Genomic DNA, 58842 nt, shown 5'->3' on the forward strand with positions numbered 1-58842 from the left:
TTTTTGCCTGTGAGGATTAACCCATGCAATTTATAAAATGCTAAATAAAAGAGGGATATGTCAAAGGTCATGGTGCTTCAGTTGTATATTTAAATATTGTTATCCATATTTGTAAAGTGTAAAATTATGTTAAGTGTATAATTACAATAAAAATGCTTATGCCAAACGTTAATACACTTGTGTGTCCCAACATGGTTCTTGGCACATTCAAACTATTAGCTACATTGTTATGGGGGATATTTTTTGGGGAGGGTGGTTTGGGATACCCTAGCTGCAGTGTGAATCAGGTCGATAGGATTTTTAAACAGACATGTTTTATTACTTTTAGAGAGATTCAAAATGCATCTCCTAGAAATTTTCGTTTTGATGACCGTTCTGTTACCGATCGTAATATCAGCGGAAGATGTGGACACTCTGAAGAAACGATCAGTATCATACGCCGTTGAGGGTTGCTACTCCACGTTTTCAAACGTGGGTCTAAGAAAACGAATGCGGGGCCACAACTCCAACGTAAAATGCCAAGAAGTATGCAGGGACAAGGGTTACATTTTGGTGGCGACGAATGGAGACAAATGTCTATGTGGAAACGTGTATCCCAAAGGGAAAAAAGTCGCCGACAGTCAATGCACTGCCAGATGTCGATCTTGGTCGCCCTGTCAAGGACCTCAAAGCTGCTGCGGTGGACCCAGTGCTTATTCTGTAAGCGTCGTTGGCAACATTGACGTCGCGAAACAAGTTCTTCGTAGACTGAGTCACGAGTGGCAGACGAACAAGAAGTACAGAGATCACATGAGAAATTTTGCTGCAAAAGGCAAAATTCCAAGAAAGGTTGGAAACCATGTGGAGAAATGGCAGAAATCTTTTAACAAAAAAGGTTGGTCGCAATGCCGAAAAGACAGGTACATGACGGGATTATATAGGAACAAGAAAACAAAAAATGACCCTATTTCCCTTCTCGATCAGGCAAAATGTTCCGATGTTCATGGCCATCTGTATTTAACAAAAAATGATCGGGATTGTTATAACCACAATTGGAAGAAAAGTTTCGACAAAAAAGGTTGGTCGACATGCAAAAAAGGTTACTATATGACGGGACTCTGGCGAAATTCGGGTAATAAATTAAACCAAATCGATCTAGCCAAATGCTGCCGACCAAAGTTCCAGGTGAAGAAATGGGGACATTGTTACAATCGAAACGTCCAGAAATCATTCGGTAGAAAGGGATGGAGCAGTTGTAAAAGCAGATACTACATGGCGGGGTTATACAGGAAGTCGTGTAACAAATTAAGCTGCTTGGTTAAATTTAAGTGCTGCAAGATGGGAGCTTACAATGAAAATTCGTGGGTAAGCAAACCTGACCTTGTGATAAAAGTTAAAGATACTTCCGGACAGCTTAAACAGTGCTCAATTAATTCGATGGACAAATCTGCTGATAGCAACACATACAAATGCAAAACTATTTCCGATCGCTCTAACATGTTGACACTCAATGCTGTGAAATTCGACATCGAAGAAAATTCGCCACTGAAAGTCGCAGCACCTCAACCAGTCAAAGGTTTCCGTCCTGTCATATGCTCCGCTCATCCTAATCTGTACAAGTGCACCAAGTGGCTCACGACATCTGTATCAACTTCATCCACCTTCAAGATCGGTTCAGGAGTCTCTGTGGCAGTAAAAGTTGGAGGATCTGCGGAAGTCAGTGCAGGATTCTTTGGCACCGGAGCGAAAACCACCTTCACAACTGAAGTCACGACCACAGGCTCTTTTAATGTCGAAGCCAGTAAGACGAGTACGTACACGACAACGGACAAGACGGATGTTTCCATTGAAGTGCCGAAAAACACTGAAATCTTCATCAACCTTCTGAGAACTGTTGAGGACGTGGAGTACAAGTGGAATGCAAAATTGGAGTTGCTGGGAAAATATTTTGCTAAATGGAGCAATGGTAAGCAAATCTCTGAAGATGTGACGACTGTGTTGTCTGGGTCGAAAAGACAGATGTACGTATTTGGGAGTTGGAATTACCCGAGTAAAGATGTCTTGAGAGTGGTGCTAACTGACAAGTATGGAAATAAGAAGTCTGACGGATGTGAGCATGAGGCAGGACAAGGAGAGAATTGTGATTTGTAAGGAAGACAACATATGAACAGGTTTTGTAACTTTATAGCATTTACTAAAGTATTCAGTCGCGTCATTTTGAACATTTAGAGCGAGACATTTAGGTCATCAATATTGTAGCTAAGATATAGTCGAACGCTTTTTGTTAGAAGATTTTTTCAGTATTAATTAACTTGGACGACATTACAGAATTAGAAAAATAGTTGAAACAAAGTAGGTGTGTTTTTTCTTAATAAATTTCAATGGCTGTTTAAATCACATTACATCCACTGGTTAACCATTTTTTTCTTGAATGATTACTGCGCATGCCGAAACATTATAAGAAAGCCGTACTTTAGCCTTGTTGACGTCACCATTTGATATTTCGGATCGTGTCTCTTGCCGCCTCCGGACGCCACGATATAATCAATCTTAAATAGGACTGTTTTCCACCAGATGGAATTTTGCGCTCGGAATTAAGCTTTCCATTGTCTGTGCGCTCTCTTGAATCATGCAGAAGTAATGTTAGAAAAAGAGACAATTTCGCTCGCGCGCAAAGTTCCGCCTCGTGGAAAAAAGCCACTACGATTGCGTTGGAGTGAGCGCGCCAAAACCCTTTGTTCTGTAGTCAGTTGAAAGCTGCCGGTATAAAATCTAAATGCATGGTATTGAGCAAGAAAACAATATGGTCAGAGTATTTCACGCAACAAATGAGGCGTTTAACTTAATCCGCGGTGGTAAGCTAAAATTTTAAAATACTCTTATAATTTACATCCTGTGTGAATAACTGAATTTACACCTTATGCAATGAATTTGTACTTCCATTGAAAATTAAACTGTTCACATTCCAGTAGCGAAGGCAGCTTTTCTACCAGCTATTCGAAGTTCAGGACTTGGTGACCATATACAATGAACTCGAAATTTCAATATTGCACGAGGCCGTAGTTCATTTGGGTTCATTGCTGCATTGAAGATCCAAGCTTTGCTGCATAACCATGATTTTCATGGTTATATTTGGCTGATAGTTATTATTCTTTAATTAAAGATGCTTAATTTAGCAGAATTGACAATCTTCCCCAAGACCAAAGTCCTAATTTCATATAAGGTCCTAATTTCCTCCAAAGACAAACTATATTATACTTACAAAAATTGTTTATAAAGAACTTCTTATTTTCATGCTTTTGACAATCTAACATGTTTCAACATTCTAACAGGTGAGCACCAAGCTTTTATGTGCACATGCAGAGCATGAAATCAAATCCACAAACACAGGAAGTTCAAACGAAATGTGATTTTGGGAAGATTTGTAACACCATTGATTTCCCCCCCTCGTAACAAGTAACTAGGGGATTTTAGTATTGAGTTGATTGACATGTCAACAAAGCTAGCCTTTTGGACAAATATATCGGATTGCTATGAGAACTGAGAAGTCGAATATGATCGAATATATAAGAATCTTCCCATGTATATAAAGACTAAAGTCCTAATTTCATAAGGTCCTAATCGCGTCCAAAAACAAACTAGTACCCGGTCCTCCAGATATTCGATACTATTCGACTTCCCACACTTCGCGAATTCAAGACCAAGGCAAGTAGCTAAATTACATCCTATACCTAAAGATAAGAAGAAAGCATTCGAAGACTATAACAGTCGACCCATCAGTTTGCTAAATGTTTTAAGTAAACTACAATAAAAATCTGCTTATCAACAAATGTCTCACTACCTTGCTGAACATAAAATACTAGTAATGAATCAACATGCTTACACAGTAAATTTTGAGGAGTTAATTCAACTCCAAAAATGGAGTTATATCAACGGTGACAGAATGACACCAAATTCGGAGTCGTTTTAACTCTTTTATAATTGGAGTTATTTCAACTCCTCACAAGTAGGTGTTATTTTTACTACTCAATGGAGTTATTACAACTCCAAAACTGAGTGACAGAATCACTCCAAATTCAGACTTATTTTAACTCCCACGAAATGGGAGTTGTTTTCACTCCTAACAAAGAATTATTCTAACTATATAATGGAGTTAATATGACTCCATTATATGGTTAAAATCGACTTTATGGAATTGCGACAACCTTTCCTAATCCAGAGTTATTTTGACTCATATATAGAGTCCAGTCTAGAGTTGTCTTTACTCCATATTATGTTTACTATATGTAGGACTAGAAAAACGTCGTACATTACCAATTAATTGTGTATAGGTAAATTACTTCGATCGAAGGAAGTTTTTAGCTTGATTTCCTTTTCAATTGTGATTTATCAAGTAAATCTGCTTCGGTTTAATTTCACAATTGAAAAGAGAATTGAGCGAAATATTCCGTTGCATTGCAGATTTCCACCTCCACTTATATAATATAGTAAAAAACCGCCTTAATAATACCGAATCAAAAACAATGCCGCACAAATATCGTTATCATATTATTATAATATTGAATACATGAGATCAATTACGTTTCTTTTTGAGTACAGCAAATCAACTATACCGTACGCAATAAAGGAATTGCTTCTATAATGGCTCTTTAATACTTTTATTTACATTTCAACACACATGCACATTTGCAAAAAAATTAGAAAATGTCTTTAAGTGGAGTAGCATGCATGCATGAAATATAATTGTATAGTCATTAAGGCACTGGTTGTTCAGTTCTACTAGAATTTTACTAAGATAAGACTCACTCTACCAAGATGATGACCTGGCTGTGAGCTGATCTGATCAACATCCTGTTGTGCGAGTCTTCATTCTACGAACAAATAGAAAAATTGCATAATATGAGTGTAAATTCGAGTAGTGTACATGCATATACCAGAGCACATTGTTCAACAGACCTTCAAAATCTATATGTTCTATGTGATCCAAAATGCACAAACATGTGAGTATGAAGGAAGGAATAATTTCAAGTAACTTAGGCTTAGCTAAAATTCCAGATACCTAGATTTGCTGCATCATGATAAGTTGCTTCGCGTCCATTAAAAATTGAACAGTTATCTTGGGGTTGTTTTCAACATCGTTTCGCTAGGTTAGGGCTTTCTTGAATTGAATTTTGTGTTTCAGTTTCCCATTGGCATTGCTTCTTCTACCCTCTACCGGGCATTGTGGACCTTTGTCTTCCTACTGCTTCTAAAGATACAAATGCGAATTGTTATAGACTATTAAATATCCCAGGAACTTTAAGGTAAATATCGGAGGCTTGCGATATCATGACTCATGTATTTATGCTGATCAGAAACACAAAAGTACTTCGCCGTCAGTTTTGCGACTGAAAAACTATTTTCGCAACAGCCCCACAGAAAAAATAAATCGACCAGCATAAAAAATTATGGAAACAACTATTTGAAAAACATTTTAGAATCAAACTACAAGAATCTCACAGTAAATTTGTCTGTTTTTGCAGGCCAAGTTAACATAATAAAAGGGCGGGAAAACTAAATGCAAGAATAACTTTAAATATTTACCTTGAAATAGCTCGCAGTAGTCGCCAAACCAGCTTTTTGCATTCACAATTACAATCCCTCTACTAATTTTACCATTTTCGAATGAAAAGAACCGAGAAAGAGAACTTTTACGGAGCGAGCGAGGGCTTCGTGTGTACTTTGCAAATATTTCGACAAAGAGAAAGACCCAGCCACTGAGCTATATAAAGCCCTGAAGTCTTAACATAGGTGTCCCTGGCAATTCAACCCACATCATGAGGTTTTCTTTTTCTTGATTAGTTGACTCAGTTTGTCTTCATTCTAAAATCATCTGTCAAAATTTAAGATGAAAGTTAATGTTAAGATACTATCAATAATGTTTTGTTCTTTATTAATTTATGAACATACTCTGTGGTACCTAACAAACACTTATTTCTTCAGTTTAATTAATCTAAGATTTTATTTTGTTGGTGATTTTGCATAAATGTTATTGAGGTCTGCAAGTGGGACATTGGAAAAGACAAATAAATTAATTGTTTTTCATCTATGAGAATTTAACTTTCATGAGCCCTCAAGAATGTTAATTCAAAAGGTCAAATATTTTAAAATTGATTTCTGAATAAAATCTGCCCACCAATACATATTGTGTATAATTATGCCTCTAAATTATCTGCACTGTTCAATGCTTGATTCACATGATCTGCACTGTTCAATGCATGGTTCTTTGACAAATGATATGAACACAAAATAGTTTTTTCAAAAAATTGTATGTACAGCCTTTTGAAAATATAGCTTCATAATCATGCATTATAACATGTTTAAGGGTCAGTTTTGAGAGATATATTACTTAAAATTTTGTAGCATAAAAGACCACATTTAATATGTAAGACTGCAAATTACCAAGCTTTTAAGTGCCACCTAACTCTCAAATATATTTAACTTATCCAAAGATGCAGCAATCAAATTTGTATAGCACTTTTTGGTTGTGTAAATAGGTAATATGCATTTGAGCATTACACTCAAATATTGACCACCCAAATTTCAGACAATTATTAAAAAGAACCATGAATGGGTTTTACAATATTACAATGTCCCATATTACCTGGTTATTTTAAGGTGATCCTGGATATAAAAATATAAAAGATTCATTACAAAATAATTAACAAAAAACAGGAAAATCTTTAGTATTTGACTTATTATAAACTGAAATGAACAAGCATGGTTGGATTTCTTGCACATAAACAGGTTAAAAATAGTTTTATTGAATAATTCATGGGATAAATCATGTTTTAAAGATCAAAAAATGTAAACTTGGGGAATTCGCATTTCCATAAATATATCAAATGAGCTCTTTTATATAGTTTGTTTGAAAATTTGATTTCGAAAAAACTTCAATTAAGGCCTTCCAGGCTAGAACTACAAGACTGTGGGATATGATATTTTTAATGCGCTGAATACCTTATATAATAATACGCTATACGATATATAACGATCGGTTGTCAATGCTTTACTCCAGCCGATCGAGTATCGACCATGTATTTCGCTATTTAACGGTTAATTCCATGACATTTATCGTTATAAACTTACCAGAACTATCCGAGGCAATTTTTTCATCACGTATTCTGATGTAGTAAATGAATTCAATACAAGATTTTGTTCAATTTCAATAAAAATTATCATTAACGCGATGTGCATCACCAATCTTCACTCCTTGTTTTCAAATCTCCATTATGAATATATAATGAGAGGAATTTAACTCCAAAAATGGAGTTAATTCCTCTAACCCCTCTAGATGGGATTATTTTTGCATACTAATCAACGTTCGAAGACCTCGTTACTCCACCGAGGAGTTAATATAACTCTAATAGTGGTGTCAAAATAGCACCAAAATTTAACACCCCGAAAAATGAAATTTGGGGGTGTTAAAATAACTCCTTGAAAATAACAGTGTGGGAAAAATATTCGGTTCAATCATGAAATGGTATATTCGAAAATTTGTTGAATTATAAACAATTATAACAAATATTTGTCCAATTATAACCCAACTCGCTCCATTCTCCTGCATGGGAGCAGATGTACACATGCATGTTCGTGTTTGCCAAATACAATAAAGTCTGAAAAGGAAATGGAATAACTATAGAATACCCCGCCATCGAAGCAATGGCTTTGATCTAACGAGCCTACAGCCTACGCCCCTTCTATACATAAATTTTAGCTTATGCGCCACAGCCCTACACACTTAGCTTCTCGCTTATTGGCCTACTCGCCTACTGGCCTACTCGCCTACTGGCCTACTCGCCTACTGGCCTACTCGCCTACTGGCCTACTCGCCCTACTCGCCTACTGGCCTACTCGCCTACTCGCCTACTCGCCACTCGCCTACTGGCCTACTCGCCTACTCGCCTATTCGCCTACTCGCCTACTCGCCTACTCATCTACTGGCCTACTCGCCTACTCGCCTATACCGGCTAAAAACATAAAACTTCATCAAAGTCCATTTTATTTATGTCTTATTATCCTAACCCTAACCCTAACCCTAACCCTAACCCTAACCCTAACCCTAACCCTAACCCTAATTAGTTAGATGTGTGGTAATGAGATGACCTATATCTCATTTTAAAAGAAAATAAACTAAAAAATAGCAGTGATCAAACAAATAACAAAGCTATTTTACAAGGGCCGGTTATATGAAAGCCGAATAGCGGTATCCACCGGATAGTGATATTTCAACCCTTCTAAAAATGTTAGAAAAGCAATAAAATTCAGCTTTGGAAACAACAATTATTAAAGAGCATCATCCATTTAGAAATACTAAGATTTAATCAAAGTTATTGCAAACAACGGGCGATTTTAACGCGATTGAAAAAATCACTATCCGGTGGATAGACGCTATCCGGCTTTCATACAACCGGCCCCAGGTGTTATTGTAAACTGAACAAAGCATGCATGTAGACAAAAGTTGGTAGATATGCAAATATTTGAGGCCAAATTGTCATTAGTGCTATGAAGAAAACAAAAAAAAAACAAAAGGCAAAGACAAAGGAAACAAAGAACTAGTGTGATGTTGTTTGGCCTCAAATATGCAGCTATCTACCAACCCTGATGTAGACGCGTAGGCTCGTAGGCTCGTAGGCAGCGTTCTTGATACTTAACATTGCGGGGTATTCTATAGTTGTGCCAAGGAAATTAATCCTGATATTGATGCAGATTTGTAGAAGCAGGAACCCCCTTGCTGGTAAATGGTATGGTGAACGGTTAATACGTATAATAGCAGTTACGCTTAAATATTAAAAGTAGATACGCTAAATTATTGATGTGATTACAATTTTTAAGAATTACAAGTCATGAATTCGGCTTATAGGCAGTAGTGAAACGCATAAAACGTCGGTTTACTTAGTAATAGCATGTTCGCCTCGGTTTCTTCTCATTTCCCTAAGTAGCTATAGGGATGGCGGATACTTAAGCCTGCAGCACACGAGAGCTATCAGCTGAGCTAGAGGTTACTCGTGCCTGTTAGCTCAGGCGACAGCTCACCGTGCGCGGATAGATTTTTGTGAGTTTTCTGCCACTTGCAACCTTTTCTCGCATATCAAACATGTTTGATCAATATATTGATGAGGGACGTTCACAACTGAACCATTGTTCATGAATAATAAAGTGAAACAACGAATGCACATTTTGCACACAGACCAACATACGATCTAGGTCACAAGGAAATAAATCATCACAGCTAAAAAGAGTATACCGAAATTAGTATAATTGCCAAGTTTGGTCGCAAAATGTCAGGTGTTACCGAAAATATAGCCATGTAAAGACTAAAGTAGCCAATTTTGTATACTTTTTTTACTATACAGGGTGTCTCAAAAAAAAGAAAACTATTGAAGTCTCCCATAACAATGTAATTGTTAGAGTTTGAATGCCTGAGCACTCTGTTGGAACCCACAAGTGTATAGATGTTTGTACGCAAAAATATTTATTAACAAGATTTACAATTTGTTCTTTGTCGAAAAGCGTCTCGCACTTCCGTTGTACTTTGGACACGCGCATAATTTATCACAATAAACACTCGTTGTTCCGCCGTCAGCTTGTACCATTTTCTTTCGAAGCAACAACAAGGCTAGGCTAATTTATATTTAATCATATTCACAATGTGAATTTTTCGTATTTAGCATATTATAAGTTACATTAAATCCCCACGGGCTGAAATTTAACAATGAGTGATTTCAATAGTTTTCGTTTTTTTTGAGACACCCTGTATAGTACGGCTGGGAGCTAGCGCTTTACTAATTTAGCTACACACTTCCGGCCGTAGTAAAAAAAATGGCCAAATTCGCATGGCTATAGTTTCCGTACAATATTCTACAGCCAAACTTGGTAATTGTACTAAATTTAGTATGCACTTTTCAAAGATTTTCTTTTTGTTGCCTAAATCAAAAGTTGGTCTATTATGCAAAATTCCATTAAATTTCACACAACTTTCAATCGTTGGCTGAATCAATTCAATAACAGAATTTACAAACAAAAAGCTCTCGCTCATCATCTCATCACAAAATAAACACATAGCTTTAAACGACATTAGCGGTTATACAGGGTGTCCCAAAAAAAACGAAAACTATTGAAATCACCCATAACAATGTGATTGTTAGAGTTTGAATGCCTCAGCACTCTGTTGGGCCCACAAGTGTGTAAATGTTTGCCATAAGCATTTTTATGCATGCATATGATGCAGTAAAATTTGCTCGTACGCGAAAATAATATTTATCAACAATATTTAAATGTGCATCTGAATCACCATGACCTTTGACATGTCCCCTTTCTCCAACAACACAAAGCATCTAGCATTTCACTGAGTTGCATTAAATCCCCACGGGTTAAAATTCGTGCACACGGCATTCAAATTTTAACAATGAGTGATTTCAATAGTTTTCGTTTTTTTTGGGACACCCTGTATATATTCTAATCACTGAACCATTTCGATAAAGAGATCTCGCTAAACAAAAGGATCTAACCAATAATCGGTTAGGATCAAGGCCTATATATTTTCAATTGAAGTGACAAAACGGGTGCATGAGGGGCAAGATATTGGCTTTTTATGTATTGAATACGAGGAAACACATTTTGCCGAAGAGACTAATTAAGTTGATGCAGTGCAAATGACATCATCAACTTATATAGGCGAGGTGAGGAATGAAATCAACAAACACGCAGGAAGTTCAAATCGTCCGCCCACAAATCATCCGATAGAAGCAGTTTTCTCCTCTCCTTACCGGCTATGCCAATATTTCCAAATTTCCATAATTACTTGCGATATACTTTTCAAAGAACAAATTATATGATAATTATTATAATTATATTTATTTCTATCATGATTCTGGAAGTGGAATAGCATTTCCAACAAATAAGGTAGCCGATTGGAATTTCTTGTCGAATTAAAGTGACAAGGTAATAATGAAATATTAGAAATATCAAACAATGCATAAAAAATTGTTATTCTCAAACTGTTGACGGCTTGCGCATACGCAGCAATCTAAAGACGTGTTCATGTTGAGTGGACGCCTTGCGCTTTAGACTAATTTCTTACCTCGGTGATAAAAAGGACATTTTTTGAAAGAGCTTACTAAAATAAGTTAAACTGCCAAGTTTGACTGCGAATTGTTGTAAAATACGGAAAATATACCCATGCGAAGTTGTCGATTTTCGTATACTTTTGTATTACGACCGGAAGTTTGTGACTAAATTAGTTACACATTTCCACACGTAATACAAAAGTGTACAAAATTTGCAACTTCGCATGGCTATATTTTCCGTATTTTACAAAATTTCGCAGCCAAACTAGGCAGTTTTACTAATTTAAGTAAGATCTTTCTAGATGGGGTGATTTATTTTCTTCTTGTTACTTCGATCAAAAACTAGTCTAAAGCGCAAGTCGTCCATTTATTGCCCAGGTTTATTTTGCGATTGGTTACTGTAGAAGCTGTAAAACCACTCGCTGGTTACATGTCCTGACAAAAATGTGTGGTACACTGCATGATCATGAAATAGTATTTCGAAAATATTGTGTATATGTTCACAAATTTTTACCGGTAATGTTAAGCACATAGCGTGGAGTTATTTGTTAGAATTTCTTCGCACACTCGCTTGTGTCACTTCTGTATATCGTATACTCATAATACGATGTCGAAATACGACGTTGGTTGAAGCGAAACCGGAAGCCTACTTTGTAGTTAAACAAGGTCTTTGTTGAGCACCAAATTTATTCGTTTCTGTGAGTGGGCGTGTGGGATAGTCTACCGCCGGTCTACGAGCTCCTTTAGGCTTTACTTTTAGGATCAATATACTATATAGTCCTCATAATACTCCCATACTTTTAGGAATATATTATAATAGTCCTTATTGTTTGATAGCTCGCTGTCACTGAGATTATGATAACTGCAGTGATATAGAAAATATGAGTGCAACGTAAATTTGTAGCCAAATGCACTCATTTTTACGATATTTTTTATAAGTTTTCGTGTGAAGTATAGGTATATTTGCGCCTTTTACTGAAGAAATTTGCACTGCCCTCATGCGTAGGGGAAAAGCTCGCAAAAGCTCACCGCACACTAGGAGAACATGCTTACGCTAATATCCACGAATAACTTTTAGCTCTGCAGATAGCTCTTGTGGGCGGCAAACCTAACAAGGAATTACGACTAATTACGGCACAACATGTCAAAAACCCTACAAATTTTGCGAACTGGTATTTTCGATTTATAACTTACTTTTTAGATATACCCAGTAAGCAATTAGAAACAATTTAGACTTTCACTCACTGTGAACATCGGCACAAATTTCGAGTAATGGGGAAGCTGTCGTCATTTTAGAGTTTCGCATAATGTTCAGGCATGCGCAGCAGGCGAGATATGTCAACAAAGAATTGATAAAACACTACGTTTTCTGATTTTAAGGACAATTTATTAAAAAAAATGAACAGGCTGATTCCCTATTCTAATTCTATTCTAATTACAGCTACAGTTTTTCCCAGAAAACGCTAGTCTTAATACACCTGCATCAAGAAAATCCACTTACATGCATTGAGTGGGACATAGGATTTTTTTATTACTGAACGATGATACTGTCAGACTAAGTAGATGCATGCAATTATGGATAATCTGTTAATCTAGCGTTTTTTAGGACACCCTATTTATTCCCAATTCTAGTTCTAATGTTTTGAAAAAAAAACCGCCTCAGCGTAAATGAAATAACTCAATTAATAGTTTTGCTAAATGTTGTAAAGTTCGCAAAAACTTCATGTATGGGTCCTCCTTACATATTACAGCTCTTTGCTTTTCCTGGCTCATGCTCACATCCCTCAGATTTCTTGTTTCCATACTTGTCAGTGATCACCACTCTCAAGACATCTGTACCTGGGTAACTCCAACTGCCAAATGCGAACAATTCTCTCTTCGACCCAGACAGCACCGTCGTCACATCTTGGAAGATTTCACGACCATTGCTCCATTTCGCAGAGTATTTTCCCAACAACTCGAAGATTGCTTTCCATTTGTACTCCAAGTCCTGGACAGTTCTCAGAAGGTTGATGGTGATTTCAGTGTCTTTCGGTACTTTAACGGAAATATCCGTCTTATCCGTTGTCGTGTACGTTTTCGTCGTACTGGATTCGACATTAAAAGAAGATGTGGACGTGACGTCAGTTGTGAAGGTGCTTTTCGCTCCTGCACCAAGTAGTCCTGAACTCACTTCTGTAGATAACCCAACTTTTACCGCTAAAGAGAATCCTGAACCAATCTTGAAGGTGGATGAAGTTGTGATCGATGTCGTAAGCCATTTGGTGCACTTGTATGAATTGGAATAAGCGGAGCATATGACAGGACGGAAACCTTTGACTGGTTCAGGTTTGGCGACGTTCAGTGACGATTTATCTTCGATGTTGAATTTTAAAGCATTGAGCGCCAACATGTTGGAGCGATCGGAAATACTTTTGCATTTGTATGTGTTGTTATCCGCAGATTTATCCATCGCATTCATTGAGCACTGTTTAAGCTGTCCGGAAGTATCTTTAACTTTTATCACAAAATCTGGTTTATTCATCCACGGATCTCCACTGTAATTTCCCATTTTGCAGCATTTAAACTTTTCCAGGCAAAATAATTTGTTACATGAGCTCCTGTATAACCCCGCCATGTAGTATCCTGGTTTGCACGTGCTCCATCCTTGGTCATGGAATAATTTCTTGACATCTTTATTGTAACAATCCCCCCAGCTTTTCGCCTGGGACTTTGGTCGGCAGCATTTGGCCTGTTCGATATTGTATAAGTCATTTCCCGACGTTCTAAAGAGCCCGGTCATGTAGCTGCCGTTATCGCAGGTAGACCAACCTTTGCGATCGAAACTTTTCCACCAGTTGTGGTTGTAGCAAACCTGATCGGCTGGTGATGAATACAGGTAGCCAGGTGCGTCTACACACTTTGCTTCTTCGAGGAGGTAAATCGGATCCTTTTCATGCTTTCTGTTTCTATACATCCCCGCCATGTACCTACCATGTCCACACAGTGACCAGCCTTTACGGTCGAACGATTTCCACCAGTTTGCGTTGTGGCTTCCCACAATTGGTTTAAGAAGGGATTTCATGTAATTCCTGTATCCAGCGTTTGTCTGCCACTCGTGACTTAGTCTACGAAGTATTTGTTTCGCGACATCAATGTCGCCAACGACGCTCACAGAATAAGCACTGGGTCCACCGCAGCAGCTTTGAGGTCCATGACAGGACGACCACGATCGACATCTGCTGGTGCATTGACTGTCGTTTACTTTATTCCCTGTGGGATAAACATCTCCACACTGACATTGGTCCCCCTTCGTCGCCGTCAATACATAACCCTTATCTCTGCACGTTTCTTGACACTTTACGTTGGAGTTGTGACCCCCCATCCGTCTTGTCGGACCTGCGCCGGGAAATGAGGAATAGCATCCTTTAACGGCGTAGGAATTTACTGATCGTTTCTTCCGAGTTTTAACATCTCTCGTTGATATTACCATCGGTAACAAAACGGTAGTTAAAACAAACATCTTTAGACGCATTTTGAATCTCTAAAAGTAATAGGAACATGTTCTGTTGAATGAAGTTTGAAGAAGTTATTTTTAAGAGGAAGTCGTATAAAACATATCTCACAGTAATTTATTCTAATAGGCGACAATAAAGATTCGGAATAAATGTTTGAAGTCTACAGAAAATGAAAATGGTAAAACAGAATAATTATGAAAATTTGACAAACTGAGAATCACGATTTCAATTCTCGGAAGACACGATTTGAAAATCACGACGATTCACTATATTTGATATTATAAATCGTTCCGGAACATGAAACTCCCTAGAATTTCGGGACTTTTTCATGCAGAATCAACCCGGAAGAATTGTATGTTTACTCAGGACCATGCAACGCCGGCCAAAAACCGTTCAGTTCCCCTTCTTAGATATGGTCATTACTGGGATAGTAAAAATATATGAGGTCATGAGCATTGACCGAGGTCTAAATAATTCTTGACATTATGCATAAGCGGAATCCAATAACTTTTTTATTATACTATACATTTAAAGATATCATGCAAAAACGTATACGTATGAGACGATTACATGAAGTTTATCGAGACAAGCAAATCTGTATATAATATATGAGCCAATGTTTTTATTTTCGTGCTCCTTCAGGTTCGAGTTCCTTTACATTAAGTTTGATGAGAATACACCATGGTTTAGAAAGTCAGGAACGACAATACGCACAAAGTGTAACTGAATAATTAACAATTATTGGGTTGAGTGTGATATCGAGAATTAACCAGCCGAAGTTTGCGTTATTCGCCGAAGCGAAGCTGAGGCGGATAACGCAAACTGAGGCTTGATAATTCTCGATATCATGCGAAAACCGAACTCAAAAATTGTTTTGTTATGTACTCCCTTTTTAGAGAGGAAGCCAATGTAATTATTGACAACAAACTAGCGACAAAAAATTACGTCACCTACGGTTAATTTTCAATGTCGGGTAGGTGGCAAGATATTGAGAATAATCTGTAGGTTTTTAGCCAATCACAATCGAGATTGCATTAGTAATGCATAATAATAACTGTTACAGCAATTAATAACACGACACAGTGTTGCAATGGGGATGTTACAAATCAAGGGTCATTATTAAACAGGAAGTCCGCCTAACATCGTGCAGTCATTACGTCAGGGAAAAATAGCATGAAGGGTTTAAATTTTAAAACATCTCGACAAGGTTTGGGAGACATTTTGACATTAAAGCTTTGGAAATTGTATGGAATGACGAGTTTTCGTATTTTTCGCTTTGTTGACCAATGTAGCTATAGTGAATAAGGGTCCTATCGTTTTCGGCATGCAGTTTTAAAAAAATCCAAAATACATCTGGGGCCGGTTGTATCAAGCCCGCTTAGCTTTAAAGGTGAATAAGTCAAAATTAAATAACACTCTTACATCTCTCGTGAATGAGTCAACATGAATATTATGCACTGAATATGTAGTTGTAAACAGTATCTTTGTATTGAGGTTAAAAACATTTAGTTCGCTTGTTGAATAAAACGGCAGACTTGCTTTCTATTTTGAACTTATCCACCGTTTAAGCTAAACCGGCTTGATACAACCGGCCCATGCAGTAAATTAGATCCTATCATTTTCGGCAGGCAGTTTTAAAAAAATCTAAAATACATCTGCAGTAAATTAGATAGGTATATTAGCTTAGGTATATATAGAGCGCATTACCACACACTAACTCTAAATCAGTAGAAGTCATTAATTAGAAAGCGTATTTTCTTGTCATTTTGCCAAATCTTCTCTTAAAATCCACCATGCAAAAACAGATTTTCACTGATTTGACCATGCAGTCAGATAATACAATCGGTACTGTCAAAATATTTTATCGTGTTTTCTCGCACAGTGAGTTATAGTTCTTTTAAAATCTTACCTGTTCGTTTTGACTTCGAACTTTAAATTGCAGACCGTTGTTACTTCAAATTTCTTTCTCGAAGCTTGTGATATAGTTGATCGTTTTTTACCAATTCGTCTTTTCACGATGTTAGTGTACGATTGTTTAAGAAGTGCAAATGATCACCAACTTATATTGGTGGGGATAACGAATGAAATTTACAAACAAACAGGAAGTTCATCTTCCAAGCAAAAGTCAGGTGATGTTACCTTGCAAAATAATTGTCAACGCCGACTAGCAAATATATGATTATCATTGCTAATTCTCGAAGTGCGAGTTGCGAAATGTTTATCAAATACTAGGAAAACACTGTAATTTCTTGTTCAGAGTGATAAGGCGCTTCGAAAATTTTACTCGAGAAACTCACGGGTTTACATTTGTGCATTTCTGTTTTGATCTCAATTAAAATACTGCAACCGACAATTTAAAAAGTAAAGTAAAAACATATTCAGAATAAACAGGACATCTTGAGAGTCAAAATATGAATCAAACGAGAATACTCCCCTAGCTGATTAAGAAAGCCCTCAGATCGAAACGTCGAGATGTGTTTTTGTCTATTTTATAGGCCTATACGTTTGAAATCAAGACACAGGCTTGAGACTGTAAATTTTCGACTATATTTCAAAGTCATCTTCGGAGAGAATGACATTGCTTTTACTTTAAGTTCAAATTTCCTTTCGCAAAGTACTTTGAAAGCACTTGAGAGCTCATAAAACCATTTGAGCTGACAGCTCATGTGCACTGCATGTACACTGCATGTATAAGGTTATAATAAGTTTACACGATTTTTCTTAACCCTGTGCAAGCTTCAAATCTTCAATGCAAAACGCATTTTGCTCGGCATTTACAAATAACAAATTGCGGCGAAAGTCTATATGAATGCAAACCAATTTTCACGATGGCAAATGAAATGTGAACTTTAATTAAAATAATAAAACAAACAATGAATATTGTTCATTTTCCTGTTGTTGGGTATTGTTCCTGCTGTTGTTCATAATTATTTTGCTGAGCTTTTATAAATCTTTTTGCTTACCATGCAAAGAAGTGAGTATTCATATCAGTCGAGGGCCTTTTATTCCGCGATTCTTTATTCATGAATGTAAACCAATTTGCGCTGTGCCTACAATGAAATAATAGGGAGTTTAGGATATACGATATAGTCAGCTCGAAATTGTTGATAACTTATTTTGCTTGAATTGAGCAACAGGAAATTAATTATGCTGCCATAGTAGGACTCTGAAATAAACATTGAACGTTATATTAATGCCGTTCTGGGAAAAATATTTGGTTCAATCATGAAATGGTATATTCGAAGATTTGTCGAATGTTTAATTATAAACAATTATAAACAATATATCTCCAATTATAACCCAACTCGCTCTATTCTCCTGCATAGAAGCAGATGTACACAAGTTCGTGTTCGCCAGATAAAATAAAGTTCGAAAAGGAAATTAATCCTGATTTTGATGCACAAAGAAGTTTTGTAGAAGCAGGAACCCCCTTGCTGGTAAATGGTATGGTATAAGCGGTTAATAATAGCAGTTACGCTTAAACATTAAAAGCAGTCACGCTAAATTATTGATGTGTTTACACTTTTTAAGAGTTATGCATTAATGTTAAAAAGTATAAAACATTATACTAATAAAAATAACTATTAAGATATACATTTATGTATATATACAATCGAGTGATCATCAAAATATTAATAAACCTAATTTTAGGAAGTACACAAATCAACTTATTCTAGGAAGTAGAAAATGAGTTCGTAATATTTACAAATTTAACCTACTATTATATCTATTAATTGCATATACAAGTGGACTACGACTGAATCTTTCAGTTTTTCCTGGATATGGTTAATTGTAGAGTTTCTCTGGGTTAATTCTAGTTTCCCTGTCTCTCACCTCCGATACAAGATGTACAATTGCAAAAAACATGCATGAAAAAAATCCGACAACAGAAATAGTCTTCTAGCCATATTATTTTATATTTTTATATATACATAGAATGTAGATATTTCTTCATATCTAAATATAGAATATCAATATTTCTAGATATAGAATATATATCTTTCTACATAGTTATCTATTCTTCAGTCAGTTTAATTAAACTTATGTACATGCATGCTTATACATCTGATCAAATTTGGTCAAAGCACAGTCTTAAATATAGATGCCTTGGTTTTTTCATGTACCAAACTTGACGCGAATTTATTAGCAGACGCTACGAAGCCGTAATGAAAATCTTTCCATCTTCCATTATCGAGAGCTTGGCATGGGTCAAACGTCGCGGTATAACTATTCATGCACGCAAAACAGGAAGAACAACAAAAGATGAGTGACTGAGTTGTCTCATCATTTATTGTTCAGTCATAAATGCGTTGAAAGCATGGGTAGTGTCGCAGCTTCTCGCAAGAATGATTTTCATTGGCTGAACTTTACAATAAATTTCTGTTTCAACCAATAGCATAGCTTCGTTCTTTAAAAAGCATAGAAACGCATTACCCATTTGGACGAAAGCTTCCGAGAGCTGCGACATGTTCCGGGTAGAAAGCATGTGGGAACGACGTTTGTTCCTGGCGAGGGTGCAGCAAACACGCGTATGACGCTTTTGTTTGGAATTTGAATGATAATTACAACAGCACTGGGGCCTAGCTGTTGTACACTGGTTAGCTTTCAACTGTAGTTAGGGACAGAGTTAATTAGCTGATAGCAGAGTCGTGAATTTCGGAATTAACCGATATTTCATCTGAACGCTATTTGAACAATTAACAATTTTGAAAACTGCGCAGTCATTTCTTAGTTGCTCATCTAGGGCGGGTTGCTTAAAGCTTGATTTATACATATATCAGAGTTAATAGGTTTGTTGTTTATAACGTACGCGTCAACCCTTTACATGAACCACTTTATCTGTGGACACGTTTTCCCCAAGATTTTTAACTAACTATGTAAACATCGGTCGAATATTTTCATCAGTAGATTTCGGGTGATCTTATTTATGCTGACTGCTTCATGTTTAAAAAACCGGCTTCGAATGATAATTGTGTTTTATTTTGTAACATGCACGCGCAGTCTTCTACTGCATACACTTATAAGTGTACGGTAAGCGTGGCTTCGGGTACTTTTGCTTCTTGTATACTTCATAAACAATATCAAATTAAACACTTTATGGCAACCAATATCACACACCTCAAATGGTGCCAAATTCATCACGGGCTGTTATATAGATGACATAATAATATACTATATATATATTAGGCTCACTTACCCAGATTTTCTTTCATCAGCCGATCTTAGCGGTCGAAGCATGCATGTAGGAATACATCGAAAGCAGTATTTTCATTTCAAAATCACAGTTTGGATATACGAATTGTACTTGACACCATCTTGAATTGGTATTTAAAGTAAAAAGTCATAAACAATAATTGTTTAAACTAAGCCGAACAAAGGAAGCTTTGTCGAACGAACCCAAAAGCATACTGCCTTCGTTTGGATATTGTCTGTGTAATCTCTGCCAAGATTTTGTTTGTATATATAACTCATCCTGTAACATAACCCGGAATTGCTGTCGAAATCATTTAGAAATGGCTGAATCTTCTCTTTCAAGCCGTAATCAAAATCCTACTTTCCTTCTTCTATTGTTGAGAGCTTGGCCTGGGTCAAACGTCGCGCTATAAATATTCATGCACGCCAAACGGGATTAACTACAAAAGATGAGTGACTGAGTTGTCTCATTCATGATCTATTGTTCAATCATATACGCTTTGAAATGACGCCTTCGTTGGGAATTTGAATGCATGATTACAACAGCACTGGTGTCTCTTTTTAACTTAGTTTGCTTTCAACTGTAGTTCAGTAGGGGCAGAGTTAGCTGATAGCAGAGTCGTGAATTTCGGAGTTGACCAGTTACACTAAGGGTTTTATACAACCGGCCCCTGTGCATTAATCATGACCATACACGATCGAAATTATCGCAAAGCAACAAAGCAAAAACAATTACGAGAAGCCACTTCGCCATTATATACACAGACGCTTAAATATATATGCATGCTGGCCAACGAAATAACAAATTACACAAAGCCGTCTCTAAGAAGACGTATTCAAATATTAAAACATAAGCATGTTCATGTTGTGGCGAGATATATCGTTTGGAAAGCATTTTTAGATGCATGGTCCGAATTAGAGTCCGAAGACTTTCCGATCTCATGAAGTCGTAGAACCGGAGTTATCATTGCATTGAACATATTAATCGTCAAGCACTCGCTCTATTTTAATGCTAGCACTTTTAATTCATACACTTACTGAGGTTCGCAACAGGTGGGAAGTTTGTTTGAGGCGAGTAATCTTGCATCGTAAAATATTTGAATGACGAAAATTCAGACCCCTATCATAAAAAGACCCCAATCAAATTAATATGGTATACAACAATTAACAACTGCCTAAAAAATCGTCGTCATTATAGGGTATAGTTTATATACAATCGTAGTTCATGCAATAATTCATACAATAAATTATACCCCACAATCACGAAGATTTTTCAGGCATTTCTTAACTGTTGTATACTGCATATTGGAAATACTACAAAATTTTAACCATTACAAACACACAACATATAGTAAGCTAAACTGCAGTAAGACCTAATTCAAGGTCTGGAGGTTAATATAATCTTTTTTAACAAGGTCACTGTAATAAAAAATGCTATGACTATCAAAAACAATGCCAGAATTAAAGACCACTGGAACTCCTGGAAGGGTCTTCCTGAGTAACTATGCACGTATTTCAATAGTTAGAGATTCACTTTACATCGGGCCGGTCCTATGTCTATCAGTAAGTTAAGGCTCTTTCCATTCATCGCAAAGCTATGCCAACTCGCAAACTCGCTGCGAGTGTTTGCATCGAATTAACATAAGCTGCATGTCAAGCATGGTAGTTGGACAAAATTACTCGCAGTGAGCTAGCGAGTTTTTGCGATGAGTGAGTGAGAGCTTTCAGAGTCGTGTATTAATATAGCGACGCTCTGCGGTGTTCTGGCTCTTCGGAAGTTCGGTATTTCCGGCTTCGTTTCTATCCATTAATTAAGTGTATGATGAGATCAGTGCCACCGCCACGGCCTCTTTAATGTTACATTCTTTCACAGATTCTTTCGAGACGGTTTATACTGAGTATTGCATTGCTATCTTAATTATAGTGAAGCTGAAATTCTGATAAATCTGCGACGCAATTTCAACAGGAGCTGGTGCAAAACAAGTGCATAATTATAATGCCTCTTTCGTAATATTAACTATAATATTTTTTCAATCATAATTGTATGGCGTACACCTGATTAAGGCTCTGTTCACACGGTACCGGATTCGCTGGTGATAACATCTTCGTTTGTCGTTATGAGGCAACGGTTGGTAGCAAATGCTTTTTACTTTGATAGATCTCATTCAGGTCTTGGACGCTAAAAATCTTCACACTACCTTGTATTACTTACGAAATTTGACCTGTCCCTATATAGCAATCCGGTAGCGTGTGAACGAGGCCTAAGTGTACCATGTGTATGATGACTGCTACTGCTTCTACAAATTGCTCTATAAATCACGAAATTGCACAAGCGCGTGTTATGAATGTTATTGCTTGGAAGCTTTTGAATGTTGCAACATTGGTTAAAATACGACTGGACATCATCTTTAAACATGATAACCAACCAAATGCCAAGGAATAAAAACGTGGGATCACTTAATTCCATTTATATACGCTGTACTTGTATCGTATATTCAAGTGTAGTTACAAAACTATAATTATATAAAATTACTTGTTGGTGCGATGGATGCATGAACGCAGTACACTACATGCAGTGGGGCACAACTCGAGCATAAATAAAATGTCAAGAAACGTTCGTGCAAGGATCAATCCTGCGCTCCCTGTCGTTGGATAGGAGAAGAAAGACTTTATAAAATGTAGCAAAATTCTCCGATAACATGCTTTGCCCGCAAACCTTGGTATGGCGCTGACCTTTCGTCATTCAAAGATTTCACGATGCAAGATTACTCGCCTCCAACATACTTCCAACCTGTTGCGAACCTCAGGAAGTGTATGAATTAAAAGTGCTAGCATCATAATAGAGCGAGTGACGATTAATATGGTCCACTGCAATAATAACTCCGGGTCTACGACTTCATGAGATCGGAAAGTCTTCCGGATTCTAATTCGGATTTAACGTGTATAAGCATAGCCGGTCTATATTTTCAAAAATTATTAAGGGTTCTAAAACTGCTATCTAATATTTAAATAAGTCTTCTTCTAAAGATATAGTCGAACTAGCTAGAAATACAGTTGTAACCAAACTTGAGTAATAAATTTTAATTGTTGTTTAGTTCCTCGCAAACAGAAATAAAGAGAAATTTGAAAAATTACAACTTCCAATTACGATGAAATAAAAACCAGGCTTAATTGAGCCCGTGATTGAGCGCGACAATAACTCTTTGTTCTATGGTAAGTTGAACAATTTCTTTTATCAAGCTGATGATATGATCTTAAAATTTAACCATTCTTTTTATAATCCACAGAAGAACACACTTTTGTATTCATCGTAAAAAGGTGCAAACAATTGAAATTGTCCTTAGAATTCAATATACAGGGTGCATGCATGTATATGAAAACTACCCCGTATCAGTGAAATGAAGCTTCTGTTGAAATCGATCAATGCACAGGAGCGGTTGTATAAAACTCCTATAGTTAGCTCCGAAGTCCGAAATACACAACTCTGGTTGGCTAATTCTGTCCCTAACTACAGTTGAAAGCTATAGTACTACAGGCCCCAGTGCATGCTGTTGTAATCATGCATGCATTCAAATTCCAAACAAAAGCGTCATACGCGCTGTTTCCTGCACTCTCGAGAATAAAACGTCGTTCCCACATGTTTTCATCGCATTTATGACTGAACAATAAATGATGAGACAACTCAGTCACTTATCTTTTGTTGCTGATCCCGTTTGGCGTGCATGAATAGTTATAACGCGACGTTTGAACCAGGCCAAGCTTGAAAAGAAAGAAAGATTTTGATTACGGCTTGAAAGAGAAGATTCAGCCATTTCAATAATTTCGGCAGCAATTCCGGTTTATGTTACAGGATGAATTATATATACATACAAAATCTTAGCAGAGATTACACAGACAATATCCAAACGAAGGCAATATGCTTTTGGTTTTCACAAAGCTTCCTTTGTTCGGCTTAGTTTAAACAATTATTGTTTATGACTTTTTACTGACTTTAAATACCAATTAAGGATGGTGTCAAATACAATTCGTATATCCAAACGGTGATTTTGAAAAGAAAATATTTCGATATATTGATACATGCATGCTTCCATCGCTGAGATCGGCTGATGAAAGAAAATCTGGTTAGTGAGCCTAATATATATATTATCTTCTGTTATATAGTTCTATATAGTAGCGCGTAATGAATTTGGCGCCATTTAAAGTGTGTGATATTGGTTGCCATAAAGTGTTTAATTTGATATTGTTTATGAAGTACACTAGAAGCAGAAGTACCCAAAGCCACGCTTATCGTACACTTATAAGTGTATACAGTAGAAGACTGCGCGTGGTTATAAAATAAAGCACAATTATTAAAGGAAGCCGCTTTTTTAAAAACATGCATGCAGCGGTCAGCCAAAATAAGATCTGCCGAAATCTACTGATGAAAATTTTCGACCGATGTTTACATGGTTAAGTAAAAATCTTACGGGAAAAACGTGTCCACAGACACAGTGGTTCATTGACCTATTAATTGGATTTATGTATATATCAAGCTTTAAGCAACCCGCCCTAGATGACCAAGCTAAGAAACGATTGCGCAGTTTTCAAAATGGTTAATCGTTCAAATAGCATTCAGATGAAATATCGGTATGCATTCGGGGTCATATATAGGGTCTGGGGGGGAGTGTAACCCAACTTTTGTTTGTATTAGATCGAAAAGCCTAGTATTATAAGGCATTTATTATATGGCAAGCGTCACTTTCGATTAAATTGAGCACAGGAATTGGCTGAGAAGAATTTTCAGCGTACATCACTCTCCGACACTCGCCCGTAATGGACCGACGTTACCGATGATCCATTGCGAGATGAAAAACAAAGAAATTCTTCGTGCGTTCTTGTCCAAACAAACTATTTTTTTTGGTTATTTTAACCTATATCAGTTTTTACAGTGCGAGAAAAAATATTTATGAATGCGAACGAAATACTTTTGCGCTGAAGACTTGAAGCTTGCACATCGTTAAGAAAAATCGTGTAAATTATAATAATTTTTTTGACCTAATATTATAGACATTATACAATATAATTTTATAACCTTAAATGCATATACTCATGTCTCACATGTCTAATGGAATATATAACATTACGTACATATACGCATGTCTGAGAATGGCCTTCATAGCTGTTTGAGTTTTATGATCTGTCAAGAGATTTCAAAGTACTTTCCGAGAAGGAAATTTGAACTTAAAGTGAAAGCATGCAATTGCAATGTCATTCTGTCTGAAGATGACTTTGAAATAAAGTAAAAAATTTACAATCTCAACCTGTGTATTGTGGTATAACAACGCCAAAAATAGACAACAATAACAGTTCTGGACGTTTCGACCTGAGGACCTTCGTCAGGTCAGTTTGTACATGCTTGTTTGACTCGTATTTTGACTCTCTAAATATTCTGTTTATTCGGCATTTGTTTTTTACTGTACTTTCTTAAATTATCGGCTGGTCGAATTTGAACTTGTTGTAACTTATTCAGTAATATTTTGATTGAGATCAGTGAACCATGCAGTGAGTTTCTCGAGTTAAAATTCTCGAAGCACTAATTTCTGCGGTGTCATTTCATTAGCGTTCTGTTACTCTCAACAAGAAATTAGAGTCGTTTTCCTTGTATTTGATAAACATTTTACAACTCGCACTTCGAGAATTATCAATGATGATACATATTTGCATCAATATGTAAATATATATTTCGGTAATCTCCCATGCACTAGTCGGCTTTGACAATTCATCCGCAAGCCACTATATCACCCGACTTCTGCTTGGTAATTGAACTTCCTGTTTCCTTGTAAAGTTCATTCGTTACCCCCACCTATAAGTTGGTGATCATTTGCACTGGACAGACAGTCTCACACTAACACTGCGTGCATTTGCAAAGACGGCCGGCCTGGTGTAAAACGATCAACTATATATTAGCTATCACAAGCTTGAGGAAGAAATTTGAAGAAGCAACGGTCTGCAGTTGAAGTTCAAAATCAAAACAAACAGGTAAGATTTAAAAGAACTATAACCTGTGCGAGAAAATATGGTAAAATTTTTTAACTGTACCGATTTTATTACCTGACTGCATGGCCAAATCAGTGAAAATCTGCTTTTGCATCGTGGATTTTAAGATCACAAGTTAACAGGGCGCTTATATATATATAATGTGTGGTAATGCGCTGTATATATATCTATAATCTAATATACCTATTTAATTTAGTGCAGATATATTTTGGAATTTTTTAAAACTGACTGCCGAAAATGATAGGACCTTTAGTCACTAGCTAGCTATATTGGTCAATATAGCGAGCTAAAACTACGAAAACTCCTCATTCCTTATTCCAAATTTTGCTCACGTTGAATTCCGTAGAAAACGTTTCTATAGTTGATATAAATTAACCTACAGGGGCAAAACTGATTACCTCAGTAACTTCGATATGCCTTGATTTACAAGAAACAACCAAGGCAAATTGTAAATACTCGATAATGTTCTCAAATTTTGCGGAATTCACAATGCAACAATTGAAGGATATTTTAACAAATATGCAAATTATATGGTTTAGTTTAAAGACCTGTTAAAATGTTAGTATATCTAAGGTTAATCCACCTCTCTTTCAGTCAGTTTTATGAATTTGATTTATTTTACGCTAGGCATGGCTCCTGACTTTATCTAATGCCTGTTGCTATTTATTTCGTAATGCGCACAATAGGATAAGTGTGCATGCCCAGGGAAGAGAAAATAGGGATTAATTTCATCCGTAATTCAAAATCTAACATATGCATAGTGTTGGCTCAAGGCGGCTACAGCGATTAGTAGCAATTCGAACGAGTGTAATTAAACACGAAGCAGCGTTTGTCAAATACCCGTGTAGTCTCAAACGCTTCTCTTACACGAAGACCAAAGTCTTAAGATCAACGATGAATTCCAAAAGCAAATTATACTACTTGGTCTCTTGTATATACTTGATGATATCATGCAAGATTTCACACATTTCGAATTTTAGTTTATGATGGCCATTTGGTGTTAATGGATTTTTTCACCTGCCACACTGATTCACAATGCGATACAAAACGTACTTGATTTAGACATAGTAAGACCAATATTAAGCCATGCATGGGTCCACGAAAGATCCTTAATTAAGTGGGGGAGGCTAATATTCATATTATACTCGTGAAAAGAAAACAAATTGAAAAGAAACTAATAATGCTAAAGGTGAATATATGGATATTAGCCCGCCCCATGCACATAAAGATCTTCCGCGACCCCTGCCCAGTTACTTGTTACAGAAGAAATCAATGGTGTTAATAAATCCTCCCAATATCAGATAACATTGTGGGTGAACTTCCTGTTTTTGTCGATTTAATTTCATGCTCCGTGCACATAAAAGCCGCTGATATCTTGCGCGCTAGCTACTAGTTAAACATTTGCAACATACAAAGACGGAGCAACATTAAAAACGAAGAACTAAGACAAAGTCCTGCAGAAGTTCCTCATCAAACTCAGGTAGGATTTTAGAAAAACTAATTGTCCCGAAAGTGAACTAAATCTTTTGGTCCAAATTCATTTTATGTTTTGATTCAAATATCCAAGAGAGGTTTTGACAGAAAGGTTTCGTAAATAAACTGGTTTACTTTTGCATAGCCCAACTTTTTTAGTTATACTTACCTGGCGTCGCTTTAATGAGTAGTGATGCGCGTTCATTGCCGGACACTGTATGATTGATGTTCATTAGCTGATTTGTGAACATACATGACATGTGTTATATTTGAAATGCGACTTGATGATTGCCTTTCCCGTTAGTGGTTTCCCGTGGTGTTGTTTCGTCCTATGCCCGAAAAATTTCTTTTGAAAAGGATTGTTTTAACTTATATTTAACACGAAATATGAATACACAGTCTCCCAATGACCCGATTAAACTGTCAAGCGACGGTCTTGGCCGAAACTGGTACCGCTAAGGAAGATCTTTACTTGTACCAGTCCTGTTAGGCTCAGAGCAGCATGGCAGCTCACTCCAATATTTTTCCCATCAAGTGTGCTCCATGCAGCTGTTTAAAATAAACAAGAACTGAAAATTTTAATTCATTTGCATCAGGTTCGGACATGAAAGAGCGACCAAAGTTTCACCAAAGCCTAGAAGCCTAAACACATGCAAACCATATGTGTTTCACATGTGATATCATATGTGGTTCACATGTGATCATATGTGATTCACATGTGAATACACATGGTTATAGGGAATCTACATGTGAACCACATGTGATGCGCATGTAGTTACATGCCCTTACGGTCCATATTTCTGTCGAAAGGAGGTGAACCTCATTGGTAACTGCCCGCCAGTGAGTTTAAACTATGCGTAGTGCACTCTACACTCAGTGTGCACCATATATATAGTTTATAGTTATATAGTTATAGTTATATAGTGCTTGAATTAAGGTTATCCACTGGATAGTGACTTTTTCAAAGCTCGAACTAAATATATAGAGATCTTGAAATCGATGAAATCTTTTTGGTGTTATAAATCACAATGAATTTGACAGGTTGTGTCAAATGCCGCAGAAGCTTTTTAGTTTTTTTAAACAAGAAATTCGCTTTGTTTGCCAAGATTCGTAGCCAAACTTTGAGCCTTGCATGATCATCACAATCAATCACTAATTGTCTCTTAACTCGTTTGATTTTCATTAATTTTCCGATATCCACGATATTTCGAATCCACAATGCGCAAAAAACCTAAATGGTCGCACGCGCTCGGCAGTGCATGTGCTCATATATTGTTAATAAACTGTACAATTTTATAGATACATAAAATTAGTTGAATGAGCAGTCCATAACCAGAAATTCGGGACATTAATTATCATAAAAGTCAATTATGCCAGGATTTCGCAATCAAAGACTGCTGCCTTGTTATAATTGAATTGTATTAGGCACGAGTTAATGTAGTTTATATGTTGAGATTCTTTATAAGGATTTTGAACGTCTGGCAACTTAGCAAAGGAACAACACACTGAGACATTTTTGTGGCATATAATTTGGGCAGGAAGCGCTCGAAAAAAGGTCTAGAGGCTCTAATTAACCTAAGTTTTTCCTAGAGGAACAGGAGGACCTCTAAGTTGCAGAGGGTGTGAGCCAGCTCTGTGCATGTTGTTCAGTGAGTTGAGACCTGATGATCTAGGGACCACCATTAGTTATACTGAAACAGTGAGAGCACTCAAAACCTGACAGAGCATGCAAAAACTATAGGTTTTTCTAGAGGAACAGGCGGACCTATAGATAACAGGGGATAAGGCGGACCCCTGTTCAGGTCAGTCAACTCTCATCAACTATCATTCTCGTTTGACCAGGGCTTAAGATGGAAGTTGCTTTAATTTCAAATTTTGTCTCGTGTGTTCAGTGGAATGAATATAACATTAATTAATTAATAAACATTAATAAATTAACATTAATTAACTAATTAACATTAATTAAATAATAGTTATTTATTACAGTTCACTGCGTGCCTTATATAATTCTATTATAACGAGGCAGCCATCTTTGATTGCGAAATCCTGCATGGCATTATGATAATTAATGTCCTGAATTTCTCCATGGTGATGCTTATCATGCAACCATTCATTTACTGCAATTTAAAATTTTTTGCAGCCTACGAATTTAATTTGCTGAAGGACTGTCGCAGCATTTGAACTGACAATGCTTTTAAGAATTCTTGTGGTTTTGTGGACAATCATTCATGCTTATCAAGGTAACAGACAAGTTCAGTAAATAACAAGATCGGCAAAACACCAAAAATATTGTCTAATGTCTGGGAAGGGTTGAGAAAACACTCGATCACTAAGGGGCTGTTTACATGAGCCCGGTTACCCGAGATTCAACGAAGCGTGAGATGTTTTTGAGGTATTGAAATGAACAGATGACATGATCCTGGCAGTCGTATAATCACCATAACAATATCATGTGCTTGTTTGGGGTCATAAAGACTTATTTCAATACCTCAAAGTCCTCTCACGCTTCATTGAATCTCGGGTAACCGGGCTCATGTAAACAGCCCCTAACTGAGTGTCTATTTTTTAAATTCGGAGAAACCACGTTTTTTATCATATTACATCATTATCTAGCACTTATATTAAATCCTAATCATGCATGACGAGTTCTTTGTGACAATTCTTTGTGTTGAGCGCATTATTCTTCGCGACTTCGTTTATTTTATCACATGCCAAGTTCATTACTTTATTTAACTATAAGTTTGGATGTTTCCAAGAAACTGCATGTGTCGTTGCTTTTGTTTCGAGAGCTACTATTCAAGCCGGATATTTCTAAAATTAATGGAAATATTGCAATCGATTTATGTTAAACGTCAAATGTCGCCAGAATTTTGTAATGATTAACTTATACATTTAAACAATTTTTTTGAAATTGACACATTTATTTTTGTTCTTTCCCACAGCTTTCGAAGTTGGCAAGTCTTTCAGCATTCTAGATGGTCTAAAACCAGTGCTTCCGAATGCTAACAGCTTTAACCAAACATTTTACCCCGTAGACAGTTCTAACCTGTTTCAAAATGTCCAAACAAAGACTGTCCAGAGCTCATATTCCCATTTCGGTTATTTCATTCAGTTAACCTACCACGCAGACGAAAATGACTTGATAAAAGTTTTCTTCTCTATGTGGAACTTTGCGGAAGAAAAGCGTTATGCGGGACCGTTGACCCTTCAACAAAATGTCAACGGGGAAACCAACATGAAAAGCGAACATTCCAGTCTTCTGGGAATATCTCCAGAAAACCTGATGGGAAAAGTGTATGTGCTGGCTCGATACTGGAAAGTACTGAACACAACCATGGCTGTTGACGTCCCAACATCGCCACTAACAAATACTGTCCTGAATTCTGGCGGCAATAAGATACTTGATACGTTTTCAGAGTACGGCACTCATTACGTATCCGGTTACCAGATGGGAGACCTCATCTATCAAGTATTTGTTTACGATAAAAACGACGCAGAAAGAGTCTTAAAATTTCCCTTCAATAATCCAAATTATGGTTTTGGTCTTTGGGGACATTACTATCGCATGTACACTGAACTAAAAACAGAACGTGGTAAAGGATTTTGTCTTGAAGCAGGTAAAGTTCTAACAGCTAGCAATGATCCTGCTTGGCTAAATATCGCATCACAGCTCCGAGATGATGTCTTCAGAGTTCCCCAAAGTATCTTTATGTTTGTGGCTCAATATGGAGGATACTTGCTCCCGAGGAAATTAACAACTATTATCCCGATAAAACTCTATTTCAAACCCTTGGTCACTAAACTACTGCCAGGTGATTCGAAATTACAAAAAGTATGGAACGACGTATTATCGGCGACAGTTTTCCAAAAGTTTGGCCCAGAAAGTCAACCTAACTTTTCAACCATTATTGATTCTGGAATTGAAGACTTTTACGACAGTTTTAATCCCAGTCTCGTCACCTCAACGGCAACAAACTATGTCACAATAACGCGAATGTCATTTGTATTGAACGACTTTTTCGTATCCAATCCAACCTTTGTAACACACGTTTTCATCTTCGCCGATGTTCTAAAACTTCGCGCCTCAAAGATAAAGCTACCAGGATCTCAAAAAATTTACCTTATCTGTCGAGAGATGGTTGCACTATCATCTAACAATATCGCCCCGGAAATAATCGTCGGTGCTTATGACAATTCTGTACCGACGCTCAAGATTGTGGCAAAAACCATGCGCGGAGTTTTCAAAGTCACCCAAGCTAAAACAAATGAACACTTCACATATGCAAACGACGAGGTTTATAAAACATCAAAACACCCATCTCATTCCGGACAATATAGCGTCAGCACAGATAACAGCAAGAGGCTTTACAAACCTGATCGGATTAGTCTGCCAGAGTTATATTTTTCCGAAAATACGTTATACGAAATGAAGTGGTTACAAGACGGTCTGGTTAGCAGTGTTCAGCTATCAGTAACGACGATTGAAAGCATTCTCACTCTTCGTTCATACGCCGCCGACTCTGTGAACACAGCTAGAAAATGCTTAAAGTGGATGACCGATTTTCTCACAATGAAAAAACCGAACAGCACTACTCAGTTACCCACTGATTTGGAGATGGCATTGGCGAGGGCTCTATTGATAAGCAAGACAAGATTAAATAAGTATGCTCAGTCTAGACAGCTTGTGCCTAAATTGACTTTTTCAATGTATAAGCCACTTTACGATAAACTGCTAGCCGAAGTTTCCGCGTACGAGAATATCTTTCAAACTATCTCGACAGAAATATTTTATCACAAGTCCCGCGAAACAACTACACAGACAATGAAAGAACTGAACGACAACGTCAAAAGAATTGGCTCATTCCTTGTGCAGAAAACCGAAGTAGGCGCCCAATATCAAGACGACATTGCTGGCACCAATCAACAACTGCATGACCTAGAAAGTGATAGAATAAGTCGTGAGCAAGAACAGGCAGCGATTCTGTGGACGGAAATTACTAACACACAAAAGGAAGTAACAGACGCCGGTATTGCCTTAAAAGAGGCAATAGAAAAATGCAAAACAGAGCAAATCATATCAGCTGGGTTTGGTGTTATCAGCGTAGTGGGATCCCTATTCACCGGGGGAGCTGGCGCTCTGAACATCGCAAAGGACATTGAAGGAATTGTTCGAGTGGCAAAGAAAGTAGAAATTGCTATAGGCATTATAGAACAAGTTAATAAACTGTACAGTCTCGGAAGAGAGTTGAGGAATGATATTGGGAAATATTATACCGAGTTTTGAGGTCGATGCGGACAGTTTTCCAACCGATCTGGAGTGGGATGATTTTGATGTAGACGTGATGTCATATACGTCTTATCTTCCTGATCAGGTTCACAGAGAAGCACTAGACTTCCAACGAGTTGCGAAACGCTTATCAGCACGAGGCAGAAAATACTTGAGCATTGCAGCAAATATTGCTGCCATGAAATACAAACAAATAAACCTTGAAATGCAAAGAGACCTCGCCAAACGACAAAGTGATCGTCTGAGAACCCTCAAAACAACAGTGATACAGAAGGATATCACAGACAATGCAGCAAATACGACAGACCTCTTTGAAATTGGAACTATCATTAAAATGAGAGAGAACCAGGTTCGAACACATCTCGTTCAATCGTTTGGCTTCATGGACGCTGCCTTACAATACTACTACTTCCAGAAACCAACCGTGATCAAACGCTACGATACCTTGTCTATCCAAAGAGCCGCTGCGAAACAAGTCCAATCAAGTATTACGATTTTGGAAAGGTTTCCTTCCGCACCCGAAAATGTTAAACGACCTATCGAGTACAATATCCCTGGGGTTCGCGTACAAGAACTCTTATCCCCTGATGGCTGCGAGAAAGAAATTAAATTGAGTTCTGTGGAGTTTCAGAATTATATTCGTGTGCGAATTCTGAGAGTTGAAGTGCGCGCTGACAACATCGCGAATGTGTCAAACGACGAAGCCTACATAGAAGCCACAGCTTCTGGTGAGTCCTTCCAAGACAGAGACTTAAAACGTAATCCTATATCATTTTCTACCGCACCGAAAAGTTACCGTTTTACCTACAATATAGTTACTAAAGAGGCAATTGTCACTTCGCAACCATCATCTGATTTCGATTCAAAATTCATTAAAATGACACCATTTGACAAGTGGGTCTTTCGGCTTCCAAACGTCACTACAAATAAAGATCTTCGCTTCTCGTCTGAACTCACAACGTTAAGAATTAAGTTTTACGTCAACGCAATCTTTGACCCTCCTCGATTATCCAGTCGACGAAGAAGAATCCGTAGAAGTGATGTTTCTGGTAGTAAGCACGATCTTCTCCAAAGAATTAATGGTCGCTCATTAGTTCGAAATTGGGATGCAATAATGGCAGTTAGCGCCGAACGCGTGAACCAAATTTGGAAACAACAATATGACAATCAAACTAAAGCTGGATTTGTGAAGAGCATAGCAACAGAGAGGACAGTGGATTCCGATTATGGTTTTATGATAACGTATGCAAGATGCTTTCTTGAGGTACGTACCAAGACTAAATTTCTCTGCATCACCACCAAGTATTCATTATAATAAGTGTACTAAGAGTGCTCAACGAGATTAAGAAAAATATACAGAACAGAGAACAATGACACCTGTCAGCCGAATCCCATAGCTATCAGTGGGGCGTTGAAAATTCTAGATATATCTGCATAAAATAAATTATTTTACATGACAGCCCACAGATTTACTTTCAGAGTATTCCAAGTGTTCTCGAGCAGAACCTAAACTAACTTCTTGCATGGATATAAGTGAGCCATAAATATATTAAGAGATGCATAATTTGCCCTAATGTTACAAATTAAAACCCGGTGACATGCATGAAGCAGCATATTTTTTTCTGTTCTTGTTTTTCACTGTAGGTTGGCCCGCCAAAAATTCAATTTATCGAACATAATCATAACGAAGTTGCGCTGACGTTCGAGATAAAGAGTGGGAAAGTTGAATTCACTTTATTCAAAAGAATAAAGGGACGAATTCCGGAAAATGCCTTTAATGTCTTAAATCACACGATAAATAGAAATGCTGCAGTAACTGCTATTGTTAGGCTAACTCAAATAAAAGGAAGATTAACTAATGAGTCATTAGTGGTCCTAGATTTGTCCACCGCCATTGTTATCGTTCCTCACTTATTTAATGGTGATTCCACTGAATTCAACCTGGCTACTCAAATTAGAACCTTCTTCGCCAAACGTTTGAGTTCCAGAGACTTCGAAGTTGCTCGAATCACGTACGAAGACGCTCTAACGCCTCGTTCCCTTGTACCTGATCGTTTCTACCTGGCTACAGGTGATGTGGTACTAGAATAGAATGTTTTTATAACCAAAATGGAGAGATTAAGATCTACGATGCGATAGATCGGGCGACGAGGTTTCATTCTCAACACGAAAGTTTCAGTTTCGGCTCAGAGTTTTCGCCCCACATTTATAGTCTCTTTGCTTGTGTGTCGTAAGTCTCAAATTCTCCGCTAATATTGGTTTCCGCTCTTTCTTTTCCCGCCATATGCGCGATAAAAGAAAAAAGTTAGTTCGAGATGCAGTTTCAAAGAAAAACAGTACTGTTTACTATATAATTTCAACGAATGATGTTAACAATGCTAATTTATGTTTTTTACTCAAAACGTTGACGATTTTTTCGCATTGATCAGGCATTGCACTTCTGCACTGCTACAGTTTATGTTAATGACTGTGAAATCTCAAAATATGTGTATCGTTGCCGGTGTAATTCAATACCATCAGATCATAGGCAGCCCGGTCAATGCGGGTACCGCATACTATCTTATGTATATAATTATCCTATAAGGCTGGCAATTTTCTGACCAGAATTATAATGCATACATTAATACCATCGCTTAAAACACAAAAATTAACCTAGTTTCCTGAAAAGAAACTAGATATAAAACACCTTGGATATATTTACCAAATTTATCTGTCATTTTTAGACTTGAAAACAACTTAAAAATGCTTAAATTTCGCAAATAAAAAGTATATTTTTATCAAAATTTTGTTAAAAAGAAGCGGAATGCAATTTACTCGTCTAGCGTCATGATCGGAAAAATTGTCGGCAAATTTCTGATTTGCTGTTGAAAGTTCTAAAAATCACGTAAGACATTTTTTCTTCGTTGAGTTGGCCAGAAATTTGCCAATGATTTTTCCGATGATGACGTTTGTCGGGTAAAATGCATGGTGCCTCTGTTTGAAAAAATGCCAGAAGACGAGACACTAACATTTCAATAATTTTTTAGGCGGCTTTAAACCAGACGGTTCAGGTACCGGGAGCCTCTATATTTTCTTCCGCACACATTTTACCAGCTCCTCGGCGACAGTTAACACACCGAGAGATTTCAACGATCCCATCACGATCGACCGACAGGTCATTCCGAATGGTTACGAAGTAGTTTTATTTATAAACAACAGAATCATCTTCGGTGACATCATGGTGAAAGACATAAAGAAAAAATTATCATTTAGTGTGCAGACGAAAGATTTCCCAGGTATGACCGAGAGTCAGCAATCCAAGTATGTCGTCGGAGTTCACGACGCGAAGTACCATTTTAGCTTACGGGCACAAGCAGGAAAAGTTGACGTGTCGATTAGTGCAAGAAAATTCAAAGTTAGATCAAGTAATAGAGGAAAGAAGATTAAAGTGACTTGGGAAGTAGAAAACCAGCCAATAAGGATACCATATTATGTAGAAAAATGCGCCGGACGTGTTATGTATAAATGCTGGAACGAACGAAGAACAAAAACGAAAAACTTTGATGTGAACTTCGTCAAGTACTACAAACCAAATATCGATCAGGCCCAGACCATTACGTATACAGGCGAGTCAGCGACGGTGAATGTTGATTCGGATTCCGTGTCGGGATGGGATATATTTTGGAACAGTGGTACCTCATTACGACGTGCCAAAAGAAAAATCGAGTCAAAACTTCGAAATTATCTCGAAAAATTAGATTTCAATTTCAGAGATATTTCAACATTCGCTATTACGCAGGTTCTTTTTCCGAACCAGGATGTTTTTCAACTGGAAGAGGTGTACATTCCTGGTGATATGGTGATCTTCGGACGTGTCAAGACGAAGAAGACAAAGTAATCGAAACGTAAACATATTGCAAAAGATAAGAAGAAGTTTAATTTTTCTCTGAGCTATCAGGGGTTTAGATAAGTTTTATTTTAGGGATTTAGTTTTATAGGTTGATTACCTTAACAATCAATGTGTTCATCACCTTAACAATTCAAGTAGAAGTCAAGTCTGTATGTAAACAAACGGTTTGTTTAAATTTTGAACTTTTATACTTTTTGAAATACGTTGTGTTGTCTGAATATCTAACAATATTTACGTTCACAACGCTTTAAATCAGTATAGCTACTAACTTTTTTTGTTATGAGAAGAAATGTTTAGAAATTTTGAAATTCACAATCGTCATTGTATCGTATTGAACCGATGTATGTTATCAGCTTATATATGCTCATGTGAAAGCCTGCACTTTTTTAATAATAACACATGTTTTCGTAGCTATTGTCTGAGTGTTGTGTTCTAACAAACAATTCCTCTCTTGTGACTATCAGAGCAGAGTTGCAAAAAGAGTTCAACCTTCCTCCGGTAGGATTTCAAGTTTTGAAAACCTTCAAAATGACGTTACGTCACTGAGTCAAGTGGCAGCCAGCATAAAGAAATATTTGGTTTTTTATTACATGCATGTGATCAATTAGAGTGTTCAACTTTGTTCAGCGTTCACAAATCTCATTCAAAGCAAACCTTCCTCCGGGTGGTACCCTCGTACCCGCAGCTTTTTTGCAACTCTGTATCAGAGAAATCTTACGACGAGCATACGGATTTCATCCTTAGGGCTGCTTTCCACTTACACGTTTTTTATACGCACGTACACGCACGGAAAATTTGAAATGCTTCTAAATTTTTATTATTTAACATCCAGGTCTACAAGTGCATACTAAAATATGCGGAAAACTAAGTTCCTTTGATTTATTCACATCGTTTTTTCAAAGGTAGCATGTATAAGGATTTAGACTTTTACGTGCGTGTACGTGCGTATGAAAAACGCGTAACTGGAAAGCAGCCCAAAAGAAACGCACTGGTATGCACGTGACTGCATGTGTATAAAATGGTAAATTTATGGTACACATACAAAAAACTTTCTCCGTGCTTCTATTATACAGACACAGTTACGAAACAGGATCTGCGACCAGACATGCAGCAGCGTGATAATTAACATTTAACACCTATTTACTGCGAACGAAGGAAACATTATGTTTTGTGGACCCGAGACCTGTCGATATTTATCTGCCGATCCTCGCGTTTAAACCGGCCGCACACGAGACCTATGTGCTGAGCTAAAGCCTGAAGCATGCACTCATGTCACTCGTGACATAGTTCTTAGTCTGCGGGGGGGGGGGGGGGGGTTGAGAGGGTTGGATTGAGGGAGGTGGAAATTTGAGTTATTCTGTCATTCGTGTCGTAAAAATGAGAGATAAAATATCAAAATTTTGTCCGCGCAGACTATAGGGAGATGTTTAGGCGACAATTGTTTCACGATGAGGAATGCTTTTCGTTTGCAACTGGTTTCCAGTTTAAATAATCCTGATAATCTTCTTTTGGCGTCATTGATATTTTTTTGGTCACTTTAAAACCTTACATCACATATTGTCGAAGGCGTACTGTATGTAAGACCGCAAGAGGAACTTGGACACACGCACGTACACCTCTGGCCACCCAAGATTTTCACACTTCTATGGCGTAAAATTCATCAGCACGCTACTGCCAATACTTGCATGAAGCAATATCAAAATAGAGTAATCGTATAAGATAATGATGTGACTTACCCAAGTTTCGTCTGCTAGTCCCCCGAAGCATGAGTTATCGCACGTTCCGACGATGACCATGTTTATTATTTTCGTTTCATAGTTCACAACTTAGTTCACATTCATTGTCCAAACCTGCTCCCGACAATCGGGTGAGAGTTTGGCAGCAATTTATTTTACAGCTCCCTGCTCGATGTAAAGAGTCACAAACAATAATGGACTAAAATTAAGCCGAACAAAGAAAGATTTGTCGAAACCAAAAGCATATTTCGGCTATTTCCTTTGCTTGGATATGCATCTATGTAATCTCTGCCAAGATTCTACCCTTATACAATTCTTCCTGTAAGCCGCAACCGGTGTAAAAATCCATTTAAAAACGGCTAAATCTGCTCTCCCAATTCTGGATCAAAATCCTTCTTTCTTTCATATGCCGTTTAAGCCAAATGTCTTTCAAACTGCCCCATGCGTTAGTATAATCGTGTATTCAAATGATGTAAATAAGTATACGGGGCGTATATGAAGCCTTTGTTGGAATTTGAATGCATAATTACTGCCTAGTTGGGCAAGTTGTTCGAAAGGCGATTGGCTTAAACGGCAGATAAGTTCAAATAGAAAACAAAATGAGCCATTCATTCATTAAACCTGAACTGAGTTTAAATATTTCGCCGGATCTAAACAATAGCTTGGCAGCTGGTGATTAAGTTTCTCATTCGTAGCATTTTGGTGTTCATTGACTGTAAAGACAATGAATGCATGACAATGAATAACTTTCTATAATTCATAATAACCTGAACTTTGAATATTAATAGCTGGTACATTAGCTGGCTACGCCACTATAAATGTCGTAGACCCGGAGTTATTATTGCATTGAACATATTAATCGTCTCTCGCTCTATTATGATGCAAGCACTTTTAATTCATATACACTTACTGAGGCTTGCAAAAAGTGAGAAGTATGTTTGAGGCGAGTAATCTTGCATCATGAAATCTTTGAATGACGAAAAGTCAGCGCCGTATCCAAGTTTGCGGGCAAAGCATGTTAACGGAGATTTTTGCTAAATTTTATAAAGTCTTTCTTATCCTATCCAACGACAGGGAGCGCACGATTGATCCTTTCACGAACGTTTCTTGACATTTTTTGCTCCAGTTGGGCCCCACTGTAGTGTACTGCGTTCATGCATCAATCTCACTAACAAGCGATGTTATATATTATAGTTTCTAACTACACTTGTATATATATATACGATACAAGTACAGCGTATATAAATGGAATTAAGTTATCCCCATGCACGTTTTTATTCCTTGGCATTTGGTTTGTTATCATGTTTAAAGATGATGTCCAGTTGTATCTTAACCAATGTTGCAACATTCAAACGCTTCCAAGCAATAAAATTCATATAAACACCCGCTGGTGCAATCCCGTGATTTATAGAGCAATTTGTAGAAGCAGTAGCAGTCGTCATACACATGGTACACTTAGGCCTCGTTCACACGCTACCGGATTGCTATAGGAACAGGTCAAATTTTGTAAGTAATACAAGGCAGTGTGAAGATTTTTAGCGTCCAAGACCTGAATAAGATCTATCAAAGTAAAAAGCATTTGCTACCAGCCGTTGCTTCATAACGGCAAACGAAGATGTCGTGACATGCAGCGAAACCGGTATCGTGTGATGAACAGGGAATTAGTCAGGTGCAATGACACATCTTGCGACATTGAGTATAGGTGGATAAGGTTATTCTCTTTTGGCGCGCTTCCCGACCGCTATTTATTTCGAATCGCAGATTATGTAAAAAAGATGAATAATTATTCAACGACTTAATTAAAAAAACACATTTATTTTTCCAAAAAGTAAACCCCAAAAAACATTTAGCACATTACGTCACAACTATATTCCTAATTCTTTTTTTTAATTTTTTAAAAAGTATCGCAGGAATCATTGAAATAAAATCTTCCCATGCACAAGTGTCTCATTATTTAGCCTAAATAATGGCGACTTTACCATTCCTGATATAAAAGTTTAAGATAGTCAAAATGTCTATCCTGCTAAAGTAGTAAAAGCTTCCAATTAAAGGTTTATATATCACCTGCAACAAACTCACAAGCGTTTGCTTTTCCTGGCTCATGCTCACATCCCTCAGATTTCTTGTTTCCATACTTGTCAGTGATCACCACTCTCAAGACATCTGTACCTGGGTAACTCCAACTACCAAATGCGTACATTTCTCTCTTCGACCCAGACAACACAGTCGTCACGTCTTGGAAGATTTGCTGACCATTTGCCCATTCCATAGAGTACTTTCCCAACAACTCGAAGATCGCTTTCCACTTGTACTCCAAGTCCTGGACAGTTCTCAGAAGGTTGATGGTGATTTCAGTGTTTTTCGGTACTTGAATGGAAACATCCGTCTTATCCGACGTTGTGTATGTTTTTGTCTTACTGGATTCGACATTAAACGATCCTGTCCCAGTGATTTCTTTTGTAAGGGTTGTTTTACCACCTAAACCGAAAGCTCCTGCGCTGATTTCCGTAGAGACTCCAATTTTTACCGCCAACGAGAATCCTGAACCGATCTTGAGGGTGGATGAAGTTGATATGGATGTCGTGAGCCACTTGGTGCACTTGTATGGATTAGGATGAGCGGAGCATATGACGGGACGGAATCCTTCGACTGGTTCAGGTTTAGCGACGTTCAGTGGCGATTTATCTTCGATGTTGAATTTCAAAGCATTGAGCGCCAACATGTTTGAGCGATCCGAAATACTTTTGCATTTGTATGTGCTGCTATCAGCAGATTTATCAATCGCATTCATCGTGCATCGTTTGAGCTGTCCGGATGTGTCTTTAACTTTGATCGCAAGATGTGGTCTTTCCAGGAACGAGTGCCATTGTAAGCTCCCATCTTGCAGCATTTAAACTCTTCCAGGCAGTATAATTTGTCACACGAGTTCCTGTATAACCCCGCCATGTAGTAACCAGGTTTACAATCGGTCCACCCTCGGTCATCAAATGAATGCCAGGCATTGTGATTGTAACAATGCCCCCAACTCTTTACCTGGGATTTTGGTCGGCAGCATAGCGCTTCTTCGATGCTGTATAGTTTTTCTCCAGAATTTCTCCAGAGTCCAGCCATGTAGTATCCGTTATTGCAGGTAGACCAACCTTTGTCGTCGAAACTATGCCACCAGTTATGGGTGTAACAATCTCGTTCACCCCTTGCCGAAAAAAGGTAGTCGCGCGCATCGACACAATATGCTTCCTCGATAAGATAAATGTAATCACTGCTCCTTCAGCTGTTCCTGTACAAACCCGCCATGTACCTGCCACGCCCACAGGTTGACCATCCCTTATTGTCAAAGGTTTTTGACCAGTTTTCGTTGTGGGTATGAATTTCTGGTCTTCTAACATGTGATTTCATGTAATTCTTCCATCCGATGTTTGTCTGCCATTCGTGACTTAGTCTACGGAGTACTTGTTTCGCGACATCAATGTTGCCAACGACGCTCACGGTATAAGCACTGGGTCCACCACAGCAGCTTTGAGGGTCATGGCAGGGAGACCACGATCGACATCTGCTGGTGCATCGATTGTTGGCAACTTTATGCCCTCTGGGGTAGATATTCCCACACTGACATTGGTCGCCTTTCGTCGCCGCCAAAATATAACCCTTATCTCTGCATATGTCTTGGCATTTTACGTTGGAGTTGTGTCCCCCCATCTGTTTTGTCAGACCTGCGCCTGTGACAGAAGAGAAACATCCCTCCACGGTGTATGCATTAACAGATCTTTTTTCCCGCGGGGTTTCAGCATCTGCCGCTGATATGACCATCGGTAGCAAGACTGTCAACAAGACCAACACTTCTGGGAAAAGCATTTTTAATCTCTAAGAATAATAAAGATATGTCGTGTTCAGAAGCACAGGGGCCGGTTGTATGAAAGCCGGATAGCGCTATCCACTGGATAGTGGGTTTTTCTAATCGTTTTAAAATCGTGCGTTAATTGTTTGGTATAATCTTGATTAAGTCTTAGTATTTCTAAATTGAGGATCCTCTTTAATAATTGTTGATTCCAAAGATGAAATTTTATTGCTTCTTAGAACGGTTGAAAAAATCACTAACCAGTGGGTAGCGCTTTCCGCCTTTCATACAACCAACCTCAGAAGCATTTCTTTTTACTTGGTTCCGATACAGTGTTTTTTTTTACTTGTTTTCAACTTAAAAGGTGTTTCATTACATTTCACTAAGCCTTGACCCAAACTTGTTCTCGACCCTCGACAATATGTCGAATCTTCGAGGCTTTGTGAGCTCTTGATTATATATCACAGCACAAATGGGGCATTTTCTGACGGAAGTTCTCACTTCTAAATATTGTGTTAATAACGTTTTACACTTAAAAAGGCTCTGTGATGTGAGAAATAGCCTTAAAATAGTCATATTCTCTTCTTTCAAACGCTATCTTTGTTATATATCTTGTATTTGACGAACAATCATATGAACAGTCCTTAGGAGTCCCTAAGTTTTCTTGTTTATTTCAAGCAATTGTGCATAATTATGCATGCATTTGATCATTACTGCTATTGGCGTTCAAGCTTTGAGGCGTGCAAAATATTTCGCGGGGTAATTAGCCACGTTTGGCCAAATATATCTATTCGTTGATATGAGCTAGCCTCCTTCACAGGCATCTCTTATGTATTAACGAAAAGCATATTTGGCTTCGGCTAGCTGTGTCGGGGGAGCGTGAAAAAGACGCAGCTACTCCATGCCTAATATAACTAATATAAATACATAAGAGATGCCTGCTGAGGAGGCTAAATATGAGCATGCAACGGTTATTATTGGACCAGGAACTGGTCCCTAACCGCTGCTAATCTTGTTGTTGTTGTTGTTGTTGTTGTTGTTAGGGGGCAACGCTCTTTAAAAAACCCCTAAGGCTCTAGCATTACTTGTTTGATCGGAATGAAACTTGGCACAATTATTCTAAGCAATATTCCGCATCGATTGACGGAGTTCGAATTTTTACTTTTGACCTTTGAAGCAAGTTACAAGCAATTCTTGATATATTTGCAGCAAATAATATATACATATCATTAATATTCAGCCTATATATAAGTAAACGGAAACGATTAGAAATACATTGTCCTCTCCATTGTTATAAATACAATGCAGTTCAGAAATTAAACTCGGTTACGCAGTTCCCGGTCCACTATAGTACGATCGTACTTGTTAGTAACGAAAATGACATGTTTTGATTCACAAAACAGCAAGTTTGATAATAAACGTTATATAGGTGTGATAACTACATTGAAACCTGCAATTTGATTGTAAATGGTTCAAACGTTCTGCTTGTCAATCAAAAATATCAAATGATAACCGTTACATCCTCATAACGAATCAATGATCAATATCAAACTGTCAAATTTCCCCTGAAACGTCGCGTTTTTAATAGTAAAGAAACGCGAAATATTTTGCACGCCTAAGCTTGAACGCAAATGGCAGTATGATTTGATTGCATGATACAATTAAAAAAGTATTAATTCGAAAAAGCTATCGTTCTCCACCCGAGCAAGTAGGACTAATACAAGTATAGTTAGTATACGATATTCTCCTCCTGTACAAGTTGAGTCATTCAAGAACGTCGCTTGAGGTTTAACTGGCCGGAAGACTGTATATTTTAATATTGATATAACTGCTGATCTCAATCCATCTTTTTTTAAAAAAATAGTTGGGAATAGGACGGATAACCCCCAACTAAAGTCAGCTATTAAACATCAATGATTGAAAGCTTAGACTAGAGTTTCAAGCGACGCCGAGCCAGTATAACTAAAAGTTGGGTCTATTTAAAAAGGATTTGATTAAAGAAACATTTCAGTGGAATCCTCTATTTGTAATAGTTCAATCAGAGTATAAAATGAATATCGTGCAAAAGATTTAGTTCACCGTTAAAGCGGCAAATTATTCTCACCTGAGTTTGGTTTAGGTGACAGCGGGCCTTTGTTTTTTTACCTTTTTCCTGTGGCTTGAAATGCCTATAGTTGTTTGTCAATTTTCACGCGTTGCTTCGTCTTTGTAGGTTGCAAATGTTTGATTGCGGTGACAACCAAGCTTTTACGAGCGCATGCAGACCATGAAGTCAAATCGACAAACACAGGAAGTTCAAACGAAATGTTAAGTGATTTGGGGAAGATTTGTCAAGTGATTTTATGTATTGGAAGATTTTATGTATAAATACATAAAATACATTTTCAACAATATTGATTTCCCCTCGTAACACGTAACTATGGGATCTTATAGTATTGAGTTGGTTGACATGTAAACAAAGCTGGCCTTTTAAACTTCATAATATTTTCATGCTTTTGACAATCTAACACGTTTCAACATTCTAACAGGTGAGCACCAAGCTTTTATGTGCACAAGCAGAGCATGAAATCAAATCCACAAACACAAGAATTTCAAACGAAATGTGATTTTGGGAAAATTTGTAACGCCATTGATTCCCCTCGTAACAAGTAACTAGGGGATCTTAGTATTGAGTTGATTGGCATGTCAACAAAGCTGGCCTTTTAGACAAATATATCGGACTGCTATACAGTGTGGTCGGTGGCTTATAGAAGCATCTTGCCTTCGTCTTGAATTCGCGAAGTGTGAGAAGTCGAATATGATAGAGTATCTGGAGGATCGGGTACTAGTTTGTTTTTGGAGGCGACTAGGTCCTTACGAAATTAGGACTTTGGTCTTTATACGCAAGGGAAGATTGTCAATTCTACTAAATTAAACATCTTTAATTAAAGAATAGCATATGTAAAATTGCTCAGGTGAAATATACAAAAACGTCCCGGTCCTCTATATATTCGATCAAATACGACCTCTCAGTTCTCATAGCAATCCGATATATTTGCCTAAAAGGCTAGCTTTGTTGACATGTCAATCAACTCAATACTAAGATCCCCTAGGTACTTGTTACGAGGGGAAATCATGCAATGTTGTTGACAAATCTTCCCCAAATCACTTAACATTTCGTTTGAACTTCCTGTGTTTGTGGATTTGATTTCATGGTCTGCTTGTTCACATAAAAGCTTGGTGCTCACCTGTTAGAATGTTGAAACATGTTAGATTGTCAAAAGCATGAAAAAAAAACTTCTTTATAAACAATTTTTGTAACTATAATATGGTTTGTTTTTGGAGGCAATTAGGACCTTATGAAATTAGGATATTTGGTCTAGAGGCAAGATTTTCTGCTAAATTAAACATCTTTAATTAAAGAATAATAGCACATGTAAAATTGCTCAGGTGAAGTATACAAAAATTATTTATAAAGAACCTCTTATTTTCATGCTTTTGACAATCTAACATATTACATGTTTGGTATTTTCGCGTGTATAGAGATCTTAAAAATTAATGTTAATTGCGTAATGCGTAGCATTGCTGATGCGTACAAACTACAACCAGCCGTCTTATAATGGAAAAAAAAAAGGAAAATTAAAAATTTATTATCTTACATTTAAATATACTAACAATTTAAAAACGTTTAAAAAGACTTTTCGGTTTGAGTTTTAATTTTTCTGAACGAATATTATTACCGTTGATTTCCAACAACCGATTTTGAAAAAGAAATCAGTTAAGTAAGTATACGGTATGACAATGAAATGAATGAGTAACTAGGAAAGCTAGGAAGCGTTCTCCTTCGTCGAACGCAATTAATATATACAATTTTCGTGCATTGGCCTAAATCTACTCACGCGATTGGTCAAAATCAATCACGTGGTTTCTTGTTGCCTGGCGACAGATCATGAGAGTGGTAATTTATACGCAATAACCCATGAAAATCACGGTTATGCAACGAAGCTTGGATCTTCAATGCAGCAATGAACCATAATGAACTACGGCCTCGTGCAGTATTGAAATCTCGAGTTCATTGTAGGGTCACCAAATGCGTTCATTTCTCAACAAAATACTCAGAACAGTCTCTAACCCTTAAAAAACCTGAACTTTGAATTGCTGGTACAATAGCTGTCTTCGCTACTGGAATGGGACAGTTTAATTTTCAATGAAAGTACGAATTCAATGCACGAGGTGTAGATTCAATTATTCATACAGGATATAAATTATAAGAGTATTTTAAAATTTTGGCTTACAACCACGGATTAAGTTAACACATCAACACGATTCGATTAAGTTAACATATCGGACACGATCCGAAATATCAAATGGTGACGTCAACAAGGCTAAAGTGCGGCTTTCTTATGTTTCCGCATGCGCAGTAATCATGCAAGAAAAGATTGGTTAACCAGTCGATGCAATGTGATTTAAACAGCCATTGAAATTTACTAAGAAAAAACACACCTACTTTGTTTCGACTATATTTCTAATTCCGTAATATCGTCCAAGTTAATTAACAAAGAAAAAGTTTTCTAACAAAAAGCCTTCGACTATATCTTAGCTACAATATTGATGACCTAAACGTCTCGCTCTAAATATTCAAAATGACGCAACTGAATACTTTAGTAAGTGTTATAAAGTTCACAAAACCTGTTCATATGTTGTCTTCCTCACAAATCACAATTTTCTCCTTTTCCTGCCTCATGATCACATCCCTCAGACTTCTTATTCCCATACTTGTCCGTGATCACCACTCTCAAGACATCTCTGCTCGGGTAATTCCAACTCCCAAATACGTACATCTGTCTTTTCGACCCAGACAGCACAGTCGTCACATCTTGAGAGACTTGCTTACCATTGCTCCATTTAGCAAAATATTTTCCCAACAACTCGAATGTTGCATTCCATTTGTACTCCAAGTCCTCAACAGTTCTGAGAAGGTTGATGGTGATTTCAGTGTTTTTCGGCACTTCAATGGAAACATCCGTCTTATCCGTTGTCGTGTAAGTATTAGTCTTGCTGGATTCGACATTAAAAGAGGCTGTGGTCGTGACTTCAGTTGTAAAGGTGCTTTTCGCTCCTGTGCCAAAGAATCCTGCACTGACTTGCACAGATGCCCCAACTTTTACCGCCACAGAGACTCCTGAACCGATCTTGAAGCTGGACGAAGTTGATACAGATGTCGTGAGCCACTTCGTGCACTTGTATGGATTAGGATGAGCGGAGCATATGACTGGACGGAAACCTTTAACTGGTTGAGGTGCTGCGACGTTCAGTGGCGATTTTTCTTCGATGTTGAATCTCGCAGCGTTGAGTGCCAAAATGTCGGAGCGATCGGAAATAGTGTTGCATTTGTATGTGTTGCTATCAGCAGATTTATCCATCGAATTAATTGAGCACTGCTTGAGCTGTCCGGAAGTATCTTTAACTTTTATCACAAGGTCAGGTTTGCTTACCCACGAATTTTCATTGTAAGCTCCCATCTTGCAGCATTTAAATTTAACCAAGCAGCTTAATTTGTTACACGAGTCCCTGTATAACCCCGCCATGTAGTATCTACTTTTACAACTGCTCCATCCCTTGCTACCGAACGATTTCTGGACGTTTTGATTGTAACAATGTCCCCATTTTTTCACCTGGAACTTTGGTCGGCAGCATTTGGCTTGTTCGATTTTGTCTAATTTATTTCCCGAATTTCGCCAGAGTCCCGTCATGTAGTAACCGTTTTTGCATGTCGACCAACCTTTTTTGTCGAAACTTTTCTTCCAATTGTGGTTATAACAATCCCGATCATTTTTTGTTAAATACAGAAGGCCAGGAACATCGGAACATTTTGCCTGATCGAGAAGGGAAATAGGGTCATTTTTTGTTTTCTTCTTCCTATATAAGCCCGTCATGTACCTGTCTTTTCCGCATTGCGACCAACCTTTTTTGTTAAAAGATTTCTTCCATTTCTCTACATGATTTCCAATCTTTCTTGGAATTTTGCCTATCGCAACAAAATTTCTCATGTGATCTCTGTACTTCTTGTTCGTCTGCCACTCGTGACTTAGTCTACGAAGAACTTGTTTCGCGACATCAATGTTGCCAACGACGCTCACAGAATAAGCACTGGTTCCACCGCAGCAGCTTTGAGGTCCTTGACAGGGCGACCACGATCGACATCTGCTGGTGCAATGACTATCGGCGACTTTTTTTCCTTTGGGATACACGTTTCCACACAGACAGTTATCTCCATTCGTCGCGGCCAAAATGTAACCCTTGTCCCTGCATACTTCTTGGCACTTTACGTTGGAGTTGTGGCCACGCATTCGTTTTCTTAGACCCACGTTTGAAAATGAGGAGTAGCAACCCTCAACGGCGTAGGATACTGATCGTTTCTTCCGAGTGTCCACATCTTCCGCTGATATTACGATCGGTAACAAAACGGTCATCAAAACGAAAATTTCTAGGAGATGCATTTTGAATCTCTCTAAAAGTAATAAAAACATGTTTGTTTAAAAATCCGTTCGACCTGATTCACACTACAGAGTATCCCAAACCACCCTCCCCCAAAAAATATCCCCAAGAACCACGCATGTTGGGACCCACAAGTGTATTAACCTTTGGCATAAGCATTTTTATTGTAATTATACACTTAACATAATTTTACACTTTACAAATATGGATAACATGCACAACCGAAGCATCATGACCTTTGACATATCCCTCTTTTATTTAGCATTTTATAAATTGCACTGGTAAATCCTCACGGGCAAAAATTCGCGCACAAGTCACTCAAATTTGAAATCATATCCATTGATGTATTTTTCATTTTAAATCATATCCGTTGTATTATTTTCCGATAGACAAAGTGGTTTTGCACACCACTTATGTAAGACAAAGAACCTCAGTTTCTTACGACATACAGTTATATAGACAGTGTGAACATGCATCTGAAACTGAAATGGGAGAAACTTGATATGAGCAGTTGTGTTTTCTACTCAATATTATATAGTTACAAACAATAATTTCAGGTATAAACAAATTTATTAAACATCTCAACATTAAAATGAGAAAATTAAAATGAGTAGAAACAAACCACAATATGCATGGGAGGAAATTTGGAGTGAAATGGAATTGGTCAATGTAAAGCCGCTAAAACATTGTTTTCCACAGACATGAAGCATTATAAGCCAGCAAGCAACTGATTTCTAAACTATAGTGATTTAGCATATTGTGACTATTGATTTTCCTGCATTCTGATTAGTCAAGATTCACTGTCTCTGAAGTGATAGTCATTGGCCGGTGACTGTAGCTTTTTGTTGTTGTTTTTCAACTGAGATATTTGAAGCAATTATAATTTTTTATGAAATTGTGTTGATTATTATTTGTAAACACCTCGAAATTTATACTAAAACAATTAGTCGCCTGAGGCTCGGTGATTACAAGCCTACATTCACTTCGCCTTCAGCTCAATAGGCTTGTAGCAACATCGCCTTCGGCGACTAATGGTTAAATAATAGTCGTTCAAACGTATGTAGCTATTGATAAAGACTTTCGCAAAATTACATCTTAAGACAGTATATATATATGACTATATTTCTTAATCCTTATAGTATATAGCGAATTCAGTGGGAAACTGCATTAAAAGAGTGAAGCAAATCTCGGTTTTCAAAGGAAAATAATCCATAACATTGTGGCACTATTAATGACTGTATAGCGGTGGTCGGCATGCCGGATACTGGATAATGTTTTAGTTAAACGCACATTTAATTGTGATCGATAACACAGAGGAAACGATAAACTATTGAAGCGCATCGTTGCGTTCGCCGCGTATAAAGGGTTTTCTTAAGAGAGTAAATATGAAGGAAAATCTGTGAGAGCGCATGTCTTGTTTAAACTGTGAAAGCGAAGCACGTGATGAAAATAAACCAATAGGAAATAAAGATTCAAAACAAATCAGAATTCATGAACCATTCCGCAGTCAAAGATGTATCTACAATATATGGACTGATGCATGGGGAGTCCAATATACCAACTGTAGCTGGTACAATTCACATGTATATGCATGAGTTACACAGAATGACTTTTCTGGGTTTGCGAGATATAGTATTCATTTCGAGATATAATATTCATATTCAACTAAGATGTAATATTCATTAAACATTAGTCTATTTGATCTACTTTAATGTGAAATAGGGTTTCGTGAATATTATTATACGAAATACGAAAATTAAATTTTCGTTAAAAGTTCAATAGTTCTGCCTTTGTTTATAGTAGGTATCGTTAGCTAAGAGTCTGAACAGTATTATAAGAGTTATTCGTGCACGGGTATGCTGAAAACATGTTACAGCGAGTCACTTGTCAGTTCTTATTTAAGTATAACGACAAAACGTTAAAATATTTCGACATGGCAAATTGAAGTCTAAATGCAGTTCTTTTATATCGCGCAAAACAAACTATAATAAACAAGGATCCGTTTGCTTCAAATATGAGCGCATTCTTTTCAATCTCAGTCTACGCGAATTTTCCATTCTGAAAGAATATTTTGAGAGATATGGCACCAGACAAGTCAAAATGTATTATTATCTGAATGATAATCATTACCAATCTAGGATATCATAACATTGTCGAAATTAGCAGCTTTTGAAAACTGAAAAGTTTTTAAAAATCGCGTGGCGTTGGCGGATCCGTCATCCGTGTGTGTTGGCTTTGACGCAAATATCAGATTTGTCCGCGTCAATAGGTGCGTGCGCGCTTATATCTATATGGACAAGCCACATGCGGTCACAACTTGACTTCAAAAATTACGATTTTATCATTCATTACCCTGAAAAATAAAGATTTCGTGCACCTAATATGTACATAACCAAATGAGCCCCTCTGTATACATTAATTATGGCTTGAATGGACACGATAAACTTCTCACAATCAAGTTAAGCTTGACGAACATCATTACAGAAAGCCAAAGACGTTTGAATATTTGAACTTTTCGACAAAGATCGAGAAGCATAAATGCATTAACATCGGTACAATGCATAAACTTATAAGCTTTTATTAACGTAAGATCATATATCATGCACCATGTAAAGATTTTAACTCAACCTTGAGCCGGTTGTATCAAGCCCGTTTAGCTTGTACGGTGGTTAAGTTCAAAATAGAAAGCAAGTCTATCGTTTTATTCAACCTTAATACAAAGATACTCTTTACAACTACATATTCAGTGCATAATATTCAAGTTGACTCATTCAAGAGAGATGTAAACGCGTTATTTAAATTTGACTTATCCACCGTTTAAGCTAAACGGGCTTGATACAACCGGCCCCTGTCAGATAATGGAATACGTATTACCAAAGATTTTTCCGTGATGCCGTGCAATTTAGTTCTTACCTGAGTTAGGTTTGATGCCAGACTTCAACTGAATGTAAACGTTGTAGATTCAATTTTTCTTCTCAGAGTTTGGCTAGTTCTTCTTCGTGCAAATGTCTTCTGTATACGATGCTATTGTGAGACTGTGTGCTGTGCAAATGATTTCACCAAGTCCTACTTTATATGCGAGGGGAAGCAATTAAATAAACAAACACAGGAAATCCAAATTTCCCCTGTCGACGATACAAGTACTGCGTAACCAGGGGATGTTAGTATTGGATTACTTGATTACGCCAGTAATATACTACGCTATTAAGTACCCATGACATTTTGTGTCGTTTTGTAAATGGTCGAGAAAATCAGATAACTAGGTTCGAGATGCAAAATGTAAATCTATCATCTAAGGGAACCGATTGTAATTTGCCGTCCCGCGGCCGGCTTAGTGAAAATGCTATAACTTTGAAAATATATACAATACTTTGCATATGTAGTATGACTTTCATTAATTGTTAGTTATTCAGAACCTTATCAGACCTGTTTCAAACGTCGAACATTTCATGCGCCCAATTGTATGCAAATAAACTTAGACAAAGACTTCAGCATATTAACATTAGGTTCGGCACATGCAAAGTTCGACTACAATTACATGCAGGTTTCGTTTTAAGATCAACTGCTTTTAGTAATACTTTTAAACATCGCCAGAATGGAAGACTACAATCTATGCGTATGTTGGCAAGGTTGGTGGTTCTCATTTATGCAAGCTTTCCAGCCTTCCAGCCCTTTCTTTACACCATATCCGGATTCGTTCGTCATGCACGACATATTCCCGTTGACGTCAATTGACGTCATGCACCACATATTCCCGTTGACGTCAATCGACGTCATGCACGACATATTCCCGTTGAAGTCAATGCTGATAGATCTCGTATCATTCATTATGGACTTGAGCATGAGGATCTTCACCATTCATTAACCGCAAAATTTGACCAATTCGGAATTCGGATAGCAATCCGGCACCGTGAAAACGGGACCGAATATTAAAGAAGGAAATCATTTACGTAAATGAAGTTTTGTATTTAGGAGTTAAGTGCAGTCTTCCGTTCTGGTGGTATATTTCAATTCATGTTCAAATTAATCAGGGGGCGCTTGTACCAAAGCTGAATAGCGCAACCGTTCTATACAAATGCTCCAAAAGCGATAAAATCTCATCTTTGGAACCAACAATTATTAAAGAGGATTCTCGATTTAGGAATACTAACATTTAATCCAAGTGATAGCAAACAACTGGTGCATGATTTCAAAGCGATTGAAAAAATCACTATCCGGTGGATAGCGCTATCCAGCTTTCAAATACGTACAACCGGCCCCAGCACGCTACTACAAGCAATAACAAAGTTAATAAAAATAGATCTCCAGAAAATGAGCTGATTTACTCAAGTTTCGGCTATTTGTTCTCTTGAAGAATGTATATGGAGTTGACAAATTCTCGAACGTTCCGATGACGTCCTTTTGGATTATTTTCGTTAAAGTTCATTCACAATTTAGTTTACATTCAGCGCCGAAACTGCGCGCAAAAGTTCGGAACAAATTGTATTTGATAGAAATGAAGCCTGTTTCCACAAGTCGAAATTTTGGGCGCGGAGCGGAATTTTTCTTTGTTTTTCTCACATTAGTTCCGCGTGAAAGCGTGCAAACAATGAAAAATTCCGCTTCGTGCGCAAAATTCCGCCCAGCGGAAAAAAGCCCTTAATTATATTTGTGCAGTCTAGACGTGGTAAAACCAGTGAACTCAAATAAAACTGGAACGCCAGCTCCGCCGGAAGTTTGCAGCTAAGAAAGCGGACACTGAAGCCTCTCTTCGGCGCGGACATTTTGTAGCTAAAGTGGCGGTAATATTTGAATAAATATTTAAAACTTGCCTTTAGATTCAATTAACCGACATTTTTAGATAACGGTAACAAAAAATATAGCATGTATTCTACACGAAGAACTATTGGATACACTTAACGGAACAGCAAATCATCTCTGTACGACGTTGTTAAAGAAAACTTTGTAAACAGACATCGTGCCCGAGGAAAAAAAAAAAAAACATTCGTTGTTTGTTTAAATTTTGTTCAAATATATCGGCTTAAAATAATCGCAAATTCCGTCGAATGCGAATTCCTTCGATGAAATATTATTTCCATTGAAAATTGTTTGAAAAAAGCATATAAACCTGGTATGATTCATACAAAAAGTTGCTTCACCCTTCGTGACTGGCCCACGCAAAAAAGTGTTTTATACCAAAGTTCACTCAGAGAGCTGGCGATATTAAGTGCTGACGACGTCGATGCTACAGCACAGTTATACCTTTAGACTTTCTTATAATGTCTTGGCATGCGCAGTAGCGAGTCATGCAAAAAAGGATTGGGTAATCAATTTGCGACACGTGATCTAAACAGCTATTAAATTTATTAGTCAAAAATAAAGAAAAACCCACCTATTTCGTTACAACTGTATTGCTAATTCTAATGTCTTTTTAAGATGTCGAAATTATAACAGAAAATGTCTTATAACATGTCCTCTTGTTTAGAATGACACGACTGAATACTTGGTAAATGCTATAAAGTTCACAAAAATTTTTTATATATTTTCTTCTTCACAAATTACAACTCTGTCCACTTCCTGCCTCATGATCACATCCCTCAGACGTCTCATTCCCATACTTGTCAGTGATCACCACTCTCAAGACATCTGTACCTGGGTAATTCCAACTACCAAATGCATATATCTGCCTCTTCGACCCAGCCAGCACAGTCGTCACATCTTGAGAAACTTTCAGACCACTGCTCCATTCTACAGAGTATTTTCCTAACAACTCGAAGGTTGCTTTCCACTTGTACTCCAAGTCCTGGACAGTTCTCAGAAGGTTGATGGTAATTTCAGTGTCTTTCGGTACTGCAATGGAAACATCCGTCTTATCCGTCCTCGTGTACGTTTTTGTCTTACTGGCTTCGACATTGAAAGAGGCTGCGGCCGTGACTTCAGTTGAGAACGTGTTTTTCGCACCAGCTCCTAAGAATCCTGCACTGACTTCCACAGAGTCCGAAACTTTAACCGCCAAAGAGAATCCTGTACCAATCTTAAAAGTGGATGACGATGATACCAATGTAGAGAGCGTTTTGGCGCACTGGTATGAATTGGAATGAGCTGAGCATATGACAGGATGGAAACCATCGACAGGTTCAGGTTTGGCGACGTTCAGTGGAGATTGGTCTTCGATGTTGAAATTCAAAGCATGGAGTTCCAAAATGTTAGTGGTATCGGAAATACATTTGCATTTGTATGTGTTGCTTTCAGCAGATACATCCTTCGCATTCATTGAGCACTGTTTGAGATTTCCGGAAGTGTCTTTGATTTTGATCATTAAATCTGGTTTACTTACCCACGAATTTCCATTGTAAGCTCCCATCGTGCAGCATTTAAACTCTTCCAAGCAGTATAATTTGTTACACGAGTTTCTGTATAACCCCGCCATGAAGTATCCAGCTTTACAGATGCTCCATCCTTTGTCATCGAATGATTTCCAGACATTTTCATTGTAACATTTTCCCCATTTGCTCTCTTGGGTCTTCGGTTTGCAGCATTTGGCTTCTTCGATGTGGTACCCGAATTTCTATAGAGTCCAGCCATGTAGTATCCATCTTTGCATGTAGACCAACCCGGTTTGTCGAAACTTTCCCACCAGTTGTGGTTGTAACAATCCCGATCTCCTTCTGCTGAATACAGGTAGCCAGGCGCATCACTACACTTCACTTGTTCGAGAAGATCAATAGCGTCTTCACTATTTTTGCTGTTCCTATACATTCCCTGCATGTACCTTTCATGCCCGCATTGCGACCAACCTTTTTTGTCAAAAGATGACCACCAGTTATCGTTGTGGCTTACTGAGGCTGGCATTTTGATATTTGCCATCATGTAATTCCTGTATCCGCTGTTTGTTCGCCACTCGAGACCAAGTCTACGAAGAACTTGTTTCGCGACATCAATGTTGCCAACGACGCTCACGGTATAAGCACTGGGTCCACCGCAGCAGCTTTGAGGTCCATAACAGAGCGACCACGATCGACATCTGCTGGTGCATTGACTGTCGTTCACTTTTTTTCCCGCGGGGTATACGTTTCCGCACTGACATTGGTCCGCTTTCGTCGCCGCCAAAATGAAACCTTTATCTCTGCATATCTCTTGACAATTTACGTTGGAGTTGTGACCCCCCATCTGTTTTGTCAGGCTCACGCCTGGAACAGAGGAGTAGCAACCCTCAACAGCGTAGGATACTGATCGTTTCTTCCGAGTTTTCAGGTCTTTCGTTGATATGACCATCGGTAGCAAGACTGTGAACAAAACCAACACTTCTCGGAGATGCATTTTGGATCTCTCTAAAAGTAAAAAAAAACATGTCGGCTCAATAATCCGCTGTTCATTGCTTATACCCTAGCAGGTTTGGTTACAAAGATTAATTGGTCGAATTAAAAGATAGAAAAGCAACTTTTCGTTCTTGCCATTTCTTTACCAACCAAAACGTTACATGTCTTAATTTTTATTCTATCCAACCCAATGCAATTATGTTACATAATTATACATATGACTCAGGCTATGTGCACACGCTCTGGCTATGCGCTTTATTGTTTCGACGCCCTGTCCACATGCTCGAAGGAAAAATATGCTTTATATTATAAATTAGAATCCTTTACCAGCTGATAGTTTTAGCACATATAGAATTAAAGTAATTCCGAAAAATGAAAGCATAATACAAAATTTATTCTGTATATTTCGAATCAAGATCGATTCATCTTCAGCAGCATGGTTTACGTTTACAAGATTTACAGAATAAACTTTGTATTATGCTATCATTTTTCGGAATTACTTTAATATTATAAATTAGCTTCAACCTCTTTTGTAAATTGACGTGTTTGAAACCGTTTTGGCGTGAAAACGAAAATGAAAGCGCTGGAAAACGTTACCGTGTGCTCATAGTCTTATTGATCAACTGTAAATCACGTTAAAAACAATATAGAATAACGCATTGATTGGTTTTTATTACTTGTTTTCTTTGTGGGGATATATCCAAGAACAAGCCGTTTCATTTCAATATTCTGGTCAAATGATGGTTTATATTCAGAATAGTTTACCCAATTCCTCCTTCACACTGTTTTTCCCCAAATATATTTAACCATACAACAAAGAAAAGTGACTCAACCAACTCATTTCTCTTCGGTAGAAACACTTGAATAAATATATTACTCTTAAATATTATTCGTGCACTCTTACCTTAGTTTCTGACCGTCCACCGCAGAAGATATTAATTCAATTTTCTCAGTCTTCAGACTTTGCTAGTTGTTCGTTTTTCACGTGTTCCCACAATTCGATGCTAAAGTAGGAGTGTGTGGAGTGCAATTGATCTCACGAACTTTATATAAGCGAGGGGAAGGAATGAAATGACCAAACCCAGGAAGTTCAAACGGAAAAAAAGAGGACAAAACGCCATTAACCTTTCTCTAGAAACAAATTCCTCTCTTGACAAACTAAGTAACCATGAGATCTCAATGCTGGATTACTTGAAATATGTCAATTATAAGCCACGCTATTAGGTACAGGTGATTTTTTGTATCGTTTAATTTGGTGGTATTCGCGAAAATCAAATAACCTCCACAACTCAAAGTGCAATATGCATTTCCATAAAACAAATGAAAGGTAAACTTCGAATATATACAATACTTTGAAAGAATATGAAAAATTATTCCGGACGTTGGTTGTCGGGTGCTTAGGCTGAGGAACACTTTCAGAACCACAAGAATGGAAGACTTTCGTCCATGCATACATGCATGCATGGGTATGCATGCCAAGGAAGCTTCTAACTCGTGTAAAAACATTTTTAGGTTATACTCTTTAACATGCATGGATTTCTTCGTAGCTAATTGTAGCCAATTTAGTCGTAGCTAATTGTAAACTATGAAGCAAAATTACAGATCAAACATAGCTATACGGTTTAATTAAATCACACCATCCTGAATGAGGAATCTTAGTTATGGGGAAAAAGTTAAATAAAGCTCATCTTTTTGGACTACTTCGAACGACAACATTTGTATGATAATAAAATTATACGAAGTTGTTGCATGATGATACAGAAATAGTAATATATGTAGTAATATGATATACGTTGCTTAATTGCGTTCGTTGTTTAAGGGGAACACAATTGAGAAATAGCGTCATTTCCTCTGTAAAAGTATAGGAAATACTACACGAAGCTTTGCACTTAAGAGTTAAGAGCTACCGTACGAAAATAGGAATGGATGGATGACAATCTTCTGTTCCGCATAGCCTTGAGCAGGATATTAGAGGAAGGGAAACCAATAGCATAGGTTTAGGATCTATTTGTGATATAGATCAGGGACGAGATGTATAAAAGACTAGTTAACTTTTAACTGTATTTAAAGATAGAATTGGCCAATCAGAGTTGCGTATTTCCGAGTTAACTAGGATTTAACTATACAAAATGTAGCCTTAAAGAGTTTTACAACCAGCCCGAATCATAAAGTACCACCGGTACATGCAGACAGACAATTTTTTTCATCGATCGTTTTTGATATTTTATAGCAGACTATTTCTGCCCCCCCCCCCCTGTGTAGTATTATAGCCATTTGTTAATCAATTTGTATTCGACGTTTTTATAGTGTTTGTATTTGAGAGAAAAATTAGTGATCTCAAATTATGGGAAATTCAAAACTATATAATTATTATACTTATAAACGAAAGAAAACTTGTAAAAGTGTCATACCCATGCTTCATGCGCGTTCAATTATTGCTATAGCTAAGCTATATATTTTCGCACAAAAAGCAGTCTTTGAAAGATCCGCCCCGAGTATATAGGAATAATAAACAATTAGCTAATTATTTAACAGTTTCCGTGCTTGCAGGCCCTGATCCAAACACGGGGGAATTTGGATGAGAGAGGAAAAGCGCACGAATGAAATTATTATTATATAGATTCACGCATATAAGGCATGTATTTGCGTTTATGTATTAAAATTAATAAAAACTACTCAGTTCTCTCTTCGTAAAACTACGTCAATCTTTAGAGTTAAAGTAGGTTCAATCAGAATATCGAAGAACGCGTTAAAACGGAACTGTTTATAAAACACGGAGCATTTACATTTTGTAATGTTTCATAGGGCCGATGGTATACGATAGATAGCGCTATCCACTTGATAGTGAATTTTTCAACCGTTATATGTGATTAAAAAGCAATAAGACATCAGCTTTAGAACCAACAATTGTGTAATAGAATCCTCAAACGAACAACGGGTGATTTTAATGCGACAAACTACGTAACAATGGGATCTCAAAGCTGGCTTGCTTGAAATATGTCAATTATGGGGCAACAAGTTAAATATAGCGCAC

At 37.5% G+C, this 58842-nt stretch overlaps 4 protein-coding genes across 5 annotated transcripts; 2 read left to right on the plus strand and 2 right to left on the minus strand.

Annotated features, from left to right (window-relative positions):
- Positions 1 to 12486: 12486 nt before the first annotated feature.
- Positions 12487 to 38256, minus strand: LOC114530096. 2 transcript variants are annotated; one of them, XM_028551685.1, is made up of 3 exons: positions 38199 to 38256; positions 17548 to 17634; positions 12487 to 14610 (listed from the first exon to the last, which is right to left on the minus strand). In XM_028551685.1, exons 2-3 carry the CDS (start codon positions 17548 to 17550, stop codon positions 12826 to 12828), a joined length of 1788 nt encoding a protein of 595 aa, XP_028407486.1. In that variant the 5' UTR covers positions 17551 to 17634; positions 38199 to 38256; the 3' UTR covers positions 12487 to 12825. The 2 variants fall into 2 exon arrangements, with proteins under 2 accessions (XP_028407486.1, XP_028407487.1); XM_028551686.1 differs by lacking the exons at positions 17548 to 17634; positions 38199 to 38256 and adding an exon at positions 16494 to 16569.
- On the plus strand, positions 25666 to 32570 carry LOC114530028. Its single transcript, XM_028551609.1, has 3 exons — positions 25666 to 25795; positions 29427 to 29526; positions 30229 to 32570. The coding sequence occupies exons 2-3, from the start codon at positions 29475 to 29477 to the stop codon at positions 32568 to 32570; spliced, it is 2394 nt and encodes a 797-aa protein (XP_028407410.1). The 5' UTR covers positions 25666 to 25795; positions 29427 to 29474.
- LOC114530095 lies at positions 32583 to 36855 on the plus strand. The gene is made up of 3 exons (XM_028551684.1): positions 32583 to 33837; positions 34218 to 34644; positions 35600 to 36855. The coding sequence occupies exons 1-3, from the start codon at positions 32629 to 32631 to the stop codon at positions 36448 to 36450; spliced, it is 2487 nt and encodes an 828-aa protein (XP_028407485.1). The 5' UTR covers positions 32583 to 32628; the 3' UTR covers positions 36451 to 36855.
- Positions 38257 to 45393: 7137 nt separating the features above from the next.
- Positions 45394 to 52878, minus strand: LOC114530065. Its single transcript, XM_028551650.1, has 2 exons — positions 51424 to 52878; positions 45394 to 48523 (listed from the first exon to the last, which is right to left on the minus strand). Exon 2 carries the CDS (start codon positions 48510 to 48512, stop codon positions 46722 to 46724), a length of 1791 nt encoding a protein of 596 aa, XP_028407451.1. The 5' UTR covers positions 48513 to 48523; positions 51424 to 52878; the 3' UTR covers positions 45394 to 46721.
- Positions 52879 to 58842: the final 5964 nt, after the last annotated feature.

This window comes from Dendronephthya gigantea, unplaced genomic scaffold (genome assembly GCF_004324835.1).
Source record: "Dendronephthya gigantea isolate DGI-Jeju-01 unplaced genomic scaffold, DenGig_1.0 000059F, whole genome shotgun sequence".
Taxonomy (NCBI): domain Eukaryota; kingdom Metazoa; phylum Cnidaria; class Anthozoa; order Malacalcyonacea; family Nephtheidae; genus Dendronephthya; species Dendronephthya gigantea.

Excerpts from the sequence above, each read along its gene's own strand:
- LOC114530095 (XM_028551684.1), top strand. The coding sequence starts at position 32,629 with ATGTCATATACGTCTTATCTTCCTGATCAGGTTCACAGAGAAGCACTA. Across the intron at positions 33,838-34,217 it reads ATGCAAGATGCTTTCTTGAG|GTTGGCCCGCCAAAAATTCA; the intron begins GTACGTACCAAG and ends TTTTCACTGTAG. Across the intron at positions 34,645-35,599 it reads TCGTTTCTACCTGGCTACAG|GCGGCTTTAAACCAGACGGT; the intron begins GTGATGTGGTAC and ends ATAATTTTTTAG.
- LOC114530028 (XM_028551609.1), top strand. The coding sequence starts at position 29,475 with ATGCTTTTAAGAATTCTTGTGGTTTTGTGGACAATCATTCATGCTTAT. Across the intron at positions 29,527-30,228 it reads AATCATTCATGCTTATCAAG|CTTTCGAAGTTGGCAAGTCT; the intron begins GTAACAGACAAG and ends TCTTTCCCACAG.
- LOC114530065 (XM_028551650.1), bottom strand. The coding sequence starts at position 48,512 with ATGCATCTCCTAGAAATTTTCGTTTTGATGACCGTTTTGTTACCGATC.